This window comes from Psittacula echo (genome assembly GCF_963264785.1).
Source record: "Psittacula echo genome assembly, chromosome: 5".
NCBI classification, from domain to species: Eukaryota; Metazoa; Chordata; class Aves; order Psittaciformes; family Psittacidae; genus Psittacula; species Psittacula echo.
The window spans coordinates 38006183-38078271 of record NC_137739.1 but is presented as its reverse complement, the minus strand read 5'-3'; the positions used below and the strand labels follow the sequence as shown (position 1 = coordinate 38078271).

General features: G+C 40.0%; 1 protein-coding gene across 1 annotated transcript; it reads left to right on the top strand.

Annotated features, from left to right (window-relative positions):
- Window positions 1-21309: 21309 nt before the first annotated feature.
- On the top strand, window positions 21310-69713 carry LOC308222118 (mucin-5B; the record flags this gene model as incomplete). The annotated part of the gene is made up of 47 exons (XM_080619704.1): window positions 21310-21391; window positions 23113-23368; window positions 24829-24943; window positions 26280-26367; window positions 28352-28485; window positions 28911-29136; window positions 30471-30596; window positions 31335-31452; window positions 32917-33055; window positions 33516-33617; window positions 34610-34679; window positions 34936-35073; window positions 35766-35930; window positions 36764-36858; window positions 38368-38494; window positions 41560-41812; window positions 42811-42863; window positions 43228-43328; window positions 43628-43779; window positions 45530-45668; window positions 46387-46497; window positions 47220-47399; window positions 47798-48034; window positions 48951-49107; window positions 49298-49426; window positions 49527-49611; window positions 49818-49855; window positions 50958-51113; window positions 52274-52366; window positions 53016-53257; window positions 53756-53933; window positions 54236-54486; window positions 55476-55659; window positions 56208-56400; window positions 57080-57258; window positions 57780-57849; window positions 58003-58124; window positions 58492-58523; window positions 58885-59062; window positions 60064-60168; window positions 60808-60848; window positions 61403-61525; window positions 66465-66560; window positions 67456-67584; window positions 68451-68490; window positions 68858-68981; window positions 69539-69713. 47 exons carry the CDS (start codon window positions 21310-21312, stop codon window positions 69711-69713), a joined length of 6327 nt encoding a protein of 2108 aa, XP_080475830.1.
- Window positions 69714-72089: the final 2376 nt, after the last annotated feature.

Below are 72089 nucleotides of genomic sequence, written 5' to 3'. Positions count from 1 at the left end.
CTAGAAGCCTACATATACTTGGGAGTGTTGTTTGATGAGAGGCTCAGCACAATGTGCACTTGCAGCCCAGAAAGCCAACCATATCCTGGCCTGCATCAAAAGATGCCTACAAGAAAGCAGGAGAGGGATTTTTTATACAAGCAGGTAGTGATAGGAAAAAGGGGAATGGCTTTAAACTGAAAGAGGGTAGATTCAGATTAGATATTAGGAAGAAATTCTTCACTGTGAGGGTGGTGAGGCACTGGAACGGGTTGCCCAGAGAAGCTGTGGCTGCCCCATCCCTGGAAGTGTTCAAGGCCAGGTTGGACAGGTCTTTGAGCAATCTGATCTAGTGGAAGGTGTGCCTGCCTATGGCAGGAGGGTTGGAACTAGATGAACTTGGTCAGACTATCTGTAAAATTATGTCTAGGATGCAGTTAATCCTATTCTCCAGTCTCAGAAATGTCAGATGAACTGTGCCCTGAAAGTGCCTGTTTTCCTCTATTCTTTATGTGTTCTAGATAATGAGCTCATGCATTGACATATGCACTTCAAAAATGCTTAAAGTTAAATGAAATGAATCCCTACAGATTTTGTTTGTAGTCTGGCCTAATTCTGTATGTTGCCATAAGGAGCTAACCTAGCTGTATGTTTCTGTAGGCTATTGCATTGGCTGGGGAGACCCACATTACATGACTTTTGATGGACTGTACTACAGCTATCAAGGGAATTGTACATACGTCCTTGTGGAAGAGATTGATAAAAAAGTTGACAACTTTGGTGTCTACATTGATAACTACAATTGTGATGTACGGGATGTAGTCTCCTGTCCTCGAACACTCATTGTGAGACATGAGACTCAGGAAGTGCGCATAGCAACAGTCAAACAAAATACTCTGCAAGTAGAGGTATTGGAAAATGCTACATTTGATTTTTTTGTTAAAATAATAGTGTAACATCAACTTGATAATTATGTGCACAATGTCAGGGAAAAAAATTAAAATTAAATCTATGTTTCAGAATTAATACTAGCTTGGACTTTCCCACAAAGGAAAATAACAAATGTTGAATGGGAGGTTATGACATAAATTAGACATAAGATTTAAAGTATTGGCCTTAAGCATTTTTTTAAAGTGAAATTACTAGCTTTGATTGGTGTCAATGTTTTCATTTTGCAGAATAGGGGCTCTTATGTGTTTATTTGATTGATAAACATGATGTCCCAGTTTTGAGCCTTCAAAGTTGGGTGAGAGGTGTTTGGGTTTGTGGTTTTGTGGGGTTTGGTTGGTTTAGTTTTGTACATTACTGTGTGGGAATATTACAAGTTAGGTTGCAGCATATTGTTGAAAATTTGCAACATTTAGACCATTTTTTTTCTGTAAAGCAAAGCAAACTACCATTGCTGAGTAAAAGTAGTAGTGTTAGTTCCATAGGTATATGACTACTGTATTTAAATAAATAATAAAGATTTTGGCTTATTTCTTTCATTTAATTTTCCTACAACCATGTTCCCTTTTTGCCCCAAAAGTTAAAACTGTGTGCACTAGGAATTTAGGAGGATTTTATATTGCACTTTCATAGGGTGTCCTTAATGTCATAGGCACTCTAATAAATCTGTTCAGCTGGTTTAAACTCTGGATTTTAGCCTAGTTTATCAGTGGCTGACAGACCTTTTTTTTTGGCTGAGGGAGGAGAAATTTGGCTTTCCAGTAACAAAAAAGGAAACACAGGGACAATTGCTGCGAACTAAAAGCACCTTATTTGCTTTTACTTTCTATCTCCAATGCAAAATAATGAATAGTCAATTGTTTTCTGAAGTCAAAATAAATATATGTCTTTTTTCTGTTTTATTTATTAGGTGACAGTAAACAAACAGGCAGTGGCTTTGCCTTATAAAAAATTTGGTGTGAGTATCTATGAATCAGGCATAAATCGTGTAGTGGAAATCCCTGAACTAAAAATGAATGTGACCTACAATGGCTTGTCCTTTTCTATCAGAATGCCCTACAGCCTGTTTGGCAACAACACTCATGGACAGTGTGGTAAGGCTTACTCTTGTAGTTTTTGTACTCTCACAAAACCATAAACAGGGGAACGACAGCCTTGCCACAAAGATGAATGGAATTTGATAACAAATCTCTGCACAAATTCTTTTTCCCCTTACCAATTTTAGGTACTTGCAATAACAACATGGCAGATGACTGCATGTTGCCAAATGGAAACATTGCAGAAAATTGTGAAGTTATGGCAGATCACTGGCAAGTTATTGATCCCTCCAAACCACAATGCTCTCCAGGCCTAATTCCTACAAAAACACCTAGCACAACTCCAAAGCAGCCTTGCAAAGAATCTTCCATCTGCGAGCTTCTTTTGGGAAGGTAGACATTCCTTTGGGATTTATAAGCCTTTGATCTTCAAATTAAGTGGCAATTTTAAGATTCATTTATCGATAGGAAGTCTTTCTAACTGTTACTCCATTTCTCGTAGCTTTGTGGGTTGCTTTCATTCCTTTTGCTGTTCCTAGATGTCATTCTTTGCTGATAGTTTGCTTCCAGCTCTCTGGCTTCTACATAAACCTTTCTTGATGTTCTCACATTCTTCTACATCTCTGACCTGCGCTGTTCTATGCTCTTGTCTTTTCCCATGCTCAATTAGCTGAAAACAGAGTGCAACTGAAAAGAGTGATCTTCATTTTTAGAATGTTGTGTCAGGAATTAAAAAAGAAAAGAAACCCAAACAAACAAAATCTCTTTAGAGAATTTACAACTAGTTTTAGAAGAGTAGTTCATGGTTGTCATGGTTTAAGCCTAGCTGGTAACTCAGAACCATCCAGCTGCTTGCTCACTTGCCTCTTTCCTTCCCCCCAGCTACCAGAGGGATGGGGAGGAGAATTGAAAGAATGTAAATCCCATGGGTTGAGATAAGAACAGTCCAGTAAATAAGGTATTATACAAAACCACTACTACTACCACCAATAATAACAATGATAAGCGAAATAACAAGGAAAGAGAATATAAAAGTAAAAGGGGAAAAGAAAAAAAACAATAAATACAAGTGATGCACAATACAATTGCTCACTACCCTCCAACCAATACCCAGCCTGACCTGAGCAGTGATCTGGGCCTCCTGGGTAACTCTCCTCAGTTTATATACTGGGCATGATGTGCTGTGGTATGGAATACCCCTTTGGCTAGTTTGGGTCAGGTGTCCTGTCTCTGCTTCCTCCCGGTTTCTTGTGCCCCTCCTCACTGGCAGAGCATGAGACTGAACAGTCCTTGATCGGGGTAAGCATTACTTAGCAACAACTAAAAACATTGGTGTGTTATGAGCATTGTTCTCAGACTGAAGTTGAAAACAAAGCACTGCACCAGCTACTAAGAAGGAGAAAGAACTGTTACAGCCGAACCCAGGACAATAGTTACGTTTGATAATATTCATGGGCAGAAAATATTGGTGCCTGGTTGTTTTGTAGGTGAAGGGAGGATATGTTAAGATATGTTGCAAGGTTAAAATCTAGATAAGTGTTCCTAGTAAAAATTTCTCCGTAATATAGTCCTTGTTCATATCTCCTGAAGTACCACATATGTCACATCATAACATGTTCAGCATCTTGAAGAATTCAGTAACTATTCAGTAACTAATAATGATAAATGTATATGTTTCTAGTGTGTTCGAGCCGTGCCATGGCCATGTCCGGCCTGAAAAGTACTATTCAGCCTGCGTTTTTGATAGTTGTGTACTTCCCGACTTAGACCTGGAATGCTCAAGTCTGCAGATCTATGCTGCCACCTGTGCTGATCAAAGTGTATGCATTGACTGGAGAAGGCATACCAATGGTGTTTGCTGTAAGTATCTGGCCATTTGTCCAGACTATTACAGAAGCTTATATGGAACTATTTTGGCAATAATGTCCTAACAGTAAGTTATACTGTATTCCAAGCAATGAAGACACCAGTAAATCACAACAGCTGCTTTTCTTAAGTAATTTTACAGATTACGTTTTTATCAGTGGAAATGATAAATGAGCCTGCAAAAATACATATCAATTGGCTGTGCCAGAAACACCTGTATCAGTAGATACTTCTTTGTGCATGGGCAGTTTTCTGTTTTGCAGGCATCAGCAAATCACTCTGTATTTAGTTACATATGCATTCATTTTCAGCTGTAATAAGATGAGGACACATGGTATGAATACACTTTGAGAACTTGTGCAAAAGAGACTAAAATTATGAAAAAAAAAAGAAAAGAAATAACTGTATCTCTTTAATGTAAATTACAGTGTAAGGCATCCCTGGCCATGGTGGGGGCTAGAATTAGATGATGGTAAGGTCTTTTCCAGCCCTAACCATTCTATGATTCTGTATCTGTATGGCTACATTGCATAAAATAATTCCTTTCAGAGACATGAGTCTGATACCTGGTTCTGGTAGTTTTTCTCTTTGTTTCTCAAGATTGTCAAAGATACATATGAAAATGAGTATTCAGTGTTGAAGTTCTTGGCATAAAGTCATGGGACTTTTATATGAAAATTGTCACTGAGTTCTTCCTCCTTTTTATTCTCCCATTCCAGCTTATACATGCCCCTCAGATAAAGAATACAGAGCATGTGGTCCTATTAAAGAGATAACCTGCAAATCAAGGTAAATAATTCCTTTATTTATGTTATAGTTCATATAGTTCACACAAGTAGCTGTTCAGTCATATTTAATGCATAGGTGGATAAGAGAAATCAACCTCCTGTTATGTCTTAAATTGACTGTCAAATCTGGTACCACTGTTCTCTTGATCCTAAATCAGAGTGCGTGTACTGTTTATATTATTTGGCTATACCAAACATGAACACTGACAGTACCTAAATCACAAATATGCATATTCTTTGCCACTGTATCTTCAGTGAAAGATTATTTGGCATAATCCTCCTCTCATGTCTGTGATAGTATGGTGTTCCTCTGAACATTTTGTCTCATATAGCCAGCAAAACGAAACTTCAACTAAACAAGTGGAAGGCTGTTTCTGTCCTAATGGAACAATGCTGTATGACTCTGGTGTGGATGTCTGTGTAAAAACATGTGGTGAGTTTTACTGCTTTGCTTGGATGCATGTTTGTTTCCTCTTTGTTGTTTTCTTTTGATGTGTACAGCATAAATCTGACTGTATGCGGTACTCATACAACATATAGTAGAGATATCTACTGTTATGTCAGTGGTAATTGAAATTTATTTTGATATTTTCACAGGCTGTGTTGGAGTGGATAAGATACCAAGAGAGGTATGCTGCCATATGCTTTTGTATTTCAAATAGAGGATGATCTTGAGGAGAGGAAAGTGGTCTCCACTTGTGCAGTCTTGTTTTGTGGTCTCCCAAATTTTCATTCCTGTTTTTACTTCTGTTCTTTTTAATTGGTAATCATGCAGTCACTCACTTTATTTTCTTTAATGACAGTTTGGGGAAAAGTTTACAGTAGACTGTCAGGACTGTATTTGCCTGGAAGGTGGAAATGGCATCGTATGTAAGCCTCATGAATGTGCCAAACAAAATAAGACCACTTGTGATGGAGAAGGCCTCCGTGAAGTCAGTGAAGTCAATCCTGAAGACTCCTGCTGCCCCATTATCACATGCAGTGAGTTTATACTTTTGTTTTCATTCTTCCTGTACCTTTTAGGGTGAGAAAGGTGAGAACTGGACTAGTTTAGCACCAGAGACTTGCAGCAGGGAGTCACAAAATATTATCTTTCTTCATGCTTTTTAAAATCAGCTTGCCCAGTGTTAGGGAAAATACATTTTAATATTGCAATGACTCAGGATAACTGAATTTAAAATTATGGGACTCAGCTAAATCTATAGTTCTCAAGTTCAAGACCACATTTTATTCAAGCGAAATGCAGATAGATTACTGAACTCTGTGTGGGTTTTCCTTTTGAAGCAATTACCTACAACATTGGAGATAGTAACAGTTGTCCACTACTTCTCTGCAAAGAATTGTTAGTGCTTGGTAATTACATAGTAGAAAAATTTTCATAAACTAGTGCCTGGATTCACTAAGAAAAATGTATTCTCTTTCTGAAATTTGTTTCTTTGGAGAAGATCTGGACTGTTGCTTAGCAATAGGAAGTTGTCGTGGTTTAAGCCCAGGCCGTAAATTAGAACCACGCAGTCTACATCCTCTCCCACCGTTTCTGCCCCCTCCTGGAAGGACGTTAAGGAGAATCGAAAGAATGCAACTCCCACAGGTTGAGATAAGAACAGTTTAATAACTAAGGTATAACACAAATCACTACTGCTACCACCAATAATAAAAATGATAAAGGAAATAACAAGGGAAGAGAATACAACCGCTCACCGACCACTACCTCACCACTCACAGACCGATACCGATACCTCACCTCCCACCCAGCAGTGTTCCAGCCCTTCTGGGAACTCTCAGTTCTACCCTGAGCATGACGTGCTGTGGTATGGAATACCTCTTTGGCTAGTTTGGGTCAGGTGTCCTGTCTCTGCTTCCTCCCAGCTTCCCCTCCTCCCTGGCAGAGCATGAGACTCACGAAGTCCTTGGTCAGGCTAAACATCGGTGTTATCAGCTCTGTTCCCAGGCCAAAAGTCAAAAACACAGCACTGCACCAGCTACTAAGAAGGAGAAAAAAATGACTGCTACTGCTGAACCCAGGACAGAAGTCTATCCTAAATGCTTTATTAGATGCCTATTTCTTGTAGCAGTGATTTAGTGTACTTTCTGGCTTATTCCTTTTTTTTCAGAATGCAATACAAGCTTGTGCACAACTAATGCCCCCAGGTGTGCACTGGGATTTGAAGTTCATTCTCACATTCCCAGGGGTCAGTGCTGTCCTGTGTACCAGTGTGGTAAGTCTCTTGGAAATATATTAACAAAGATTAGCAGTATATATTGAATAATTTAGTATCACACTTAGTAGGACTGTATACAGTAGCCTGTTGAAAGAGGTAACAAACAGTCAGATTCTACAAATTGGTTACTATTAACATTGGTTACTACTGCTATGGTTATGCTGAAAAACTACAAAATCAGATACAGCTCATGCGGCTAAAATTCAAGTTTCCTTGTTGTAAGTACATATCAGAACAACTGCAGAATTAACTGGGATTGTGGTCTCAGCTTAATCTAAGAAAATGTCCTGCCAGGCATCCCCAGTAGAAGACAGCTTTACAAAATCTGCTTTGCTCTTGGTAATTGAAACAAGGATTTACTTGTACCTGCTAAATGTGCATTCTTGGCTATTAACTGGACTGAGTATATTCGGCTAAATCTTCCTTTCACACATGCAGTATTAGTTCTTGTATTTATATAAGTCATATCTGCTACCAGAAATGGACAAACAATGTATTTGACCATATGCATTGTGATCCATTGTGGAAGCAATGAGTTTAACTAGAGCAGGGTGAAGGGGTTTGGGGTTTTTTTCCCTCTGTGTAACCACCTATCTCCTTGCTTGTTAACAGTTCCCAAGAGGGTTTGTGTACATGAGAATGCTGAATTCTTGGTAAGTTCCTATTTCAACAGTCTTCTGAAAATTGTTTAAATACCAGTTAGTATACTTTATCAGAAGTATTATGAGGAGGTTTATCTAGGACAACCAATATTTTAGCAATTTTCAAATGTCTATCAGGAGTCTATCAATTTTACAAAGCCTAAATCTTTTCTGTAAAGGTTGCTGTGTATAAAAGAGACTGAAAAGCGGTTTGTATGTCAGTAGCAGAGAGATTTGCATTTAGAGTTAAGTGCGCATGCATTTTAACAAGTCAGCTGACATCTTATGATGCCAGCACATTGTTGCAATTTTGAGAGTCTGCTTTCAAAAATGAAAATATTTGTAAATAAGTATTATTCTAAACAGACTTAGATTCCTAATAAATTATGTTTGGTCTAGTAATTTATTTATTGCAGATATTTTTATGACACCTGTCGTTTAAATATCTGAGTTTATGATTGCTATATAGGACTTCAGTAAAGACACACGCTAAATTAAATCCAGTATTTAAAATGTTGTCTTCATAAATGTCCAACCAAATAGCTATCCAATAATTGCTATGATTGTTTTGTTTTCTATTGATTGGTTTGCAGATTTTTTAGAAATTAAGAAATGTCTGACATGCATATCATGTCTGATTAATATATGAACCTTTTTGTCTTGAAATTTATAGCCTAATTCCTCAGTCTTTGTTGATAAGTGTCAGAATTGTTTCTGCACTAATGAAGTTAACGTCAGCACTCAACTGAACATCATCTCATGTGAACATATTCCGTGCAACACATATTGCGAACCAGTAAGTGACAAACTTCAACCAACCAAACAAAAAGCCAAAATACCCATGTATGTGAAAAAGAGTTCGATCCATGAGAAGTATAAGCAAAGGACAAGGAGCAGAAATCCAGAATCTAACTCCAGCATGGATACCATGTTCTTGAGCAATCTGTTACATGAAACTTGACTGTGTAACTTGTAGTATTCAGTTCATATTGAATTAGCTGGGAAATTTCTGTAGAGCACTCAGTAGAGTTATATTTAATTATTAGGCGTATTTATTATAGTGCTTTAATTTATTCCACCTATAGCCTGCTTTTATTACTTGTCTTCCATTGGGTTGGAACGCTGAAAGGCACACAAAGGCACAAATCTATAGTGCACTTCAGAGCATAATCAATTAATGTGTTAGTATGTTTTCATTTATTTCTCTGAAATATATCTATCATAGTACTTTCATTTTTAATTAATTTTAATATCTAGGGATATGAACGTCAACCAGTGGAAGGTGAATGTTGTGGAAGATGTGTGCAGACTAAGTGTGTTATACAAATAGCAAACAATTCTGACCTCATCTTGAGTGTAAGTATGCTCTACATCTTCTTTAACAAATTTGTAAAGTTCCCCCATTCAGAGAAGGAACATCTCCTTTTCAGAGATAAGGCTTAGTATAAGTTTGCACCTAAAAGGTCATAGGCTTACCTAAAGCAAAGCCTATCTGCATTTTTTTGGCCTGAAAAAAGGACTTTTATAATCAAATTTTCTGGAAGGCTCTTCTTGGAATAACAAATCTAATACCGTTGGAAGGATTTTTCTTGCAATGTCTGGAAGCTTGGGCTTTTCTATATTATTTAATTTCCGTGTGTTGAAAAACACTAGTAAAGCCTGAATATGAAACCGTTTATTGCCCTGCAGGGTGAAAGTTTAGGATTGTTCTTAATTACCATATTTAGTTTAGCTTTCCCTAGGCAAAATCCATTGGCATAGATTATTTTGTTAATAACTCTGATGTACTCTACATACTTCAGAGGGATTTTTCTTTTCCAAGGGAAATCACATGTAAAACTGACTATTCTTTCCATATCTGGCATACTGCAATGCATGTATGTAATAAGCTGTTAACCTAAAATAATTAAAATGGCTGTTAAGTGGCTGTTAAGCTAAAATAATTGACTGGGAAACAATGAGGAGAGTCATTGTCGGAGGGCAGGAAAATTTCTGACTGAGCTCCCTTCAGCTTTCCTTATTACATTTTGTATTTCCCTTGCAGCCTGGAGAGTTTGAAAATGATCCTAACAACAACTGCACTATCTATAACTGTGTAAATATCCAGAACCATCTTCTCTCTTCCAAATCAGAGATAACCTGTCCAGCATTCAATGAAGACAGCTGCAAACCCGTAAGTAAATATGGAACACTTTTTCTCTACTCAATGAATAGATTATTTCAGTTTACTTCTGCCACTTAACTATCAACAAAAGTCAAATAAAGCTCTGATGACCTTTCACCAAAGTCTGTCAGTCCCAAAGGCAAAAGTTTTGCTCCATCAATTCACAGACCTATACAGTGTATAAACTAATATATCTGGGTGATAGTTCATGGCTTGTAGCTGGCAGCAGTCTCTCAACAGCCAAAATATTGTTCAGCACTTAGATACAAAGTCCTTGCTGACTGCTTTGTGTGGGGCTTTGAAAAACATTTTTTTGGAATTGTTTCTGAGGAAAAACTACATGATACTGACTGTAGACTTCCTTCAAAGCATTATCTCAATTTTCACAATCCTTTGTAAATGGATATATTTCAAGTCTGGAAGAGATCATTATCTTCTTTATCAGAACAATTCTTCAGTTTTTGCTGGTTATTTCCAGCCATTGAGGAATCTCTCTATTCAGTATTGGCCTAAAAGCTGCTTAAAGAAAATAATCTTATTTTTCTTGTTTCTTTGTCTTTTAGGGAACTATTGCATTCTTACCTAATGGTTGTTGCAAAACCTGTAAGTATTCCAGTGTACCTGAATCAACAATAGAGAGAATGAATTTTCTTCTTATATCAATCCATTTCCCAGCCATAAAGGCTGATATGTTTGTATTCAAATAGATTATATTTGTGTTTGTTATTCCAAGCATTCCCTGTCCATGTCTCTGGGAAAGTTTAAACCGAAGCAGAAAGACCACTAAAGACAATTTGAGTGCACTAGTGAAGTCCAGCAATTGTTGAACTGCAAGGAACGTCTGCAGCTGTTTCACTGAAAGTATTTTCTAATCTTTCTCTGTAGGTGTACCCCTGGATAGTTCTATATCGTGTTCTGTCCGTCAAAGAAAAGACTTTATCTTCTATAAGGGCTGTCGTTCTGTGGACAGAGTTGTCATGACTGAATGTGAAGGAACATGTGGAACCTTCTCACTGTAAGTAAACTCATCAGACAATGGGATTTAAATTCTGCTGGCACTGAGCTTGTTTATGTAAAAAGAACAATAAATAGGTAGATTGCTGAGTGGTAGAGGACTTGAAACTATCGGATCCCCAGAGAAACTGTCATTTGCTGCCTATCACTGAATATGCCACAGGGCACTTTACAGGGGAGAAAACTGATCTTTAGTCTCAGATTAAACCCCTATTAGCTAGGTGGTTTACCAGTATTTTGAAATACCTCGTCATCTTAGAGTCTTGCTCTGGTTGCCCCTGCACCAATACAAGAAAAAGATGACTTTTGACTCAGTTTACAGACTGATATTGACAGATTCTGCCGGTTAGGAACAGTGCTTGGGAAGCTGATGAACACAAGGCTTCCAAAAAATACTTCGCTGTAAGATAGGAACAGAAAGAGCTGCTGCTTCCTCTTCTTGTTAACGCTGCTGGGTATGGTATATGCACTTTGATTCACACGATGCAATTGTAGCCCTGGTAGCAAATGGATTGATGTGATGCCATTGTAGATGGCATTGTCTGCCCTTAATTGCTCATCTGGTGTATTTAATATCCATCAGGGCTGGAATGATGCGAGGAATCGAAGGAAGCTGAGCTCCTAGAACTTACTGGGTTCTTTGTTAGGACTTCAATGCTAATTGTTTTTCCAGAAGAAAAAATAAAATCTCAGCAAATGCAATGAATTTTAAAAGCATACTGTTATAAACATTGCTCTGTCAGATGAGCTTAGCACTTTCATTAACCACAACTGTGGCTCTTCTACATATTATTCCAAACTTCTCACAGTAGTTCTGTATTTAATTTCACCCTCTTCTCTATATGCTGGCTTCTGACACAGAGTAATGTTGCCATTTTCATGTTAACAGATATTCTGCAGAGGCCAATTCTCTGGACCACAGCTGTTCCTGCTGCAGGGAATCAAGAACTACCATGAAGGAAGTGAAACTGAAATGTCCCACTGGGAGTTCAATTTCACATAAGTATGTATACGTGGAAAGCTGCAGCTGTCAAGACACTGAATGCAGCAACTCACGGTCCAGTGAGCTGCAGACCACAGAAGAAAATGACGAGGCAAGCACTGTAGACCCTATCACGAGGGCCATCAGCTTAACATCAAAATGAACAGGAAAAAAACTAGCAGCATTCAACTAAAAGGGTTATGCACCATTCTCATCTTCCTTGATGACTTTTGAACTTTACTTTTCCCAGTTACTGTATCCTGTTTGTTCTCTGACTATTTTAACAGTGCTGTATTTATTTGTGCACAAAATAAGAACACAGATGTGTATTATTCCAAGCGCACAGCCTGTTGGTTCCTTATATAATCAGCTTATTTCCTTTGAATGATTAAAAGCACGTTTCAAAAAACACAGATTTTGTACTTCCTCACATGCTGTCTTGATGAGCCTGAGTTTTAAAAGGGAAGAAAACTTCTTTTTCAGTTGTAGGAAGTCAACTGACATATTTCTTAAACTTTTGGGTTATCTATTTCTCGCTCTTTAAAAACTGAGTATCAGAAGGTACTGTCTGGAGGACCCAATGTGTAAGGAAGGGCAGAAGTTGATGTTGCCAGAACAAAACCAAATATGAAGAATGATCATGAAGTGATTCAAATAACTTGGAGAAACTCGGAAAACTTTGAAAAAAGTGTAGCACCAGATCTTATTTTAGCAGGGCCATGTATGTTAGAACTGTCTCAGTTCATCACTTTCACTAAGAAAGTGGTCCCTCAGCTTCAGAATATGAAGTTCATTCACAGTGCTTGATGGATGTATAGATAGTACTATAGTAAGAGCTCTCCAAATTCCAAATGTTTATAAAACATTGGAACGCCCATCTCTGAGCTAGTTATCATAAGCTTCCTTTACAGAAAACTGAGAGAAATAATAATTTCTGGCATTCATTTGCCTCACAACAAAGGACATATCTGAAAGAGGTCAGATGAATTACATTCTGAAGTGCCTGTTTATCTGATCTTACTGTAATAATGATATGGGCATCTCTTGACTTATCTGAAGTACAATGAGGGTAATCCATACCTTCTGTTGAAATGATTTTGGTATTATTTTGTCTATTTTAATGAACACAAATTGCGCTTTACCCTTCTAAGAACTTAAAGTAACATTAAGCTTCAACATTAAGTGATGTTGAGACACAGCCAATCTGAATACAAGCAACTTTGCTACCTATCACCATTTTGTGCTACTATTAGTCCTGCCAAATATGATGCAATTTAGAATGCAGACACTAGTAGGAATGCACAGAAAATGAAACTACAGAAGTTTTGTATCTTTAGAATACTAAGATTAGACAGCTAATTTCTGTGAAGCTGAAAATTTCAGAGGTAGCTGATTAAGAAGTTACATCAGTTTACAAAGCAAGCTCCAGTACTAATGAAGCCTGGTTTCTGCTTCAGTACAAGATTCTAAGGATTTCTGTCTCTAGGTTCATCATGAGATGTGACTGAGACTTTTCTCCTCAGGCATTTACCAGGTCATTCTCCTTTCTGGATTCTTTGTCATCTAACAATTTCTGTGCTGACACTATAGCCATTAGTTTCCTGGAGTGGTTTGCAAAAATACTTTTCTCAAAATCTGTTGACATTAACCAACATGGAGATCTTCATTTTAGCAGTTAAATTTAGCTGAGGTCAGCAAATCTGAGGTCAGCAAATAGCTTCTGGAGACAAACAGATATGAAGCGTGATCAAATCTGCCCTGTTTCCTATGAAAATGAGATAAAACCTTCCAAATCAGTAGTGGCATTTTACTAAATCTCCCTTTCTTCAATTTTTTCATTTGTTCTGCAAATGTTCTGATCTCTTTCTGTGCCTTCTAGTGATGGGCATACTACTTCTAAATAAGGAAGTTAAAAGGCACTGTACAAAAGTCAGTAAGGCTGCAGATTTTGGCTTTGCCACTGCAGGGCAGTCTATGGCCAAGAATGTAAAATTATTTCAGACACAAAAAAAGCAAGCTGCCTCCAGAAGGGAGTTTGTACTTCATCAACTAGAGGGGTTTGCCTCTGAGAGGAATGTATGCTGGTATTCCCCACCCAGACACTTGTATGCTTTTAGTAAGCACTTAAAAAAAATTATTCTGAGAGGAATTTACATGCATGCACAGGATGGTATTCCTTCCAGTGCTCTGGATTATATCAGTGCCTTCAGTTTTGATGCTATGTCAGTGCTGCTCCCAGGCAGGTTTTGTCACAGAATTCTTACCTGCAAGTGCTTGGTAGTTCCAGGTCAAACTGTACATGTCAAAGCTCCACCCCTTTCTGTACTCTTAGTCACTTACAGTTCAGATTGTACCTGGATTTCCATTGGAACTGGATGACTAAATTGAACAAATTAATCTTTTTCCATCAGAGAAATCCACAAATAGTCTTTTGGAGAGAATGGAAGAAAAGAAGCTTTAATTGTGTGTCCCTACAAAGACAGTAATAGTGGGCAATATTTTTGCTCCTTCCACAGCCCTCGTGGGAGTAAATGGAGACTTGACCTACTTGATTCCGTGGAGCATTTTGTTTCTTAAGCAAGAGCTGTTGTGTCTGTAGGTCACAAGCAGAGATTCATCTGGAAACTCAAGAGATGAACTGAAGAAATCTCTCACAAGGCTATGTTAGCCCTTTAGGGTCTCAGAGGAGATGGTAGAACCTTCTTATCCTATTATCTCCTAGGCAGGACCTACTACAAAGGGTGTTGGCAGCTTCATAAAATGCATTGGTTCTGGAAGGGAATGGGCTTGACTCCCTCTGTCCTCCAAGAATTACTCCATTTCCCAGGAATTTTCTTGTCTTCTGGAGTCTTGCAAGAAGGAAGCAGTAGCAAGAGCCATAGCAGAGCTCAGATGAGTGGCAGAGTGGCTAATACATTGTCATGTCTCCATACTCGAATTGTTATGTTCATGTCCTCTAAGACTTTCTGTCTAGCCTTTCACTTTCTTTGGTGGCAAAGGGTTTCTTTTGGGTTTGTTTCTCTTTCTTTATCTCCAGTTACTTAGCAGAGAAGCATGGAAGTCTTCTTGGGAGGCAAGCGGGACTTCCAGCCACACAGCCTTTTAGGGCACTAAAAGCCAAGATCATAGCTCTTACTCTCCCAGAGCTGCTTGATTTGGCCTTGCTTTGTTACATTGTCCCTAAGGAAGAGATGAGCAGAGTTCCTCTAAGCATGGGGTGTGAACATGTTCCTGAGGCCCTCAAATAAGTACTTGAACCTGCTTGGACATCCTGGTGAACAAAGCAAAACAAAACAAAACACATCACGGCCTTATTGCTGTTCTCCCTAAGATAAAGAAGGCCAGATACCAACAGGCTGAAATTCCCAAGTACAGGCTGGAGCTGGTATTCACCTGTAGCATGATTATTGTCTTGGTTGCTAGCGGTTGTGATTTTGAGTCCTTGACTCAGGTGCAGGCTCCTCCAAGGTGGCTGGAAGCTCAAGAAAATGCTTCCTAGGCAGCTGCAGGCTTGCAGGAAGCCCCTCACAGTACAGAGCCAGCTGTAGGCTTGCAGGAAGCCCCTCACAGTACAGAGCCAGCTGTAGGGGACCAGTGCCAAATGCTGGAGCAAACCTGAGTGAGTTGGCTGCAGCTCAGGGAGGGTGCTGTTGCCAGAAAAGAACACTGCAGCCTTCTCCAGGGTAGTTTGAAACTCAGACAATTTCTTCCTAATTACTTGGAGATGCACTGGAAACTCAGTGTTGTTCATACGATGCTACAGTGACATAGTGAGAACCTTCAACTGGAGTTAAAAAGGAGTTAGAAGATTTGCTGACTAACTGAGCGTAGTTATTTTATAAACCATTACCAGGCAAGTGTTTTAAGAACATTGGCAGAAAGGCAAATGCTTGCTAGCAATATGGTAAAATCACTGCTACTATTTGAGGTGAGGAGATGGAATTCAGAGAGTAGGAAAAAAGCCACATGAAACAAAGAAGAACCCTGCCCCAAATAATACAAGGTAGGAATTTCTGATCTAATAACTACCTTGATTAGTATTGCAACTATAATATTAGTATCATTTTGTGCTGTAGGAGAGGAAGGGTAAGATAAAACTGAAATACATCTAAAGAACTGTAACACTGACATACAATTCCTGAAATTTCGTATCCTAGCAGAAGCTTTGAGAAGTAATCAGAATAAATTCTTCAAGTTAAGCAGCCCTCTTCCTAAGCCAAATTTCCAAAATTAACTCAGTCTTTTCAGGCTGCCACAGACAACTGTGTTCTTAACTGGCAACCTTCCAGACTAACTTCCAACCAGAATACTTAAGCCATATTTCCATTACTAATTTAGAAAATCCTGTAAGATTTTTTCAGCATCACCCTTTTAATATCTCTTATAGTCAAACTGGACTTCCTTAAATGTTTCAGTTTATCATCATTCGCATGTAAAATGCTTGAATTCCTTTCACAAACTTGTCTTTAGAACAATGAAAAACATACTAAGTCTGTTAATCCCAGTCTGACCTAATGATAAGAGAAGCATGACAGATTTTCAAATCGTGCAAAGATTCGTATGTATGTGGGGAGTAAGGTGGAGAAGAAACCTTTGATACTAACTGAAGCAACAGACATAAAACTACCTTATTTGGCAGAAATCAAATAGAAAATACGGCAGAGCTGGGGCTGAGAAGGAACACCTTTGCTTCTTGCAGCTCTCTTTTAAGCAGTTACAAAAGGCAACAGGAACTGTAATCAAGGTATGAACATAGCTTTACACAGTGCCCATGACCTGGCACAGCAGTGAAATTTGAGTAGCCTGTCCCTTTGGATTAGGGTAGTGAGCACTTCTTGCACTTTGTAGCATCTATGGGAGCTGCATGCTCATTTTTCTTGACCAAACAGGCCAAGGTTGCTTAGCTTCTCATCTCAACCTGTTTTCTGCCCCATCTCTCTGCTTTTCTTTTGGCTTACAGTAACTTTCAGTCATGGTGGACATAGTTACTGGGTATGTAATTTCATGTAATTTCAGGGTTATACAGACTTCAGTATTAAGTATGCAGTGGCCTATTCTGAATTGTCTTGGCATCCGTGAAATAAGAAACTACTTTCAAAAAAGCGATGGAATCTGTTCTAGCCTGAAACCCATAAAACTCTAATTCTTAAAGCAGAATATTTATATCCTTTTCCAAATGGGACCCTATGTTCCCTTTGTTCTACTACTCCCAATTTTTCACCAGGAAGGTTTAAAGAAAAATCTTTCAAGCAGAAAAAGCTCCAGGGCCCAACCTCCTGATGAGATGGCTTTCTATGCAGGGAGTCTTTCTTACTTGAGGAAGTGCCATGTGGTCAATGAGACCTGTGTGCACAAACACCAATCAGCCGTGTCATTACTCCTTGTGTATGGATTTTGAAAGACTTACATCTTCTTAAAAAAACCCAAAAAAAAGCTAACCACAAAACCAAATCAGAAAAGCGCAACTGAACTGATTCCTTACAAACATGAGCAACTAATGCCCTTGATTAGTTCAGGAAAAGTCAAGGAACCCTATGTCAAGATGAGAGTTTAAGGAGCTTTGTGTTCATTCTAAGGAAAACTGCAAGAAAACACCCAACCATTTCCTATCAAAAATAAAATACTGAATGAATTCTTGATGTATTTTAATTAATTGTGTGATGGATGCAAATCTGATGCGTCAAATAAATCTGTGATATGAATTTCTTAAATTTTATGGGATTATACCAAGGATAAAAATATAATCCATGCTGTTCTTCTGGCAATTTAGAATGTGGATTATTGGCACAAAAGTGTTTGACACCAAATCCAAATTAATTGATTTTCTAGCTAACATTGTCTTGTTAATGAAATATACAGCATTTCTTTAGAGTTATTATCTAGGCAGTGCTTGTAAAACGCACTTTATAATGGATTCATATTTTAAGAAGCAATACCAGCTTTTCCTGAATTGAACTGGAATATTAGAGGATTTCCAAACTGAATCTCACCATTGCTTGGACTGACCTAGGGTGGTGTTAAGGCTACCAGACAAAAGTCTTGCTAGCCTTAACACTTCACAGTATGGGATCCCCTTTCGACAGTGGAGTGTGATAAAAATACAACTTCCAGGCTTCGGTACAGTAGCTGCCTATAAATGGCATTAATCCACCAGATGCCCCTAATTTCAGTGCCTTTTACCAGGTTTATATGAAAAAACAAGTTGTGAGTCACTGGTGTGTTACATTAGCTTCATGATGGTTTATCTCCAGTAAGTCAGTGGTGATAAAGAAGCTGAGTTAATATTTACCTATTGTATTTACTAAAATCACATACCCTTTAATGGCAAATGATCCATGAAATGGGCTGCAAGGAGGTTAAGAAGAATTGTTCTTATTGCTAGTACAGCTGCAGCAGTGTGAAGGTCTCTTATGCCACAGGGCCCAATAAAAGGAAGAGTTATTAATCCTGGTATGTCACTGCAGGAGCGATAGTTATAAGTAGCATGCCTGTAATAGCAATGATTCAGTGGTAAGTGATCAACATACCCACAAACTCCCTGTCAGTCTGAATTTCTTTCTGAAAATCTACCATGTACTTCTTCTGAAAACCTGAGTGTTGCAGCACTTTAATGTAAAAACTTTATTTGAATGCAAATATACTGTCAGTAGCCCTGAAATCATTGCAGGAGATTGAAGCATCCAGTGATTTCTAAGGAATATAGGCAGCACTTTCTGTGGAGAAGCCAGAAGCAGCAGCTCTGGTTAGTCACTGACAGGAATCCTGCTCTCCAAGAAATGGCAAAGGAATGGCAAAAATGGCAGAGCAGACAAGCAGAGGTAAGAAAATGGCTAGGTACAGAACATGACGACTGGGTTTCCTGTTCTTCTGAGTAGCAAGAGATGTGCTCTTTCTTTTCTCTGAGGAGGATCCCAGATAACTGGTATTAATTTCTCTGCTAAGTGAAGCATAAGTGGATGGTGGTATAGTGAATTGTTTTATTTTGTCTGTTCCTTGGACACAGTTTTAACATACGCTGTTCATGTTCTTCCCAGGCCCCTAAGTGCTAAGCAGGGCTTGCAGGGGAAAATCATGCCTCAGCTCATCATTCATGACCACCCTGCCATGCCCTTGAACCACCCAACACATAGAAGACAAAGTGCTGGGAGTTGCAGTGGTCAGCTTCATCATGTCTTTTTCATCTAAGGACTACTCCAACCTGAAGGCTGTCTTTCACAAGTAGTTCATATGTGGTTTCTGCTGCTTTTGTTCTGCCCATTGGGAATGAAGGAATTTTTTTCTTTTTTTTTTTTCTAGGGTCAGGAATCATGCTCCTAGAGTCCTTTTCTTCTTTCTGCTTTTATATCAATATGAATGAAAGAAGTGTCTTGATTGCCCAGGTGGGAATGGGGAAGGAAGAGGATCATGACTAAAAGACGGACTCTGCCTCAGCAGAGTTCTGCATTTGCATTTTGACATTAGCATTGATTTAGGAAAATTAGTATGTTTCAGCTTTCCATCTTTATCCTCAATTAAGCTCTAAAATACTGAAGGCATTCTTCATGTATTGTAATCAACAATTAATTACAGAGATCCATTCCCTGCTTTTCTGCTGCCTGTTACAGATCACCCTATTTGGGTGATTTGGGAAATACTGATTTGTGAAAATTAATAGGTTTCGGCTTTCCATCTTTATCTCAACTAAGCTCTTTAGCCAGTGTTTGTGATCTACCGACCTATGTGCTTTTTCTCCTGGGCTTCACAGCCCTTCCCCACACCTGATATTAACACTGTTCTGTGGCCTGGACAAGAGCTCAGCTTGAAAGTTACCATCTGCTGAATTGGAGTTATCTGCTGAATTGTAGTGTTACTAATGCAATGTATACAGTTTCAGATTATCCTTATACCGATAATGCCATATTCTTGTGGCTCAGTTTATCTACCAGATGTTCTTCTGGTTTACTTTGTAACTACTTGGATAGGAATCAGGAGGAAAGATGCATTGTGATAAAAAGGAAAAACAGCAGAAGCATATTACTTCCATCAGCAGTGTCATAAATCTGTATTCTGTTGGTTCTGTATTCCAGCCAAAATGGCAGGGCTTCAAGAACAAACTTTACCTTCCAGTACTGCCCTGCCTGAAGTGTGACTGACAATGGAATTAATGGGACACTGGCAGTGGGAAAGGGGTAACATGAACTCATGTTTCATGTAGTGCACAATGCTCTCACCTACTAGAGCAGGATTTTCTTAAAAGCAATAGCAGCAGCAAATCATGGGGCAGACATTCACACCTGCAATTCTGCAAGCCACTTAGTAAGTGGCTCTTTACTATGTAGGGAGAACAGCTGAAAGAAGCAGTGGGACAGCTTTAGGACGCTTAACTTTATAAATGCTGGAAAGCTTGTTAAAGCAGTGAGAAGGACACAGTTCTCAAGGACCAGCTTACTGTCTGCCAACCAGATAAAAGTGCGTGCATGGACAGACTTGACCTGAGGACTTGCAACAAAGGTGAAATCTAAGTCCACATTAAACTGTATTTGTGCCCACCTAATACTGACAATCATTCTGGCATTGTGTATTCCCAAAAGGGCACGGAACAGTTGGAAGTGTGGGAATGTCTGTTACCTGTGTTTGATTTGTTGGGACTAGGTGAAGGGCTTCTTCTGTCTCAGGAGTTCCCCCATAGCACTGATAAAGTGAAGAAATCCTAGGTCAGCTTGTGCCAACAGAGCAAGTAAATCTCTGAAAGAGACCCTAAAATTGCTGACGTCAAACATCTATGACAGGATATATAAGAAATGTCCTACAATGGAATGTAGATCAGCTCATGACTGAGCCTGCTGGATTTTCTAGGAGCATGTCACATGTAAAACACTCTGATAGTACCAAAGGACCCTTTTGCAGCAGCATAATTTAGGAGGTGAAGGAATGTGATGTACAGTTTGGTGGGAGCTGGGCACTGCTGCCTCATGATGTTTGGAGAAACCATTACCTCTCTGCATAAAGAATGCATTGACTTGTATATCTGAGTGGTGCTATTAAATCCCATTTGTGCAGAGGTGAGAAGTTGGCACTTTGTGAACCAATATCATTCCTGGTCTGTTGAAGCAGTAAACCTCTGGCTTTTTTTGTTAGATATTTTGTATGTACTTCTTAAAGAAATTTGCCCTCCTTCCAAAAGTTTTTGCTCCAAATAAACCATACATTACACCTGACCTGACATTTTTTGCTCTAACACTTAGAAGTCACCATCGAGCTAACAGAGGCAACACTTTTTCTTGAGCTGGGGGAGTTTTGTTATGTGCAAGCCAGAGAAAAGCTCTGAAAGAGGTCTATGATTGGTTATTACAAATCAGATATTATGAAAAATAAAAGCTATTGTTGACAAAGAAAAAACAACTATGTAGCAGTGGGGGGACCTATATAAAAGAAAAGAAGTAATAAAAGTATAGCTCTTTATCTCCGCATAAAGCAAGAGTGAACTGAATACTTGTCTGAAATACAGGAGGTTGTTGGGTGCTAAACACGAACCACTGAAGGAAAATTGAATGAAGCTCCACCTTTCAGGGACCCTGCCATCAATGTTTTGTTCTCATGCCAAATTCCTGGAGTATAAATATGTGCCTATAAGCCATGAAAAAAACCACTTCTCTGGAAGGATTTTCAAGTCACCACTGCATGGCAAGATGGATATAAAAAAGGGGAGGTCATTTTGGATCTTTTGCCTAATTTGGAGTTGTTGCAGCGGCAAAGAACCAGTTCAGATAGGTAAGAAAAAAATCTAATTCTCAGATTATTTGCTCACATATAGCTCCCCATAGGTGACAAATAGAGTTGTCAAATTAAAATGTGTAACATGTTCATGAAAGAGCTGTAGGCATGCCAGATATTTGTTTAACATTTTACATTTTCATCCTTAATGTCAACCACTTAAGTAGTTTACTTTTTTTTTTCCACTACGAGGTAGATTATCAACTGTTTTATGTCCTAAGCAACTAATCTTAAAGAGGAGACTTGCTGGATGCAGTTTGAATCGTAATAAAATAGTGACACTCTTTTCAACACATTTGACCTATATTCTTTGCAGAAGAAGTATGTTACCATAATGCCTGCTAGGCTTGATTGACCAGTATGAAATACTGCATTAGGATTAATCACATTTTTTGTGGTCTGCTGCACTGTTACCTCCTGGTTTGGTTTTGAATGTCTTATACTTTAGCCAGTTGCTTAATACACAAACAATTTACGTGACAGTTATTACCGTCTCAGTAATTCTAGCAGCTCCACCTTCAAGAATAGCCAAACTTTCTTATTTCTTCTTGTTATTGTGTAGAAAAGGGCTAAATTTCCCTACTCCACTTCAGAGCTGCAAACACCCATGGCAATTTCCAGTCCTTTTAAAAAGCTGTTTCTGTAAGGACTTCTTGGCACTGGAGTTTGTGTTGCACATTTCTAACATCAAGATATGAATTTTTCATTGTTCACTTGCTGGTTCTTACGTAGGAATATTTAGCAAAATCTTAAAGTTCACAGAGAATATTAATGACTGTTTCTCATTTGATCTGTGATGGATGTTGCTACATTGAATTTCCCAAACATGCTACATAACAATACAAAGGAATTTGCCCATTTTCTTTTGTCGTTCTTTGAGATTGGCCTAGAAGATATGCTGAAAACATTCTGTAGCAAGCACATCTTATTTAATTCAAGGTGACTCATACTGGCTTTGTGCAGTATGAAAACTACTTTCTGAAGTGGTGTCTTATATGCACTTCAAGTATATATATATATATATATATACACCTTTGACAGAGGTACAGCTCAGAGGTCCAAGATACGAGTTTTGGTTGAAAGGAAAAAGAAATAGCTCTAAGCCAACTGCTGAAGCTGGTGGCAGCCTCAACTGCTAAGGTTAGCGGCTGTCATTTTGCTGAAGGGTCATGCCACCCATGGTATGCCCTGGAAGGGACTCAATTCAAGACTTTGGACCAAAATCCTGCCTGTGTTAAGTAGCAGTATTTCAAAAGTAAAAATGAGATTTAGGCAGCCAGGATGGGATTTCCCTCACTTCACTTTAGATATTTACAGTGTAAACATATCTATGGTGTAAATGTATCTACAGTGTAAATGCTGAGGGTTGCCATCTGCACTGGCATGCCTCAGCAACCTTGATAGACAATGGAGAAAAACATGCTATCTTGGAGCATCTTCTTCCTAGGTGGATATGTAAGGTAGGGAAGCTGAACCTCTTCTGCTTCTCACTGTTAACTTCAAAGGAGACTAGGCTCATCTGCTTACATTGGAAGTATCTCTGGCATGGACTTCAAAAGTTCAGTGAGATGAAACTCCTTCCCATATGCTAGTATCTTCCAGGAGTTAACATTTTTTTGCCTTTGAAAATCTCTCCTTTAATGTTTTTCAACCAAAAAAGGTAAAGCACCTCATGTGGGTTGAATTTCTAAGCTTCCCTCCTATGACTTTTTCTTTAGTCCAGGTCTCTACCGTCAGTAGGAGTGAATGTGCCACCTGGGGCAATTTCCACTTTCATACATTTGACCATGTTAAATTCACTTTTCCTGGAACCTGCACATATGTCTTCGCTTCGCACTGCAATGACAGTTACCAGGACTTTAACATCCAAATCAGGCGCAGTAACAAGAATAGCTTCCTGATCTACTTCACTGTCACTATTGATGGAGTGATCTTGGAGGTGAAGGAGACAGGCATCACAGTGAATGGGAACAAGTGAGTAAAAGCCATACTGTTGTTTTCTTGTGCATCGATTTTAATGTTATGTATTAGCATTGGAGATTGTATGTCTAGAAAGGGGTCCTATTCTGCAGAGGTGCAAATGGCTGTGTATGATATTCATAGCACTTTGAATAAGGTATTGCAAATAGTCTACCCCATAGTGGAGGAGGAGACCAGAAGCACATAAACTACATCTCCTAGGGATCAACATGAACATATTAAGCAAAAGGCGATATGTATGTTATAAAAACAGAATGCATAGATTTCCTTAATGTTGCTTTGATTTGGGAGTGAGGGATGGAATGAAGGAGATAAAATCAACACTTTATTTATTGAAGATTTTGATTTTGTAGTAACTTTGTATTTGTGTTTTGTTTTTTTTTTCTCAAAACACTATTTCTGTGGCGCTAACCCTACTGTTGTATGTTGTTGTTCAGGAACAGATGGTCCTCTTAGAAAAAGTTTTCTGTTTCCAGATAGATTAGTCTAGAAAATAGCACTGCTTTGCAGATCACAGCTTGCCTTGGGATCTTCTTACACAAAAGACAGAAGTTTCAGAAGTAAAAATCCACACCTCTAGTTACAATCTGAAATGAACCAGAAAACAAGCTGCACACAGAAAGTTAAAAATACTCCATAAGTGAAGAGTCATGTGCAACAGTAGCTGAAAGTTGAGCACAATTTTAAGGGCAGCCAGCATGAGAAGTGCAGTTACCTAACCACAGCATATAGATACGAAGGGCCAAGGTAAGCTTTGACTTTGGAAAAAACCCTCATAAGCTTGTTGGAGAGAAAATTACAAGATTATAGGCTGTCTTCTCTTGACAGTCCTCTAGAAATGACCAAACATAGAATAGCATCACTCAGTTGTAATTATATTACCAAAGCCCAGATATATTTTCTAAATCAAAGGAGAAATAAATCTCATCTTTCAGCCATTTCCTGATTTTTCTAAGTTTTTCAGGCTCTGGTAAAATAGATGGTTATTGTCTTGGTGAAATGAAAAAGTAATGTAAGTCTGAGTCATGTTAGCACATGAGTAACAAAACAGGGCTCTTTTCACACCTCTGTGAATCCTGAATGTCAATGAAAACCTGGAGGGATTAAGACAGCCTGCAATATCCTTGTGTTGTGATCTTGCTCCTTCTGGGTTAGGTCCTCAGGACATGTAAAAAAGCAGAGCTGCACTGATATCAGTTGAGTGGCTAATGTAGTATTGACACACTCATGACCAAAATACACTGTGTTATTGATTAAGGGTGGTAAAAGGTCACAGTGGACAAGGTGATCACACCTTAAATTTAATGAAGTGAGTGAATGAAGGTTTACATTGAAAATAATGTCCCTATGGCTTATTTACATCCTTTTGTCTCTACTTTTTCTTCTTATATCTCTGAGAGGACTTAATCAGACTTTTTTTCAATGCAATCTGTTTTGTTCCGTCCAATTTCCAGGATCCACATGCCCTTCAGCTTGAAGAGCATCCTGATTGAGGACACCTGTACTTACTTCCAAGTCACTTCCAAGCTGGGCCTGACACTCAAGTGGAACTGGGCTGACACTCTCCTAGTATGAACAACCAGTTAGTTGTTTTTCTCATGGTGAACCTTGTCAATGATGAAAAGCAGAGTTGGATGCAGGCACCATGTTAATATAAGAGATTATATCATTTTATCAATAAGCTGATAGGGACTTACCAAACTAGGTAATATTGTCATGGGGAAAGGACATGTAGTCACAACCCCTAGGTGTTCCCAACTCATTTTATTTGGCAAAAAGTGCCACTGTTAACCCTGGAGATAATACATCTGTAGTTATCTAATTCCGCCATGGGGCTCTGGCAGCAGCACAGCTAGTCCCTCCAGCTCTGACTTGTTAGTTATCCTCCGACTCAATGCACATCTTGTGTGGGAAACTAATCTATGTGGACGGTTCAGCCTCTCTGTGTGGTGGTCTCTCTCATTCCAAAACCTCGTTATGTGGAATTTCCCCTCTATATATCCACCCTAAAATACAGTTTTCTGCAACAGTACATTAACATTTTTGGCTGTGAATGCTTATCTTCCATGATCAGGACTGAGTAAATAAATGAAAGTTGTATGTCATGTTTTGCAGTTCAGAGACAGAGTAGAAGGTGAATACAGAGAAGAAAAAAATCAGGAAGCAATCAAGTGGTATTCAAATTCTCATTTAATGAAATATTTTCTTCCCCCCTTACCCTGTAAAATTATCAACTGAAGTATTACAGGCATCCCTGTACAGTGGACACAATTTTAGGGTGACACACTTGTAGGAAAAGCACCACCTTTATTTGGTGGTCCTGAATGGCGCAAGTACTACCTTCCAAGCATGTAGGAATGATTAGGTGCAACAGTTTCATGGAGCAAGACAATAATGTGCTAACCTAGTTCTTTATTGCCCCTGAGTATGGGCAGAACAAGTTATGCTGGACAGACCCACTCCCAGAAAAACTGTTTTCTGTTTAGCGTATGGACTAGAAAAAGCCTTAGGTATGATTAAAAGATGACCAGAAACTGCTGTTTTCAGCATCCAGCGGGTTAGTTATCTAACCTCCCCAGAGTGGAGCTGTGGTACCTTGCAAGAGGTACCACATGTCTATATACTAGTGTCTCTATATTGGGAGGCAGTGGTCCAAGGATTAGTGCAGTATTCAACATACTTCAGTTAGAATGACAGTTGCTAGGGGATTATCTTCCCAGTTAAATTAAACCTGTCTGCATGTAAGTTCTATGGCAGGTTTGTAACAGAAAAGGAAACTGCTACGAACTGGTAATGAGCATTTCTCCTACTGTGCTTTCCAGTTGCAGACCACTTTGTAACATGTGCTGCAGATGTGGTAAAAAGCCTTTAAACTCTGGGTTTCCTCTTTCCTTTTGTTTTGTAGTTGGACCTAGAAGAAACATATAAAGAGAAAATATGTGGTCTATGCGGGAACTATGACGGCAGTGAGAAGAATGATTTGGTTTTGGATGGTAGGTCATGAATACAGCATATTCCACATAGGATAGAACTGTTAATACTTGACATGAAACTTGATATCAGTTTCCTCTAAGCAGGGTTTCAGATTTGCTGATAGACACTGAAATACATGAACTCCATATACAGGAGATGTATTTTAGGGATGTTCTGGGATGATCTGAGTTCCTCTAATGTTAGCAAACTTGCAAGAGTCTCAAACTTTGTGATCGAAATTAACTGCCTGCTATCATGCAGTAACATTGCCAGGTTTCCCACTTACAGTAGGAAACTTTAAGGAACTTGTATTCTAAAATCAGGCACAGGTGCGTTTTCTGTCCTTCTATTTTGATAATTTTAATACAGTTGGGTATCAAGTATGATTATTTTTGCCTCCGTAATGAAATGAAAGCTTCACCACTGAACCAGAGAGATTTCACTGAGCATCTTTGCAGAAGCCATGGCGCCGTCCACTGACAACTTCAGATACTGCACTGGACTGGAAAGAGGCCTGCACAGCAAACAGCAGAGGCTAAAACCCTGCAGCCGATCCTACTCTTTCCTGAGTGGAAAGAAAGCTGCATCCTGGGATATTAGCTACAGAACTGAAGCCAAAGTTATAACTTTGTAACCTTCATGTAATACTTGGGCTTCTTAAATCATCAGGAAAGTATTTTCATCTACCTCACCAATTCAGAAAGAATCCTGAGATTTGTTAAAAATACCACCTGTAGTGATAAATTTGGGGTTCATTGTCATATTTCATATTAAGCTTTCTGGATGTATCTTAGTCATGTTTCTGCTCCTTACTTGATAAGCATAGTAGACAAAAACTAAAGCTCGCTTAATTTTTTCTGAACAGTTTGCTACTGAGAAGCATTGCTGTAAGAAAAGCAGGCTGTTCTTTTATGTTTCTGGTTGCACAAGTAACAGGTTCCCATGCCTGGGGAGCAAGTGGCCTCCCATGTCCTTCCTTTATACCCTGAATACATCCTTCTGCCTGCGCTAAGCAGGCAGCAGTCATTCTGCCTGCACAGGCTAAGATCTACTGCACATAAAATTCCAAAACTTATTCTCACTTTCAGACTCCTTTCTCTTGAGGGAAAAATAAATATCAGGAAGAAAAATCCAGTTTCTCCGTGGAGCATCTCTTCTTGGAACTTTATTCTTCATATTCTTTAATGTGAGTTGAGATCCTTGGCAAACTACAAGGATTTCTGTTTCCAGAAAAGTTAGTGGCAAAGGACCTGAAAACAACTCTTTTGTGGAAGTTATTCTCTCAGGCCTACACTTAGTTAAGGGACTGACCCAATATAAGGGCATAGACTTGGTCAAAAATCTGTCTATTAAACCCTAAAAAAAAAAAAAAAAAAATCAGAGAATAGCTATTTATGCATACTCTCCATAAAAATATATAAGTTTAAAACTTTGTTAGAAATATTTCTTAAATCCAGGATTAAGTGTCTGGTAATGCTTTGGGAAAAAGCACCCCTTAAGCTAGTATAATGGTCACATATATGTATTATGTGCCTGACTTCCTCCTGCTTCCACTTCTCATCTTTTCTAGCCTATAAATATAGGTTTCCAGATGATTACATTTACACCTACAGCTGTACTAGATTGTGGTAGTAGAAGGCAAATTAAAATATATGATCATTACACATGCAAATGCAAAACTCTGTAAGATCAAACACACCCATAATGAATACAAGTATTTGGAAGTGATGATGTACAACAGAAAGGTCAAGAGTTTCATGTGATTGGTTATAAATGCCCAGGCTGATGGCAGGCCTTGATACAAGTGTGCCAGATTCCTGGTTGTAGCTCAATGGAAGTCCTACCAGCTTGCCATCTTCTATAATATAGATGCTCTTGTTAAATTTGGGCATTTGGTGAAGAGCATATTGCCTTAGAGCCCAAAGATTAAGAGCATTTTTACAGCACATTAAGTGATTTAAATAATTGCAAGCAGATACTCAGATACATTTGGGGATTTTGCAGGGTATAAAATGCATCCAAGGCAGTTTGGGAACTTCCACAAAGTAGAGGATCCATCAGAAAAGTGTGCTGATGTGAGTCCAGATGACCACACTGGAAGACATCCTAGGAGGGAAGACAATAGATGCAGTAAATATGTAAGTATGTGTGGCCAAGAAGTATAAATGCTCCTGAACTACAGCGCTGGTGAGACTGTTCAAACAAGTGTTAGTTACAGAGTATGCATTGACCTGAATTTTTCAGCAGTCTACCCCTGAGTCTGAGCAAAATGTTTGTCTTATAGCAGAAACAATGTCCTATTATAATAGGATATAAGGAAATATATAGGATATACATATAAGGAAATAGATAGTGGGAAAATGCACAGTTGAATGACATATTCTAGTCCATGAGAAAGGAAGTAATGACAAAGTTAGACTGAATAGTTTCCTGAGGTCCCATCCAGTCTGAGTTATCCTGTGACCCTGGAATTGTGTCATCAAAAATTGGGATGCACATCCATGAACCTGAAAGTTGCTAAATGTCAAGTATTGCTTTTCTTTTCCTTCTTTTCATTTTACAGAGAAAAAGATGCAAGAAGCTTATGTCTCGTTTTGGAAACTGCCCCAAAATCGTTGCTTTTGATGACTATGTAGAGACCTGCACTGAGGATATGTGCCACTGTGCAGTTAATTCTTCTCACTTTGACTTGGTTTCCAGCTGCATATGTAGCACTTTAAACCAGTACTCTCGAGATTGTGTCCTCAGGAAAGGAGACCCTGGGGAATGGAGAACCAAAGAACTTTGCTGTAAGTAACTGCTGCTGTGGAGATTTCTTTCGGGTTAGATGTATGCACATATATTCTGATCCCAGCAGAGCAAAGCTAAGAGCTATTGTAACTACTGTGAATCAATCTGCAGAAGTACTTTCACAGAGACATTGTTAATGGAAAAGCTTCTACAAATTTAACTTGATTTTGCTCCTAGAATTAGAACTATATCTTAATATTGTCCCCCTCCTCCTTACGGCTACATTTTCTCCAGTTAATTTTTTGAATTTTTCCATGCACAGTTGTCGTGGTTTAAGCCCAGGCCGTAAATCAGAACCACGCAGTCCACTTCCCCCCCACCTTTCTTCCCTCCGCTTCTGGAGGGACGGGGAGGAGAATCAAAAGAATGCAACTCCCACAGGTTGAGATAAGAACAGTTTAATAACTAAGGTATAACACAAATCACTATTGCTACCACTAATAGTAATAATGATAAAGGAAATAACAAGGAAGAGAATACAACCGCTCACCAACCGGTACCTCGCCCCCACCCCGCAGTGATCTAGCCCTTCCGGGAACTCTCAGTTCTACATCCTGGGCATGATGTGCTGTGGTATGGAATACCTCTTTGGCTAGTTTGGGTCAGGTGTCCTGTCCCTGCTTCCTCCCAGATTCTCCTCCTCCCTGGCAGAGCATGAGACTCACGAAGTCCTTGGTCAGTCTAAACATCGGTGTTATCAGCTTTTTTCCCAGGCTGAAAGTCAAAAACACAGTGCTGCAACAGCTACTAAGAAGGAGAAAAACTGACTGCTACTGCTGAACCCAGGACAACAGTTAACTGATGAATAACGTTTTTTAAAAAGTTGACGTCTATTCCGAAGTTTCTGAGAAGTCTAATGTGTTTGTCCTTAGCTTATCCTGTGCTTTCATATTCACTAGTCCCAGCTACTGAGCAGAAAATCACTGTAAATCTAGAGGGAAGTCTACAGGTAGTTCCTCCAAACTGCTGGTGTGAATAGGGGTAGAAAATTAGTGCCAGAATGACTTATGCTTCAGGCAAAAATAAGCTATTATGACTTCATAAATTATTCCAGTGCCCTTTGCTTGCATCATGACTTCAGCCCAGCCAGGCTTGAGCATGTAAAATAATGTGAAATAACTCCTATTTCCCAGCAGTACTGTTTTGTCCAAAGATGAAGTAAAAGTAACCATAAAAAATTCCTTTAAGGGTTAAACAAACGTGACACATCTGGAAATTTTTAAAAACAAGATATGGGGTAGAGGAGGAAGAAGGGGTTGGGGAGTGAGATATTGATATGAGAGCTCTTATAAATGCACCATTAACATACGCCATTTTTAATTTTGTCTTGCAGATCAGGAATGCCCAAACAACATGGTGTACATGGAATGTGGAAACTCCTGCGCTGACACATGTGCTGACCCAGAAAGGAGCAAGATTTGTAAAGCCCCATGTACAGATGGCTGTTTCTGTCCTCCTGGTAAGGCAGTTTACCTCTTCCAATGCGTCACACGTATCAAGGAAAAAAAGAGGGAGGTTGTTCCCTTTCAGTTAGTGGCATTTTTTTTCATTAACATTTTATACTAAAACTGATGAATAAACTGTTTCTTCTAGCATAATTTAACAACTTTCTTCTTGAAAGAAGTAGGTCTCTAAAGATTCAAGATCCTTATACTGAAGAAGGGGATGGAAAGATTTCTAAGGACTAGACATGAAAAAATGGTACAGATGTGGAAAAAGGAGAGGTGGTCTCTAGACAGTAAGAATGCACGTGAAGTCAGCTGAGGTGCCTCCCTGTCAAAAGGCTAGATATTGCTGTAGCTGAAGTCATGTGATATAACTCCATAGCTAGCTGTGTGCATGTGTAAACTTGCACATGAAGTAGAAGCTAAGATGAGGGTCTGATTTCTGTTACATTCACTCTTAGAAAAGGATGGAAACTGGCTTTCACCCTTGCAGTCTGGCGCTTGATAATCCTACTCACAGTGACAAATTCTAGTAATGTGCAAAGGTACTCTTTGGGTTTTGCCTTGCTTTCTTTTAATTAAAAAATGTTTCCCACCCACTAGCACCTGAAAGAGGCTGGTTTTTTTTAAAATATATCCCATTCATTTACAGAAATGCTGAATACTCCAGAGATTTTCCTTGCTCTAATCTTCCTTGATGGTGTTTCCCAGACTCACCAAAGGAATATTAACTAGCCAATGTGTCTGAACAGGAACTATCCTTGATGACCTTGGTGGCAAAAAATGCATCCCCAGAGACAGCTGCCCCTGTATGTTTCAAGGCAAAGTCTACTCATTCAGAGGGACCTACTCCACTCCCTGCCAAAACTGGTACTGTTGTGAACTTTTTTGCACTAACAAAGCAGAGGCATTTATTTCAGAGCTTTGATAGGTTGCATTATGTTCTTTTCTCCTTTCCCCTCCCCTCTTCTACCATTTGTCTTAAATAATAGTGCAAACTCTCTGTCTAAATTTCAACAGTACAGGAAAACTTACAGGTAGACCTCAACCACACATAGTTGCCACCCTCACCTGGAACTGCTAGCAAAACCTGAGCCCAAGATTTCAGAATGTGGAAAACTGAGACTCTTCTCTGGTTAGTTCAGAGGCACTGGCCACTAAAATGTGGCAAGGTGTCATATCATGTCAATAAGTTACATTTCCAACATCCTCTAGGTCTACAAAAGGATGTTTGAAGGCCTGGATCTCAATCACAGAATCATAGAATGAACTAGGTAGGAAAAGGCCTTTAAGATTATCAAGTCCAACCATTTCCCCAGGACTGTCAAGACCACCACTAAGCCACATCACAGAGGGCCTCATCTACATTATTTTCAAATGCTTCTAGGGACAGTTATTCCACCACTTTCCTGTTCCAATACCCGATCACCCTCTCTGTGAAGAAATTTTTCCTAATATCCAATCTAAAAAGTCCTGATCCTAAAGAATTACTTGATTCAGAGAGAAATCTGTAGCTTGAACCCGTATCCACTCTACACTAGTGAAAGGTGATCAGGCCTCAGGTATATTATTCTCAAAAGTTTTATTTCTTACTAGATACCCATCTAATAAATGAACAGTCATTTGTGTTATTTGAGCTCCTGTGACACCACATCATTTCTTGACCATAGGCCTAACTTTTACTGTAGTGAGGATTGAAATATGCTGTGGTGCATGATAGGGTAAGCCAGATGTTCTGCAAGCCTCTTTGGGTCGAATATTTCCTGCAATTTGAGGAAATACTACTCAAAAGCTGCAATTTTGAGGAACTGAATTTGATCGTTCTTGTCTAGCCACATCCTCACTTATTCCTTTCAAAAACTGAGCTAGGCTATGGCCAGGCTGTTCTCCTCTTGTGAGCACAGCTCAAAGAATTGTAACCGCTCATTATCTCAGGTCCTCCACAATTAGTTGCTGAAATGTTGCATCAGCAACTTGCTGAACAGTTGCATCGGTAGCTTAAAATGTTGCAAGATCCTGCTTGAAGAGGTTAATTCTATCTTTAAAAAGCCAAGTAAACAATTTAGGCCCTAAAAAACATTTCTTGGTTACTCAACTCAGTGTTTTTCTGCAGCAGCTATTTTGAAGCCCAGTGCAGTTGACTCTCATTAAGAGGCATTCAACTTTCACACTTTAAGGGCCAAATATAAAGTCTTCCTCCCACATGGATTTAATAAGCAGCCAAATAAGGCAGAAAGACAAAGAGGTTTCATCTGTGAGGATTCAGATACAGATGTGTCTTTGCTCCTTTAAAGTTATGTTTATTCTAACTACGCTTTTTTGGGTTTTGTACAGTGTCTGCAAAGGAGGCCACTGGAGCTGTATCTCTCTGCCCTGTTCTGGCGTTTGCAATATAGATGGAGGATTCCACATAACAACGTTCGATAATAAGAGATTCAATTTTCATGGCAACTGCCATTATGTCTTAGCTAAGGTAGGAACAAACTCCCATTTGACTCCTGAATCTCATGAGTAGCATGAAGCATCAAGTTGTAATGAAGCTTTATATCACTTCATTTAATTAAGTGGCACAAATCCAGCAAAGCTCTTCAACACATGCTCAGTCTTAAACCGCATAAATTTTCCCATTTGCTATGGATTGCAAGTGAAAGGAAGTGGATGAGCAAAAATTCCTGCAGAAGGACTGAATTCAACAGAACTGTCTGCAAATATGTGATCCACACAGGCTGATAGCAATGAAACAGTGCAAAGGAAAGGCAGTGAACATTACTGAATTTGGCAATGAAATAAAGCTGTTTGCAGTTACCGATTAAGTGCCCCAGTTCTTTCATTGTTGCATTTTAGCCTTTTCAGAGATACTCTTTTTCTCTTCTGGCTCCTTTGCTGTAACATGCTAACAATGTCTACACATCCTTTTTCTCACCTCTTTTCAGAATACTGATGATACATTTGTGGTAATTGGAGAGATTATCCAGTGTGGGACATCAAAGACAATGACTTGCTTAAAGAATGTCTTAGTGACTCTAGGAAGAACTGTAAGTAACTTGCTTCAGTTAGTGGCACATAATATGTCACTTCTATTTAGATTCAAAGATGGGATTTCTCTAACTCTGTGGACTCATTTTGGTCTGTTGCAATTCTGAAACTGCAAGATTAATACCAGCAAGTGATGCAGTGCATGCGTTTATTGGTTTTGTTCTATGAGAGTTATTTCTTTTCCAGTTCTTTTGTATTCTGGCTTTTCCATTTCTTTAGAGGTAAATGGCTAAAAATCTTTGCCAGTTTTCCCTCTCTTTTCATGACTTTAAAGATTTTCACTTGTTTCTTTTTGAAAGAAAGATTGAAATTTCTACAAGAAAAGATTTCCTTCTTTTCTGAATCCAGAGGTTTTTCCTGATGACATGAGTGAAGTAACAAATTTTCAAAACTAAGGCCAAAGGCTTCTCCTACTGAAGATTATGCCATGATTCATGCTGAATTCAGTGGAAGCTGAGTTAGGGATGGTATTCATGCATTCTAAAGTTATACAGATTCATCCTCTCCACCTGGTATTTAACTGGTACAGCCCCAACCATGTTAGGAGATCAAACATTCTAACCTCCTTCTATAGTCAGTAAGGAAAGATGGGGATATCTAAAGGACAAGTCAGCTCACCTCAGGTATGAGATGTTCTGGAGGTGCCTGTTTTCCTCTGTTGACTACTGAGGGAGTTTGAATCAGATATCTCTCATTTTAGGTATGTTGCATTTCCAATGAGGTAGATCCAACCCTACATGTAACATTGTATGTGACAGAACTCAGCCAAAACTGTTGCTTATGGAGAGAGTTTTTAATTTTTTGTTATCGCCAGATTTGCTTTATGTTATTGTAGGTCATCCAGACACCGTGTTACATTGACCGCAGAGATGACCATGTTTTAAAAACACTACTTCTTAATGCTTGATGAAATTTGTCAGGTTGGTGTTGTCTGTCTTATGTCATATTCATTCACTACTGTGGGCTTTTTCTTTTTTCTTTTTCCCTGCAGACAATAAAAATATGTTCCTGTGGAAATATCTACATGAACAACTTCATTGTGAAGCTGCCAGTAAGCAAAGGTAAATGTCCTTCTCACACCTTCCCCAGAATAGCCTACATTTGTTTACAGAGGGATTCTTCCTCCTTTTTCTGAAAATAATATGATCCTGCTCATTGTTAGGTCATTTAACCTGGGTGGCTACTAGGTCTGAGACTCCCTGGGAATTCCTGTGTTACACAGAATGCATTGGTAAATGGCAGCTCCTGTTTATTCAGCTTCATAAAGATTTGCAATTGCACATATTTAATTTTCTTTTTCTTTTTTCTCCTCTTTAGATGGCATCACCATCTTCAGACCCTCTACATTTTTCATCAAAATCTTGAGTTCAACTGGAGTACAGATTCAAGTGCAAATGAAACCTGTAATGCAGCTCTCCATAACAGTCAATCATTCTTATCAGAATCGCACATCTGGTAGGAAAGATCATGCTTTTCCAGTTAACTCTTAAACTGAGTTATAGCTGCTTGTCTATCACTTGAGGTGAACAAATGATTTGATTTTATATTGATTTTGATATGTTAGAAACCCCAGTTAAACCTTTAGCCTTCCTAAAACAAAGCGTTGGCTAACCCCTTCAATTTACTGAAGAAAATTAGATAACTCTGTGATGTTTAGTATGTGCAGGTGTTTTGGACCCTATTTGTAAAAGTAGACCTTCCTCAGAAACTTGAGATGCAGATTGTGTACTTGGTTTTGCCACTGGTCTCCTGTTTACATCATTTAAGCTTTTTGTGCTTCTGTTTCCTATCTCTGTAATGGGATTGAATCCTGTCTCTCCTACCTGTTTTGTTTTACTTTTGTGATTTCCTTATCTTATAAGCCTTTGATGAAGGCACTTTGTCAGCCAGTGTTTACAGAAGCACATTTAAGCAGCTTCCAATCTTTGTGCTAACACTAAGTGCAAATGTAATGCAGAAAAATAATAATAACACTCTAAAGACAGGATGCTGTCTGATTTGTGGGACCATCAGGAAATCTGTGAAGGAAAATGGGCTTCTCTCAGGAGAAGGGCTAAGAGCGTTTTGATAGGAGCCATTCCTTTTTCCACTAGTGATTTTTTTTTCTTTTGCCTTTTTTTTTTTTTTCCTGCCATCATCCACACGAGGTCTTTGTGGCAATTTCAATAATATCCAGACTGATGACTTCAGAACAGTCACTGGAGCTGTGGAAGATTCAGCTTCTGCTTTTGGTAACTCATGGAAAACTAGAGCCAGCTGTTTTGATGTTGAGGACAGCTTTGAAGATCCTTGTTCAAACAGCGTGGATAAAGGTAACAAGCTTTTCATGCCTGGATTATCAGTGCTAAATAATTTTCATATGGCAGATAACCAGAAAAGCTTTAGAAATCTCATAAACATCAAAAGCCACTGCTTTTGAGTATATTAATAGAGAGCACATTGGTCTTTGAGGTGACAGCTTTGCTTTTAAAACAAAACGACTGCACTGCTAGAGAAAGGGCCAACTCATGACTCAGAAAGCACACACAGCATCAATAAGAACAATATAGGTTTAAGGCAGAGCTTATTTAGTTATCAATATTAGGGCAAGATCTTAATCCAATCTAGGTTGTTACAGCTGTGCTGAAGGCAAAAGGAATGAGTTATCAGCAGCACTGACTTCAGCAAGCATTATATTTTGTAGGTGCCCGTCTGGTTTCTCACTTTGATCGTGTTTGGCTACATACAGTATTCAGTTTGTACTGTCCTAGATATTGCCATGTAATTAAAGCTGCAGCTCATAGGCATACAGCTCACTGATCATTACATACTTGGTGTTGTTCCTTGACTATAAAGAATTGCCTGAATGTAAAGAATTAGCAAATTTTGATGGAAAACAATGAAAATGGGGAGGTTTTGCAGATGTTCTGCTAGCCCAGCCACAGTAATAATGTTAATACTTGGAAGGTGAAAGCTTTCTTTTAGGGAGATGGTCACCATCCAACTGTGCTTGTTGCCTTGATATTTTATTTCCCCATATTTTTTTACAGCATTATCTGAACATTTCAGGACATTCTAGTTCTGTGCGAAACATGATAATAACACTGACTCAAATAGTAATGTGGTTTAAGTGACTATAGATAATGGTGGTTTTTTTCCACTTCAGAAAAATTTGCCCAACAATGGTGTTCTCTTCTGTCTAATACAAGCAGTGTGTTTGCTGCCTGCCATTCTGTTGTAGAGCCTTCAGTATACATCAAGGTAAGGCACTGGTCTAAATGGGTGGTTTAATCTAGCCCAGAGACTGAGCTGCCATGAAGGCAGTCTGGCCTAGGGGACTGAAGGAGATTACATTGATGCCTGTTTGCAAAGAAGTTCACTTATGCTGATGAGAAAAATTACAAAATAAGAGTTTATGGAAGACACCATGGGCTTTTATGACCTTGAAAGCAGCCTTGAAAATATTAAGCGACCGCCATCACTGACAGTTCTGTTGCATGATCCAGAAGGAAAATAGGAAAAAAAAGAGTTTATTGTTCTTGAAAACTGTTCACTCATTGAAAAGCCAAATCAGTGTTTCTGTGTGGAATTGAACTGAGAGCTTTTTCAGCCCCATGGATTCCTTCTGGCATTGTTTAAAATTCATCTCTAAGGGGAGACTATATCCCGTATTTACACGATTTATTACTTTGGAATCATCTTAGTCTCCTAATAGTTAGAATGCAAGAAGCTGCCCCTAAGTACTCTTGGTATTACAGCTGTTGGGTAAGTTGGCTGAGCTACAGAGTTACCATATTTATGTGAATAGTAAAGAGGTTTCTGTAAAATGCAGAAGATTCAAGTAGGGTGTGTGTGTGATATAATTTACTGAGAAAATACCTAAACATGAAATTTTGCCTAAAAATTAATGTCTTCAGGTACCCTTAAACATATGGCTTATGCTTTACCTCTCCCAGGTTCCCTCAGAAAATATGTCTGTTTGAGAATTCATGTTAAGTAAGGAATTTGCAATTTTCAATTAAGGAAAAATAATAACCAGTTTCCTATGGATATGTCCTTTACATCTGCTGAAACCATGATTTGTGAAAACATTTTCTATGAGATCAGTAATGACAGGATATATCACCATCTATGCAGTATGACCTTACTGCTCTTGAGTGACTGGCTGTATCAGGGTTGTTCTGTCTAGCCACCCAATTAAAAGAACTTGAGCTTTAAATCTGCTTTATACTTTCCTAGCTATTTCTTTTGATGTCATTACAAATGTTTCTCTATTAACCATCTATTAACCATTCTCTATTAAACCATCTTCTGTTATGTACCTGTCCTTTAATTGCATGTATCTTACCTGCATATTTGGTAGATACACAAGTGCCAGCCATTGCTGTGCAGTATTTTTAGTCCTGTATATTTTGAGATTACATATTTTGACCTGTCCTAGATTGTATATCCTCATGGGAGGCTGATATAGACATTTCTTAGTGCTTTAATTAACTGTAAATATCCTTATTGTTCTTATTATTCATCTGTTTATGAGTGTTAGATACATTGTTAAACAACTGCAATTGATTTCCTATTTCTCAGGTTTGGATAGTATTTCATTAGCATACATTTTCTTTTAGGGATAATACAAATTAAGTTTCATCAGTAATAATATTTTTTTAAAAAAATATTGGTTCATTACTTTTTGAATTGCTATATGATTCTTTGTTTCCCTGTTTCTTCTGTGAGCTGCGCTTAATAATACCCATGTCCTTTTCTGTCTCCTAGAAATGTATGTATGACACCTGTAATTCTGAGAAGAGTGAAGTTGCTCTGTGTAGTGTGCTCTCTACCTACTCCAGAGACTGTGCTGCAGCAGGCATATCCCTGAAGGGCTGGAGGCAGGACATCTGTGGTATGCATCCTAAAATACCTATGGTAGGGATATAGGGGAAGAGCTTCACGAGATCCCAGTCTGTGGCAGTTAATATCTTTTGTACTTAGTCATCAAGCTAGGGGGTCTTTGAAAAACAGAATACGCATACATTCTATAAAAAACTGCCTGTCAAAATCAGTTCATGTCCACTTCATCCTCTTATGATGCATGTTCCTTGTGTAAACATTAGGTGAATTCAGTACTCAGAGGAGCAAAAGACTATAAGGTGTATATAATATCAAGAAGTTGTAATTAGGTTAGTTCTGAACACATGGGCTTTCCCATGTATTTTAATTCTGATACCTATTTTGAACTTCATATCAGCCCTCTTGTCTCAGACATTGCTCATACAAATGGCATCACTCTCATTGGCTGAATTTTTCCACGTAAAATAGTAATGTTTTTTAATACATATATATTGGTGATATCTGAGATTGTGGAAGTGTTTAAAGGCTTTTTCAGCTTAGGACTATCTAACAACTGAATGAAAGTTTTGTGGACATACACATTGTCACTAAATCCATGGTTCAGAGTCCACATACATAGTTTTTTTTTTCTATGGCACCGCCAGAATTTATTATGAGATGGTATCAGAGCTGAAAATAAAACTCACAAGTCCCAGTTTCTGAACTTTACTTCAACATTTCTATTTTTTCACCAGCAGTCAGCTAGTTCAAGAGACATTTGTCTATATTAACATGAAAATAGATGTATGGGTTTCTTGACTAATAACATATCTGAACAGGAAACACCACAACAATTATTTTTATGCAGCTTTCAGGCAGCTATCATCTATTTAATTGCCTTGACTTAGAGGATGGCTGAGATATTTAGTAGAAACAAACAATGTAACAATGTATGGTGCTTTGTTGAAGGCATTTAAGACTACAGTAAGAGCAATTTAATAAACCTGTGTTGAAAGAATTCAGAGGGAACACAGTGTAATCCATAGCAAATTATCCTAGAATCATGAAGATTTATGTACTAGACACAGTTGCCATTTTGTTATCAGAGTTGCAGCTTTGTTATCAACACAGAATTACTAACATTTTTTTATGCCAAAGCAAGACTGGTTTGCAGCATGGGTTAGATTGAAATCTGTGGACTCATGGCACAGTAGATAATATTAACTCAAACAGTGCAGTAACCTTGGGAAAAAAATGCTAATGGCTTAATCAGCACAATCATTTTAGGCCTTTACAAGAAGAAATAATCTTTCAGGAACATGCTTATGATAAGATTGAAGGTTGCGCTATTCATAAGTGAAAGAACAAATGGGCCAGAACAGTCACCCTCAGTGATCTGTACCATTGCAGGGGATGGAAAGGCCTTTCTGGCTCCTGCAGCTGTGTCTAGCTGTGCTGGGCTGCGGGCAGCATCCAAGACAGGTTATATCTTAAGGGGATGTCTACATTGAAGTCAGTAGTGTGTATGAAATAAGTAAACCTTACTAGCTAATGGCTGACAATGCATGTGTGTGACACCATCTTTAGTGGAAGCATGAACCATTACTTGAGTTACTGGTTTCCCAGAAGACCATCACAGTTAGTAGCCTCTGCTAAGTCATGGCACTGCTTTTCTGGTGCTCCTTTTGCAAGCTAGCTTGAAGCTGGTTTTGATAAGCTCATGTTCTCTGCACTCATGCCTCCAGCTGTGATGTATGTAATCTAAGATTACAAATCTGTGACCATGATTACTAAGATCAAATAATCTTTCTCTTACCAGATCTCACTTTACCAAAAGTGATCCTTTTCCTCCATGAAAAAGTTAAAGGGAGAAAGTAAACACAATATTTTATTGCTTTAATAGCAAACAATTGAGACACATTCAGGTAAATCTGTTGTAAACTCATGTTCAACATCTTTATTAATAACTTTCTTATTTGGCCTATTTTGATCTACAAATACCAGTTGATGCATCTTCATAGTATGCCTATAAAGTAGGAGAGTATGGCTTGCATGATTTATACACAGGATATTGTGTCTGCCTCAGGTAAGACCAGGAAACTAACTGTTTTTTGATCTTGGAGGTGGTGGTTTTGAATGTGTACACAAACTTAACGTGTTAATTAATCTAAGAAAGTGTACTATGGTCCTGGACTGGAAAACCATACAGAGCTTTGCTGAGGCATGGAACCTATTTCTGATACAGTGATAACATTGCTGCAAAGCTGATTAGCACATTTGCCTATGAGCAACTCCCCTGTATCTTCCAGTACATCTGTGTGTATCTGAAAACCAATTGCGGGGTTAAACCTATGGATTTGATCTAGAAAGAGGTCCAAGATGAGTAGATCCCCATTTATTGTTGAATTTCAGAGGAATCTGGATGCCAGGCTTTCTTGAAAACCACAACCTTAATGTGGGTGATATTTCCTGACAAAATTTGCTGTCATCCATATGGATCACTACTGCAGATTTTATGGTAGAGTTTTGAAGATGTTGTTTCTTGGTAGCCTGGGAAAATTAACCAGCTTCTCACTATCTTACAGGATCAGCTGACCTCTTTAGATATTGGTATTTAACTGTTTGTTCCACCAGAGGTCTTAAACACTGTTCTTTCTGATTTCCCTGGAGGACAAGAGTTTTCTTCAAGACATCTATGAAAATCCAAACACGCTTTCTTTGGTAGCAGAGTTCCTTGGCACTGTCCATTTAACGTCAAAATTTACCCCTTACAGAATATGTTCATTTCTTAAGCTATTCCCAGCCAAAGAAATTAGTAGTAAATTATAGAAAATTTGTTTTTAACTAGAGTTACAATTCAGAAGTTATTTAGTTTAGTTCTTGGTATAAAATACAAATGTAAATTGTACCAATTGTAAAATTGTAATGATTCTTTTATTAAGTCAAGATATACCCTGCTGAGTATTTCAGTATTCAATATAATGTAGTGGGCAGACTTACCTCAAACCACTGGGAGACAAGGACTTATAGTTTGAAAAAAGCACATTTGTGGCTACCAATATGCAGAAAGCTGCATCAACAGCATGAGCGATGATTGCACAGAAAAGGCCATACATCCAGTTTATTTCTTTTGCAAAGATCCATCTGAGGAGTGTCCCGAGACTATGGTTTATAACTATACTGTGAAATACTGTAACCAGTCTTGCCGCTCGCTGGATGAACCTGATCCACTGTGTAAAGTTCAGATCGCTCCTATGGAGGGCTGTGGTTGCCCTGAAGGGACCTACCTCAATGATGAGGAGGAATGTGTAACTCCAGATGACTGTCCCTGCTACTATAAAGGCAAGATTGTTCAGCCTGGCAACTCTTTCCAAGAGGACAAACTGATGTGGTAAGATGCTCTGACGATGCAAAGGCTGCATACCTAGGGGGTGTCAGGTCTCTAACCCTGAATGGTGTCTCTTTACTGTAAGGAATAATGTCAAACTTCTCCTAGATTCTACCAAAGCAAATATTTCCCTGGCAGAAAGTGCAGCCATAGCAAAGGTTAAGAACCCTTACCTGTTACCAAACAAGAACCTGAAAACACGTTAAGCAGAATAATGTTTACAGCCTATATCTATGCAAAGCTCATTGTTGGGTAAAAAATTTCCATACACAGTGGGAGCAAGTTTTCTGGAAGTAAGGGGGCTTGAGAGAGTTTCTGGTTTTGAAATGAAGACATGATGTGAGAAACACCCTCCAACACAACATCCTGCAGACTATTAAAAAAAAAAAAAAAATCCAGAAAAAGAAAAATCTGGTTTTAAACTGAGATTTTTAAGAAGAGAGAGAGGGAAAGAGAAATTGGGGTAGAAATACTAAAAATGACATAATAATTTGCATCATAGTGAAAAACAATTGTTATTTTTCTCATTTTCAAGCAGTTCAGGACAGCAATGCAAATAGCAGAGGAAGACAGTTTTATTCAAATGATTTATTTGTATCTTTAGATATCTACATATTTTCTCTCTCAAATCCCACATTTTTTTCTGAGGATTCGATACTTTTTTGGAAACACAGACTCATTTTGTAATTTAATAGATCTCCTTTAAGAAAGTATTAATCTCACCCCATGGAGTGGAAAATTGATGCTTAGGAAAAATTTGATTTAGGGAAATCACACAGTAAACCAGTGGCAGATGAAGGAAGAGTATTTAAGAGCTGTGTGTCTTAATCTTCCTTCTGGGGATGGTAGTTTAAGTCTGTGAACCTGATAGCTGTACCAAATACTCATTTTGATAGGAATTTGTTATTTGTGTGACTAGTGAATCTTTGCAATGCCTTTCTCTTTAGTGAGAGAAAAATATGCAAAGAGCTGATGTGTTTCATTTTATGGAATCTTTTTAGCAAATGTATTCAAGGAAGATTAGACTGCATTGGAGAGACTGTCCTGGTGAAAGGTGAGATTTTGTTAAAAAATGGCATTATGGTATTAGCTGGTATTTATAATGTTTTTCTGTGTTTATCTCACTTTCTGTAACATTTTAGTATCTTACACATTTTTGCCTTCTCCTCAAAATGTGCTGGTTATTGATAGTAGTTGTCTTTGTAAAAATGTCACCAGACCTGATGAATTCTTTAAAAGATTTAAAGCTTAGTTCTCTGCTTTCTTCTTCCCACACTGGTGGGCAGGAGCAAAAGCTAATAGAAACTGTAAATGCTAGACATATGCTGCCCTCTGAAATGCTCTGGTTTACAATTGCTGATAGCATCTTTATTGTTTTCACTAAATTGGCTTCCTAAAATGTTTTCTTCCTCCTATAGATTGCCCTGCTCCTATGTATTACTTCAACTGCAGCTCTGCAGGTCCTGGTGCAACTGGATCAGAGTGTCAGAAAAGTTGTAAGACACAGGACATGCATTGTGTAAGGACTTCACCTCCTAGCAGGAACATGGGACAAATAATTGTGCATATCTGATTGTCCTCAAAAAATGCTGTTGGCAACATGTTATGCTGTTCAGAGACCAGCTACTTTAACGATAACACAGCAGCTATAGCTACCCACGTAGCTGTAATTCTTGTAATGTGATTGTCACTAATCTACAGTTACACGCTTAAAAAAGAATACACAAAATATTGGCATCCAGAGGTAGCACTTCTGCTGGTTCCTTGTAGTTTCTGTGCGTTAACAAGTTGCCTTGTGTTGTGTCTTCATATACACAGTATGTCACAGAATGTGCTTCTGGCTGCATGTGTCCTGATGGGCTGGTATTGGATGGCAGTGGAGGATGTATTCCCAAAGATCAATGCCCATGTGTTCATGGAGGACAGTTTTATAAACCTGGGGAAACCATCAAAGTGGACTGCAACACATGGTATGTTACTCCAGGGAACCATGCTTTATAACAAAGCTGTTAAAATTATCAGTGCATTTTGAAGCTTGCGTCTTCATCATTAGAGGTGTCAAGCTTCTAGTAAAAATCAAAGGGGAACCATTTCCCCTCTGCAGCACATTGCATGAGCCTGCACTTGGGGAGAACAAGTACTAAAATATCCTGTCAAATAATTCTAATCGTTTTGCAAACTGCTTCCACACAAGCTTTAGAAGTACCAACCTCATCCAGTTGGTCTGTGGCTGGTCATTCTGTAAGGGGTCTGTATCTGTTGGGCCCAGCTGAACACCAGAAAAGGATTGAATTTGGAGGACGGAGGACTTACAATGATCTTCTCGTGACTTGCAGTGCTTCCAGGTGCGGAGTTCTCAAATAAGAGAAATGAATGCTCTAGTTGCTCCAATTGCAGGTATAGCTCTACCACAGACTTCACTGCTATTACTGGTCATGGTGGGTAAGATGATTTGAATCCTTACCCATTATTTAGTGAGGATGACACTATATAGTCCTGCCAAGAAGCTGTACAGAAAATAAGCATCAGAAACGTTTTGGTCTGATCACCATGGTACAAGCAATCAATTTAGCATGTGAAGCCAAACCCTGATAAGCAGTTGTTGATATCACAGAGGCCATTAAGAGGTTTTATTGCAGTTAGAGCTTTGTTTTCTTATGAGAACAGGAGACACATGGGAAAAAATCACAGTCTCTGTGTCAAGGGTATAGCAATTAAGATTTTCTGCCTGTGGTCACCATGAACTGAAGGGGAAGTTTGTCAAGGTCTTATGGCTGGATGTGAGGTGCCTACCAAGCTGCTCTATCGCTCCCCTCCTCAGCAGGATGGGGGAAAGAAAATAAGAGAGAAAAAAATCATGGGTTAAAATAAAGGCAGTTTAATAAAGAAAAAGCAAAGGCTGTGTGGAAGCAAAAAACCCTCAGATTTATTCCCTACTTCTTATCAGGGAAGGGCTTCAGTACACAAAGTGGTTGCGCTAGAATACAAATGTAATAATAAATGTCCCCACTCCTCCTTTCCCTTAGCTTTTATTGCTGAGCAGATGCCATATGGTACAGAATATTCCTTTGGTCAGTTTGGGTCAGCTGTCCTGGCTATGTCCCCTCCCAGACCTTGCCCACCCCATAGCCTACTGGTGAGGGGGAATGTTGGAGAGACAGCCTTGATGCTGTGTGCACACTGCCCAGCAGTAGCCAAAACAGTGGTGTGTTATCAGCACCTTTCTAGCTACCAGTACAAAGCACAGCACTGTGAGGGCTGCTTTGGGGAAAATAAACTTCATCTCAGCCAGACACAACATGCAAACAAAGACAGGGGTAATATTGGTTCACACTACTGTAGTCAGGAACAGAACTGACCACATGGTACTTCACAGATTAATATTCAGAAATAGCTGAAATATTCAGTTCTTCACCTTGAACTTATGTCATAAATCCCCACTGTCTGCTGCCAGGACTTAATGATTTAATGATACTTGAAGGAAAAAATAAAATAAAAATTAACAAAGTTCATACATGTCTTGGTACTAAACATGAACTTTCTGATTAGTAAACCATCTCATGGCATGGTCTCAAAACAGTTGTGAGGGTAAACCTGGAAGAATGAGAGATGACTGCTTTCTCTGAAGTACTGCAAAAGACAAACCTATGAATTACTCTGCCCCTCTTTGGGTGTTAAGGAAAAAACAAAGATGGTGATTCTTTGTATTTAACCTCCCAGCACCTGCAACAAAAGGGAGTGGAACTGCACAGACAATCCCTGCAAAGGAACCTGTACTGTGTATGGCAATGGACATTACATGAGCTTTGATGGGGAGAAGTTTGATTTCCTGGGAGACTGTGACTATATCCTAGCTCAGGTATCAATTTTTTTCACTTTCCTAGCATTATGCTTTTCAAAGCTTACACTGTAGGGTTCAGTCTGATTAATTAAAGGGCTATCCCATGCAAAATATTCAATACTGATGAGCAGAGCCTACTCCCCTCCTCTTGCACCTAGAGAAAAGCAATCAACCCTCAGAAGTGACACAAGAGGGCACTGTGGAATCTTAAACGATTAATTCCTGGGCTGGAGAGCCGTTTCCGGATGTAATTCCAGCAGCAGTAATGGAAAGAAATTGGTGTGGTGTTGAAAAGCTAAGTGCTTCTCTCAGTCATTCAAGACTGACAGTGCTTTTGTTGTGACAGAAACATGTAGAGGTTAATACGTGAGCCTCATGTATAACAATTCCACGTAACGAAACAGTACCCCATGAGACATTTTGTCATTCCCAAATTACAGTTGGTTTTGCCAATTTTAAGGAAAAAATAAAACACCTTTTTGATTGTGCAGGATTTGTGCTATAAAAAGCTCCATTTTTTCTTAGTTTTTTTCTTGAAATTCCTGGTCAAATAGGAACCCGACACCAGTTCAGCTGACACCAGATTCTTCTAAAATACCCAGAGTTTTGGTGAATTAAAAAAGTGACAAAATAGCAGAAGTCAGATTCAAATGTCATTCATTTAGAGTTCCTGAAAATGCTTAAGAGTGGCCTGGTTGCATGAAAAGATCTAATACAAGTTATGTATTTTTCTAAGGATTTTTGCCCCAATAACAAGAATGCTGGCACCTTCCGAATTGTAATTCAAAACAACGCCTGTGGGAAGTCACTCTCCGTCTGCTCCCTAAAGATCACACTGATTTTTGAGGTTTGTCTAGAACTGCTTATAAGTGAGGAGCTGTAGTCTTTATTTTGTAGTAGTTAGTGTAGTAGCCCTGTGGAAGTCAAACAGCCAAAAAGCAGAGGCAGGAAAGCTGGGAAATGTTTAGGTATTTGCTGTTAACAGGGCTGGACACTTCTGCAGGTGAGGGGACGGATGGAGGAAGTCAACTGCACTCTATGTATGTGCATATGTGTGTGTGTGTATTTGTATCTGTGACATTATCAGTATAGGAGAAATGGTAAAGGTTTTAGAGAAGCATGTTTCTGTACCGTGGTTTGAGCACATGGCAGATGTAACTACAGAGGAAAGAATTTCTTCTTCCATCCAGCTCAGGCTTAGCATTTCCCCAAAGTGTACACAAAAGAGATTTCTCCCAAAGTAGAGGGTGAGAGGTTAGTGAAACAAAGCAGCGTGACAAGGGGTGTGCTAATATGCCCCATTACCCATGCACTCAGGAGCTGCTGTTCCAGCAGAACATATTTCATCTATAATGAGGACAATTTCTGTGACTGTGAGGTAAAACTTACCTGTTGAGGTAAGACTGAACTCAGTGGGTCTTTTTTATGGCTCACATGTCTGGCAATAGACCAAGATATAGTGTAAAGGCTAAAGAAATACAAAATTAAGGACAAGAGGTGGAATACCAGGGCTGTTGCACAAAGATTTCTATTGGGCTTCCTTCCATGCAATTTCTCTGTTCCTTACAGAGCAGTGAAATAAGGCTCTTGGAAGGAAGAATTCAAGAGATAGCCACTGATCCAGGAGCTGAGAAGAATTACCAAGTGGATCTCAGAGGAGGTTATATTGTGATTGAAACAAATCAAGGGATGAACTTCATGTGGGACCAGAAGACTACTGTTGTTGTTCATGTGGCACCATCTTTCCAGGTAGGTATGGGATGGACAGACAGTTATGTTTTCAAACTCAAAGAATGGAGAACTCAAAGCACTGAAGCTCCAGTTTGAAAAGCAGGGCTTGGAAAAGTGTTTGATTCGGTGGTCAAGAAGAATCAATCAGGCCATGTCTTGTGTGTTGTTTTATTTCATTGTTCAGTCAGTATGAAAAGCTCCAGAATATTTGGAGCTCGGAGACAGACTTTTTGCTGTATTGAAGGGCTAACAGAGGGATTTTGCCATTTGAAGTCCAGCTTTTTCTAAGCCTCATTGTGATGCCTGTTTAGAGATTTGCAGCTATTTTGCCTTAGCCTGCTCTGTTTATTTCTGTCAAACAGTGGGCTGAACACAAAATAACCAAACTATTTACTGTGCCTACACAAATTACTCAGGGAAAAGTCTGTGGCCTTTGTGGGGACTTTGATGGCCGCTCAAGAAATGACTTCACAACCAGAGGGCAGTCCATGGAGATGAGTATCCAGGAGTTTGGAAACAGCTGGAAAATAACAAGCACCTGCTCAAATGTAAACATGACTGACTTGTGTGCTGATCAGCCTTTCAAGACTGCTCTGGGACAAAAGCACTGCAGCATCATTAAGAGTAACATCTTTGAAGCCTGTCACAGTAAGGTAATCCTGTTCTATCACCCTTACTATTTGTTCACAAATACTAGGTATTTGTTGCTATTATAAAACACATTTGCACACAAATTTTTACTATTAAAGGCTATTACACAGCATCCTTGTGTATAAGGATTACCTCTTTCAAACCCTCACTTTACTGCTATGCCAGTTGAATCCTGTTGCACAATATTGAGGAAACAACAGTGCCTGTTTTGAGCAACTGAAGACAATGAGAATAATAGTCGGCCACCAGAAGTAAAAACCTAGGTATCAGTTTCTAAAATCTGGAGATACGTTAGCGTAGAACTGTTTATATGGGGATCCTTGGGAAAGTTTATTCAAATTACTTAGAGAGATTATTTGGTTTATTTTAGACACAACTTGAATTAATCTAAACAGAAACAAGGCTACTAATTCTTAATGACAATGTCTGCACAAAGCTTCAGTGCAGTTTAATAAGCCATTTTAAAAGCAAACATGGCTTATTCTCCTTGGTTAGTTGATGCTGGTACAGGTTAAAACACAAGAGATGTGAAGTTCAGTGGAAATATTTAATATTCAATTAATCACTATCACTCAGCTAGAGAGTGTTATTATATAGAGAGTACACATTATATAGTTGCGCTAAGCCAAAGCAAAGTAGGTCAGTCCTGCAGAAATCACACTGGAAAGACATTTTAAGAATAAATGCCTGTATTACACACATGAGAATTAGAAGATTTAGAGTCCAATTCTAACTGAATTGGAAGAATAGAATAGAAAACTACCTGTATAAGATGTCATGTCTCCTTCATGATGATCTCAGGTTGTCACAAACAGCCTGGTTCTGCCAAAGAAACTGCCAGTGGATGGCGAAAATTCTCTCATTAAAATACAGTGGAGCAGGTACTCTGTGGTAATAGATGTGCTGGTGTTTTGATAGGTGAACCCAATACCATATTATGAATCTTGTATTTCTGACTTCTGTGGCTGTGACAGTGTGGGAGACTGTGAGTGCTTTTGTACCTCAGTTGCTGCTTATTCAAGAAGCTGTAGCAGAGCTGGTGTCTGTATCAACTGGAGAACTCCTGCCATTTGCCGTAAGTGTTGCACAGAAAATTCTCACAGAAAAGCAGTGCTCTGTGCGCTCATGCACATGGGAGATATAGAAGAGCAGAATTTTGACATCACTGTGCACACATGACTTAACAAGCTCTTGTTTACAAGATTTAGAAAATAACCCCTGTCTGGTGTCTGAGACTTATAGATTTTTTTATTCATCTATTCCAGCTGTGTTCTGTGATTATTACAATCCACCTGACAAACATGAGTGGTTCTATAAACCCTGTGGAGACTCTTGTCTAAAGACTTGCAGGAACCCGCAAGGGAAATGTGGGAACTTGCTGTACAGTTTAGAAGGTAATTAATTTTGGGATGAAATATGATAGAGGTATTTATGTGTTTTCCCTGGATCTACGTAAAGCAGACTAAGAATGCTTTGTTTACTTTAACCTTTCAGGCTGTTACCCAGAGTGCAGTCCTGATAAGCCATATTTTGATGAGGAGAGCAGGGAGTGTGTCTCCCTCCCCAACTGCACTTCATGGTAGGTCAGTTGATGGTGAGAGAGGAAAAATAGCCCTGGAAAGGACAAGCTAGGCAATGTTTAGTTTATGTTCATGGGCAGTGGCAATTATCATTAAATCCCTCAGGAGCAGGCTTTTATGTAAAACCAGATACTGTTGCAGAAATTGTTATTTCACATACTGATTCAAGTCAATAAACCAAGTCTTCTTTTCCCTTTATCTTCAGTGATCCTGAACAGAAACTGTGTACTGAAGACTCCAAAGGTAACTTTTCACCGCTCTCACTATTCACTGAGTATAGGTATAGAATAGTACTGAATAGTACATTACAGTATAGGACTGGAAAAACCCAACACCACATGTTACTGCAGGCGTACTGGTAATAGGACTCAAGCTAGCTAGTTCAGTAGGTGGATGCACAGCAATACAGATATACTTTAATAAGCAAAATGCAACCTTTAATTTGAAGAACTGTCTGAAGGATAATAATAGAGAGAAAGGAGAGAGGCGTGAAATGTGGGATTCATATCACCCAGGTAAATACGACTTCTCCATGTTTATACTTCTTTGGTAGTCAGTGGAGAAAGACAGAAAGTAGTCTGAAGCAGGCCATTTATGGTTACTGTTTTAATGAGCATTTTCAGATGGGTCAAATCTTGTAGAAGTCCATGTAGCTATTTCCTCTCCACAATTTCACAATAAGCCGAGACAGCTGTCTCGTTAGATACATGGTTTTGTGCTTAAAGGACACACTTGCTTAAGATATGTTATCAGTTCATTCCCATATCTGGGGGAAACCACATCACACCCCAAAATGCAAGGTGAGCCAGCAGAAAACACATCTTCAATTTTACTGATTTTGTTACCGTAATAGATATATTCCCTCTGGTTCCTGAATGCATATTCTCCAAAACCTGAGGAGTTCCTCATTTATTTAAATTGTTTATCACCGCATATTCCTCATTAGTGGATAGAAATGGCTGTGCAGCATCTTCTGAGCCAGTATTTTTTCACTCAGCAGGGCAGTAGTCACAGTCACATTCTCTGCCAAGGGGGAATGCGCCTGAGTTCCGTGCTGTGTAAGGACAGTGTCAATTCTGATGCTTTTACTAGCCAGTAGGTCCTCTATGCAGGCTGACTCCAAGAAACACCAGCAACCATGAAAATCAGACCTATTTTAAGTAAATGAGGTAGACTCCCAGTGCAACTTCTCAAGCAGAAATTGAGATTTTTTTTCAGCCAGCTAATTCATGCTTGATGATATTAGCTACAGAACATTAAATCCAGAGTTTGGTGTTCTTTTCAGTTGTGTTTATATTACAAGTGTCCCCTGTTACCACAGCATTTGCTCTTTTTGATGCCTCAGAATGCCTTTGCTGCTACAATGGAAAGACCTATGCCCTAAATGAAACTGTATACAGCCAAGCATATGGGACCAAGTGTGGTGATGCTGTCTGTGGCCCTAATGGAGAGATCATTAAAACATTGATCCCTTGCAGAACACCATCCACACCAGCACAAGGTACTATATTTGTAAGATGTTTGGTGGTGATTTTATGGAAGTCTCTAATGGTAATAAGATTCCTTCATCTTGGAAAAACACTCCTACTTCATGTCAAAGAATTTAAGGCTATTGAAGGTTAAGAAATGAGGGGTCAAAACTTGTGGGTCTCATAGTGGAGACCAAAAGTGTAATTTTTGTAGATTCTTACTGTCAATGAGGTAAACTGAGAATAGGGAGATTCAACCATTTCTCAGTACAGCTTTTACAATAACCTATGGCATACCACAGTTGACACTCTGGTGTTGTTAGTCTCAATATTTCTTACTTCTAAACCTTGTTTTACTCCTTCTTTATCACACTATTTCTTATTGTAGTGTTTTCTGCGTTGGAATAAGTCAGTCTCAAATGCTCTCTGAAGCAAGAAAATAAAGCTGCCTGGTGTTTTACTCCCCTCTCAAAAGAGAAGTTGCAGGGTGAAGGGGACGTGAATGAACAGAAAATAGGAAGCAAAAACAAATAAAGAAAAGGCAGAATTTTGCTGCAAGATTATAGCATAAAAAATATGTATGATCCTGGTAGCAAATTATGCGAAGGGAACAAGGAAAATTGAAAGTTCGTTTTTTCACTCAAGCGGAAGAGCTAAAGACACACACCCATGTGTTTGGTATTTACTAAATGTATTAACAAGTGGAATAAGAAGTATAATGCAGTAATAGCTAGGAAAGGAAGGACTATTGAAAGCAGAGTGTAGGTGGCATAGTAGAATGTCAAAATGATCTGTCTGTATTTAAACTAAAAGATTCTTTGCAACAAGGCATTAAAAAGCAAAATCACTTCTCCAAAGTCAGGTGACATCCTGCAGGTTTAGAAAGTTCAAAGAAATCCTAAATTGGAATTAATAAGCAATGGTAGGAGGGTGGTTTGTTGTATTCTATATAGATAAAAAAAATAACTACAAGGGGAAATGTGTGTGTGTATTATTCTAGTAGCACACAGTGTAATAAACAGGATATATAAATACAGAGATGACGTTCTTAGTGTGTACATGTAGAGAATGTGGTGGCAGTATAAAAATGATTTTTTGTTCCCCTTGTTGTGTTTGTAGAGAATGTAATAAATGCCATAGGGCTTGAAAGTAGAGTAGCAAAGGATTTGAATATTATGTTCATTTCCTGCAGAAGCACAAACGCAACCTGTAACATCTATGCCTCCATCATCAATGGTAGCCACTCCCTGCTTCTGCAATGACAATGGACAATTGATACAAATGGGTGAGAAACCAAATTTTTTTTCTGCACCACTGATGTGGGAAGATGTACTGTTAGATAAAAGTGCTTCAGCAAGTGCTCATTCAACCTCCTGCAGTTACACATTACCACATCTTGTTACATCTTTGAGCTGTAACTAACAACTCTTCTATATCTTATGACTTTGTCCTGGTTTAAATCTCTCTAATACGAGGAAGCTTACACAAACTCTAAATCCTAAACTGCTGAACATGTGCTTGTAATCCACAGTCATATTCCAAAAACAGAGGAAGGAAGACTCTTCTTCATATCTTTGTAGCTCCTGAACCACCTATTTCCTGGTCTTCATGAAGACCAGATGCACTCAGTGATATACTCTATATTCTCTCTTCTTGTACTCATTTTCAATTCCCACTGACGTACTTAGGAGCAGAATTTTAGATTAGCTGTCTGTGGCACTCCCTCAGCCTTTGCCATTTGGATGAATTCAGCTCTGATTCAGTCACTGAATTCAAGGAGTTGCAGACAGTCACATCTGAACATGGCCACTGGGTACAAGCAGACCAGATAGCTAAATACAGGCCTGAACATGTGGCTGATCTGTGATGCATAGGCCTTGAGAGTTACCAGTTACATGCACAGTCCAGCACTAACTTTTGTTTTGGTCTTGCAGGAGAAAATGTTTCTCTGTCAGTGAATATATCAGGTCACTGTGCTTACTCCATTTGCAATGCATCATGTCAGATTGAATTAATTTGGGCAGAGTGTAAAATTGGTCGTACTGAGGCCTTCAAGACCTGTGATCCAAACTCTGAAGCCTGCCCACTAGCACCTGCTCCCAGTGCACCAAGCCAAGTTCCTGCTTCAACAGGGACTCCTGTGAGCGATTGTCTTGGGCTCATTCCCCCCAGAAAGGTGAGAGAACGAAAGAGTATGTGTTTCTTTAGCTACCACATTGCCTGCAGCCAGAATTTACTGTTCTCCTCTGATGATAGTAACACCATTACAGCTGGTCTGCGAGTGCAGCTGAATTATATGATTTAGAAGTGTACCAGAAGCCCCCCAAATTATTGAGGGAATAAATTTAAGGTTATTCTGTTCACCTGAAACATCTAAGTGATCGTAAGTGGATAGAGTTACCTAAGATGAACAAAGACTAGGAAAGTACATCTGGCAGTGTCTCATAATCAGAAATGAGGTCAGGCCCTTAAATACTGAGTCCTATACAAAATATTGTAGAACAGAAGTAGATATCAAGGCTCTGTTGATTGCTATATGTTTCATATTACCTGGTTTCCAGAGAAAGAGTAGATGATAGCAAATAATGCCATGCTAGACAATCAACTGTTCTGATTTTAAAGATTTTGTTACATTGCTTTGTTATGTGCCTCTCTTTTTTCAATCCATCAATAGTTTAATGAAACATGGAACTTCGGAAACTGCCAGATTGCGACTTGCCTGGGAGAAGGAAACAATATTAAACTGTCCAGCATGACTTGCCCACCTCAGCAGCTGAAACTCTGTGCCAATGGTTTCCCATTCACAAAACGCTATGATGAAACTGGTTGCTGTGAAGTCTTTGAGTGTCAGTGTAAGTACTGCAGCAGGAGAAATCCAGAAATTTATATTATGTTCAGTTTGGTCTCAAGAAAGATGTCTATGTGGTCAGTACCTGTACTATGTTCATATTAATTCAGCAGGATATAATAGAAAAGAAGTCCTATTTAATGCATTTGCTTTTAAGAGCAGATAACAGTGTCCTTGCTAGGCTAATTTTTCTTTACCAAACTGGTTATTTCAGCTCTCACTGAAAGCAAGTAAAAGGGTTAAAACCAGCTTGTACTTACAGGAAGATCAGAAACCTAGCTTAAAGTCTGTCACTCTGTCTTTCAGGTATTTGCAGTGGATGGGGAAATGAGCATTATGTGACTTTTGATGGAACATATTACCATTTTAAAGAAAATTGTACCTATGTGCTTGTGAAGTCAATTCATCCTGACACTTACAACTTCTGGATTCACACAGATAACTACTACTGCGGTGCTGTTGATGGAGCAATTTGTTCAATGTCCCTTCTCATTTTTCACTCTAACTCCGTTGTTGTTCTGACACAAGCAATGGAACATGGAAAAGAAACAAACTTGGTAAAATATTGTGAAAAAATAATTCTCAGTGTTATCTTCCTGTAGTTATATTACTGTACTGCCAAATGTCCTGTTATGGCAAAGGACAAAACTCGTAAAAATGCAATGAGACGAAAATGTAATTACATTGCTTTCTCTATTTTTTCCTTGGTTTCAAGAAAAATTTGAGTATGCTAAAAACTTAGGAAAATATCACATAATTGAAAGTTGTGTTTTTCTTCCTGACTGTTGTGGTTTAAGCCCAGCTGGCAACCCAGAACCACGCAGCCACTCGCTCACTGCCCCTTCTTTCCCTCCCCCCGCCCCCGGAGGGATGGGGAGGAGAATCGAAAGAATGTAACTCCCACGGGTTGAGATAAGAACAGTCCAGTAACTAAGGCATAACACAAACCACTACTGCTACCACCAATAATAATAATGATAAGTGAAAGAACAAGGGAAGAGAATACAACCTTTCACCACCCGCCAACCGATACCCAGCCTGATCCGGGCAGTGATTTAGCCCTTTGGGGAACTGCCCCCAGTTTATATACTGGACATGACATGCTGTGGTAGGGAATACCTTTCTGGCTAGTTTGGGCCAGGTGTCCTGTCTCTGCTTCTTCCCAGCTTCCCCTCCTCCCTGGCAAAGCATAAGAATCAGAAAGTCCTTGGTCAGAGTAAACATTACTGAGCAACAACTAAAAACATCAGTGTTAATCAGTGCTGTTCCCAGGCTGAAAGTCAAAACCACAGCACTGCGCCAGCTGCTAAGAAGGAGAAAAATGACTGCTACTGCTGAACCGAGGACACTGACATGAATATTAAAAAAGAAATTACAGCATATTGGAAAGGAATTATAGAGAACTGCTTAAATGACTGCCTTTGACAGAATTCTTTTGGTGCACCTGAAGTATGAACCTGTGCTGCTCTACTTTCCAGTTGCACAAACCTCATACCTTACTCAACAGAAAGGTGTCCATAGAGACTTTTGTTTCTCTTCTTTTTAGATTTTGTTTAATGATAAGAAAATTGTTCCAGACATTTCCAAGAATGGTATCAGGATAACCAGTTCCGGCCTCTACGTCATAGTAGAAATTCCTGAATTAGAAGTTTATGTCTCCTACAGTCGACTTGCATTTTACATAGAACTCCCTTTTGGAAAGTTTTATAACAGTACCATGGGACTGTGTGGTGAGTGTCCTCATCAACTGCCAGTAATGAATGCAATAAGTTTTTCTACTTCTTTCTCTCATGCCCTTGTAAACATCTCTAAATGCTTGCAAATCCACTGGTTTCTATTTCTCCCAAATTTTAATAGATGTATTTCTATTTGGGGGAAAGACACTGTCAAAAGACAGAGTTTTAAGTCACTTGCATTTTGTTCACAACCTGTTGGTAGATGGAGATATGCTCTTTCTAAGCCTTTCTTCTTGATCGTATCTATTTAATATGGGATTGTACAAAATTTGGAGAGTTCTGTGCTAGATAAAAACATCTCAGTTGCTTTAGCATCAGGAGAAAGGCATCAACCAAGACATCAACTCTGGTTTTCATGAGTAACTGGCAAACTAATTCTTCCAGCCTTTTTTCCTACAAACAGTTCTTGTGAACTTAGGTAGGACCCCACGTGTTGCCACCTTCCCACAAGAAGGAGAACTTCCCTCCAGGTTTTCTCTAAAGGCAGATTCATCAGCATCAACTGTCCTCAAACTTTCTCTTTGCTTTTACATTACTACCAGGTACCTGTACCAACCAAAAATTTGATGATGCTATGAAGAGGAATGGTGAAGTTATCGAGTCCTTCAAAGAGATGGCATTAGATTGGAAAGTCCCGGGTCCTACCAACAGATATTGTAATCCAGGTGTTTCAGAACCAGCTGAGATTGAAGATCATCAGCACTGTGAGCCTTCCAATCTGTGTAAAATCATCTGGTAAGACATCTTGCAAAAGAGCCAGAAAAATAAGCCCACAAGATAATTTTGTGCTTCACTACATTGACTTGGGTGAACTTCTTATAAGAAATGATGAAAATATGAAGTCTAGCATACCTTGGAAAACTGAGCAGTAAAATTATGTGTGAATGTTCCTGAGTTTGGCAGACACTTTTCAGTTGTATCATCAAAATCAGTCCTCTCTCAATAGTGTCTGCTGCTTGGTACTCCCCCTGCCTGTCGTTTCTGGAGAAGCCAATCAGGAACTAGCTATAATTCCATATCTGAAAGCTTTCGATAAAAAGGAACTCAGTCAGAATATAGTAAGTAAATGTGTGTGTCTGTTCTTTAAATAAATCTGTGGTTTAAACCAGGATTGTCAAACATGCTGGCATCAAAATGTCAGCGTATAGAATAATGGCTGTGAGCTGTGCTGAAGACTTCCCTTTGCAAGTACTAGTTCAACATAAAATTGCTTCCTTTCAAAGCATTGTAAAGAATGAGAGATAAAGCTCACTCTTAATTAAGCTGTGTGAGTGTAGTGCCTATCAGAGCAATTTGTAGCTGGATCTTTACCCTGAGGCCTCTGGGGTGGGACAAGTTTGGTTATGAGTTGAATTCTTCTTTGGGAGTAGCCCAAGAAAATGAAATGCCATGTCTGTCTCCTTGCTTTGCAAAGGAACTTGACCGAGTGCCACAGCGTGGTCCATCCACAGCCCTACTACGAGGCGTGTGTGGCCAGTGGGTGCTCAGAACAGTACCCCAGCTCCGAGTGCCAGAGCATGCAGACATATGCAGCATTGTGTGGGCTCCAAGGGGTCTGCGTGGACTGGAGGAGGCAGGCAAATGGACAGTGTGGTAAGCCTGGAAATACCTGCTGGTAGTGAAACTGCCCCAGTCTGTTCTTTCCTCACCTACACACCTGTTTGTATTCCTCCACATCATCAGGCTTCAATCCTTCCTGAGCTGCTCTGGACCTGAAAAAAAGCAGGAACAAGTCAAAGACGTTCCAGTCCAGAATTGGCACAAAACAAGTGGGAAATAGGTTCATGGTCTCTCCTGAGCAGCTCAGCTGAGCCCTGTGTGTTACCTATACCTACGTCACTAGATGGCAACACGCAGCTTTTCCCTCAGTGCTTTACCCTGCTCAGGGGCACCCAGTGATTCAGGGGTAAGCACTACTAGTACTGTCGCAAGCAGCTTGCTGAATACATCTATCCCCTCTTGCTGAAGCTGAAGGGGAACCCCTTGCTGGGCAGGAGCCTGGCCTGCAAGGATGCATGGGGAAGGCTGTGTTACTGTGTGCAGTTCGTCCCTTGTGCAACGAAGAATACACATAGGTCTGGGCTTTCTAACCTGTATGTTGTAATGCTCCACAGAAGCCAGCTGTGTTCAGAATCAGGTATACAAGCCATGCGGAAAAGCAAAAAGAGACACTTGCTTCAGCAGGTGGGTCATTTCCTAAGGCAATTTTCCAAGTCCATGTCTTGAAAATTGAAGAGGAAGGTTGGAAGTTCACATTCCCCTGGGAATTAGGTGTCTGATTGCCCTGGGACACATTTCTACCTCTCATTCATTCCTGTTTATATTCTAATTTTACAGAGGAGTCATTAGAAAAACCCCTCCCTCCCAAAATAACACACCAGTGTTTGTTGAGGGATGCTACTGTCCTGATGGAAAAATTCTGCTGAATGATCATGATGGCATTTGTGTTTCTGTCTGTGGTAAGAAATAATGTAAATGGTGCAATGGGAAGGGGTAAGAGCCCGACTAGAAGTTCTGCCCCTCTTATTGGGGATGTTCTGGGTGCAGAGGAAATAGGGGAATACCTTGATTACTGACCTGATCTAGGCTGAAATTGTTTCAGATTGGCAGTTTCTGCCTGCTCTTATGCAGGAAGTGTAACTTTCAGAAGAAGAAAGAGGAGGATCTTTGGATGGTTTTGGGCACAGAACCTGTGACTTTGCACTCTGGATCTCTCTTTGTGGCTGTTGCTCAGATTTCAAGACCTTCCTTCTATTCCTGTTCTCCTGCTTCTGTTGTTTTCCCCAGTTCAGTTACCGTAAAAGTAATCTGTAATTAATTTTATAGGTTGCACTGCACAAGACGGGTCAGTGAAACAGGTAAGAAAAAAGAAAAATGCTGTCTTTATACTGTATCTGGGTGATGTGACCTGTAAAAATGACTGCAAGAGTTTCTTCTTTTAATCCTAAGCAATGAACTGCAATAGCAGTTTGTGGGAATCACTGTTTCCTGGTAGAACTACCAGACTTCCCTTCTGGAAACACATATACCTGCAAAGGAAGGTGTCAGATAATAGTATCTTTTCATACTGTTCCCTTCTTCTTGCTCTGGAAACTGAACTGTGATTTTCCTACAATATAAACTAGGGTAATTCAGCCCTACATTGTCTTGAAGCAGACATTCATTAATATAATGCCTCTAGTTTTTCTCTCTGAACTACTATCCCTATTGTTTACACAGCCTAGAGAGGCTTGGGAGCATGACTGTCAATACTGTACTTGCGATGAAGAGACGTTGAACATCTCTTGCTTCCCCCGCCCTTGTGCTAAATCTCCACCTATCAACTGCACTAAAGAGGGCTTTGTACGCAAAATTAAAACACGTTTGGATGACCCATGCTGCACAGATACAGTCTGTGGTGAGTAGATAATTCAGATGCCATAATGTGGTCTCATTTGCCCTTAGCAGCAACCCTCAAGTGAGATCTGGTACCCCACAGGTACCAAATTCAGATAAACACACTGGAGAGGTCATTTCTTCCATCTACATGTCAGGAGTTCCTGCTATCAGAAGAGACCTCTTCTGGTCTGGCTTGTATTCTAAACTAGTGCCATGAACCATCAAACACTTATGTTGGAAAATCCCCCACAGGTCATTGGGATGACCAGGTGCTTCAAAGTATCCTCTGGCTCTTCTCACTTACAAGATTAGAGGGTGATTCTTGCACAGAGATTCATCCAGTAAGGGTGTATGTTCTCATCTTTCAGACTCCCCCAAGACTTCCTGTGGTGGTTCTTGATACATCTCTGCCCTCACCTTTCCATTTGCATCCTCCCAAATGCCCACCGCAGCACAGGACCTCCTCATCAACCTGTCCCTAACCCTGGCCATTCTCAGCACCCATGAATACATGACAGGGTATCCTGATAATGGTGGTGGGATGGTTTTCTGTTCCTCATCCCTTCATGCTGCCAGGCAGAGGTCCATTAAGTTTCTTGGATGCCTTGAAGGGAACAGTGGACATTGTCAGGGTGCTTTGCCTTGCATGTCCCAACCTTTACATCTTTTGCTCTCATTCACTGCCTCTTCATTTTTATCACTCTCTGACTCATTTATCTTTACCCAGATTTCTTTCTCTGTCACTTCTTTGATGTAAAGGTTTTTATTTTTTCAGAAGTCCAGAACCCAAGTGAGGGAAGAGAAGCAGGAACAAGGGCCAGAAGTATATGTCCAGGGAAGAGCTTTACAGTAGAGCATGCTTAGAGATAATTCACCTGGACATGTCCCAAACTCAAAAAAAAAATGTGTGGTTAGGAATCATCTATTTCTACCCAATTCCTTAGATGTTCAAGCTTTGTGTGCAAGTAACACTGCTGGATGGAATGCTTTGGCTTATTTTATCTCTGTTGTCTATTGCAGAATGTGATATAAAAACCTGCATTATCAACAAAACAGGATGTGACTTAGGCTTCCAGCCAGTGGTTGCTATATCTGAGGATGGCTGCTGTCCTATTTTCTCCTGTAGTAAGTGCCATGTTTCCTGAAAAGGTTTTATTTATTCATCGAACTACTCCATATTTTTTCTAAATAAGTCAAAATTATGAACAGTAGCTTCTTCCCTTCCCTTCCACTTCCAGCTTTTACAACTGGTGCTTTCTTTGGGAGGGAAATGGAGTAACTAGTGCAGGTTCTCTTTAGCTAGCGTTCAGTGAGGGCAAGTTATTGGTCAGATACTGAATGTCAGCTACATTGAACCCATCCAGAAGCTCTGCTGACAAATTATAATTCCAGATTCACATGACAGACACAGCTTCCCATTGGGTTTGCTACCAGTAAGGTGGTTAACAGTAAAGAAAACCTCGACTAATTTCAAGTGTGGGTAAAAACCCATGAGGTAAATAGATTTTCCCATATGGAAGACACCAGAATATAGAATTATCACCCACTTCATGCATAACATCTGAACAGATATTACATGTGGGGTTCCAAATAACAATTAGCACTATGTACTAGTTATTTTTTTTATCCATTTGTGTGGAATATTAAGGCTACTGAATAAGTTCAGTTCTATGTCTCCTCTAAATCACTCACAATTCACAGATAAGAAGAGTAACTGTTTACATCATTCCTAGCACATCCTTTTAATTTTACTTTTTCTTACAGTACCAAAAGGTGTATGTGTTTCTGAAGGAGTTGAATTTAAGGTAGGTTTTCTTCCAGACATTTCTTTCCACAAGTTAATGCTGCCTAAGTCAGAATTTTCTGAAATTTTCTTGTCCACAGACACATAAAAAGTAGGATTAGAATGCCTTAATTTTTCCCTGACAGTATGTACTATTGTAACTGTTCTTGAGCAGGTAATGCTAGAGGCCAGTATCTTGCTTACTAAATGGGATTTTACCTATATTTTAGAGTCAATAAGTCAGAATTGTGATTGAATACAAATTTTAAATTTCATTAGATGTTGTAAGATTAACTACTAGGTCAAAATGAGTGAAAATTGATGCATGGAATTTATGAGATATTGTACAACTTATTTAACACCACTGATGCACTTGGGAGTGTCAGCCTTTGGTTCATTTTGTGATACTGGCAGTGTGAAGTTTTAGAGATCTGGAGGTATTAATTTCAGGAAGTTCTTCCAAAAATAAATCAAAAGTATAACATTCAGTTTTGATAGTCTTGGGGGTGTTATGTTTATTCTAGAACTCACTGAATTCTTGCCATGGCCTGTCTTCTCTCTCCTCTATATTTCCAGCCTGGGGCAATGGTGCCTAAAAGCTCTTGTGAGGACTGCGTGTGCACAGATGAACAGGATGATGTGACACAGACCAATCATATCCGGTGTGTTCCAGTGAAATGCCAAACCATCTGCCAGCAGGTCAGTGCTGCACACTCAGCCTGCTCAACCATGACCAATGGTTGTTGAGGTGGTGTACTCTAAAACTGGCATAGAATAACTGCTTCCTCACTGAAAGATAGAAGGATATAACCTTCTATTAGATTTTTCTGTAAAGTCCTTTTTAAGATGCTGGTTATTTTTGATCTAGCATGTTCTAGTCTAGATTTCTGGCTGGAGACCGGTAACGAGTGGTGCCCTCAGGGATCGGTGTTGGGGCCGGTCTTGTTCAACATCTTTGTCTGTGACATGGACAGTGGGATTGAGTGCGCCCTCAGCAAGTTTGCCGATGACACCAAGCTGTGTGGTTCGGTTGATACGCTGGAGGGAAGGGATGCCATCCAGAGGGACCTTGACACGCTTGTGAGGTGGGCTGATGCCAACCTTATGAAGTTTAACCATGCCAAGTGCAAGGTCCTACACCTGGGTTGGAGCAATCTCAGGCACAGCTACAGGCTGGGCAGAGAAGAGATTCAGAGCAGCCCTGCAGAGAAGGACTTGGGGGTGTTGGTCGATGAGAAAATGAACATGAGCTGGCAGTATCACAGTATCACAGTATCACAGTATGTTAGAGATTGGAAGGGACCTCAAAAGATCATCTAGTCCAATCCCCCTGCCAGAGCAGGAACACCTAGATAAGGTTACACAGGAATGTGTCCAGGCGGGTTTTGAATGTCTCCAGAGAAGGAGACTCCACAACCTCCCTGGGCAGCCTGTTCCAGTGTTCTGTCACCCTCACTGAGAAGAAGTTTCTTCTCAAGTTTAAGTGGAACCTCTTGTGTTCCAGTTTATACCCATTACCCCTTGTCTTATCATTGTTAGCCATTGAGAAGAGCCTGGCTCCATCCTCATGACACTCCCCCTTTATATATTTATATACACTAATAAGGTCCCCCCGCAGTCTCCTCTTCTCCAAACTATAGAGACCCAGCTCCCTCAGCCTTTCCTGATAAGGGAGATGCTCCACTCCCTTAATCATCTTTGTCGCCCTGCGCTGGACTCTCTCCAGCAGTTCCCTGTCCTTCTTGAACTGAGGGGCCCAGAACTGGACACAATATTCCAGATGCGGTCTCACCAGGGCAGAGTAGAGGGGAAGGAGGACCTCTCTCGACCTACTGACCACCCCCCTTCTAATACACCCCAGGATGCCATTGGCCTTCTTGGCCACAAGGGCACAGTGTTGGCTCATGGTCATCCTGCTGTCCACTAGGACCCCCAGGTCCCTCTCCCCTACACTACTCTCTAACAGGTCGTTCCCCAACCTATACTGGAACCTGGGGTTGTTCCTGCCCAGATGCAGGACTCTGCACTTTCCCTTGTTATATTTCATCAAGTTTCTCCCTGCCCAACTCTCCAGCCTGTCCAAGTCTCGCTGGATGGCAGCACAGCCTTCTGGCGTGTCAGCCACTCCTCCCAGCTTAGTGTCATCAGCAAACTTGCTGACAGTACACTCAATTCCCTCATCTAAATCATTGATGAATATATTAAATAATACTGGTCCCAATACTGACCCTTGAGGCACTCCACTAGATACAGGCCTCCAACTAGACTCCGCCCCATAGACTACAACTCTCTGGCTTCTCTCCTTCAGCCAGTTCGCAGTCCATCTCACTACCTGATCATCCAGGCCACACTTCCTCAATTTAGCTATGAGGATGCTGTGGGAGACTGTGTCAAATGCTTTGCTGAAGTCAAGGTAGACCACATCCACCGCTCTGCCATCATCCATCCACAATGTTATTTCCTCATAAAAGGCTAGGAGGTTGGTCAAGCATGACTTCCCCTTGGTAAAGCCATGTTGACTGCCTCTCATAACCCTCTTATCCTTGACATGCCTTAAGATGGCATCAAGGATAAGGTATTCCATCACTTTCCCAGGGATGGAGGTGAGGCTGACCGGTCTATAGTTACCCGGGTCCTCCTTCTTGCCCTTTTTGAAGACTGGAGTGACATTTGCTTTCCTCCAGTCCTCAGGCACCTCTCCCGTTTCCCAAGACTTGGTAAAGATGATGGACAGCGGTCTAGCAATGACTTCCGCCAGTTCCCTCAGCACCCGCGGGTGCATCCCATCTGGACCCATGGATTTATGGATGTCCAGATTGCTCAACTGGTCCCTAACCCATTCCTCATGGACTAAGGCAAACTGCTCCGTTGACCTGACTTCATCTGAGGTCTCAAGAGTACAGTGCTCTTCAGGACTGCCTCCTGCAGAGTAGACTGAGACAAAGAAGGCATTCAATAACTCTGCCATCTCAGTATCTTCTGTCACCAGGGCACCCATCCCATTCACCAGTGGGCCTACCTTGCCTCTGGTGTTAGTTTTATCAGCTATGTATTTGAAAAAGCTCTTTCTGTTGTCCTTGACCCCTCTGGCCAGATTTAATTCTAAGGAGGCCTTAGCCATCCTAGCTGCCTTCCTACATCCTCTAGCAGCAGCCTTATATTCCTCCCGAGTGGCCAGCCCCTCCTTCCAAGACCTATAAACTCTGCTCTTCCACTTGAGCATACCCAGCAGTTCCTTATTCAGCCACGCAGGTCTCCTGGCCCTCTTCCTTGACTTCCTACGTGTCGGGATGCTCAGCTCTTGAGCTTGGAATAAGCAATCCTTGAATGCCAACCAACTATCTTGGGCCCCTTTACCTTCAAGCAGCCTTGCCCATGGGATTTCCCCTAGCAATTGCTTGAAAAGGCCAAAGTTTGCCCTGCTAAAGTCCAGGGTTGCAATTCTACTTGCTATTGTACTGGTCCTACCACACAAGATCCTGAATTCCACCATCTCATGGTCGCTGCAACCAAGGCAGCCCTCAACCTTTACTGCTTCGACCAGACCCTCCTTGTTAGTGAGGATGAGATCCAGCAGCGCTCCTCTCCTGGTTGGCTGATCCACCATTTGCATGAGGAAGTTATCATCCATACACTGGAGGAACCTCCTGGACTGTGGCTGGGTTGCTGAGTAGTCCTTCCAGCAAACATCAGGGAAATTAAAATCCCCCACGACGACCACGTCCTGTGACTGTGAGGCTGCTCTCAGCTGCTTGTAGAAGGCCTCGTCAACTTCCTCACCCTGATCCGGTGGCCTGTAACAGACACCCACAACAGTATCGCCCCTGCCAGCCTGCCCCTTAATTCTCACCCACAGACTCTCAACTCGCTCGTCCCCTGTCCCTGGACAGAGCTCAGTACATTGCAGCTGCTCTCGCACATAAAGAGCAACCCCACCACCCCGCCTGGCTGGCCTGTCTTTCCTGAAAAGGACATAGCCCTCCATGACTATATTCCAGTCATGCGAGCTGTCCCACCACGTCTCTGTAATTGCCACCAGATCATAATCTCCTGACTTAACACAGGTCTCCAACTCCTCCTGCTTATTTCCCATGCTGCACGCATTGGTGTACAGGCATTTCAAGGAGGGAGCTGAGCTCACCAATTTCACCCTAGGATTATAGGAGGCCTCCCAGTCTTCATCAATCCTAGAGTGCTGCCCCACTGGGGCAAGCCCAGTTACAACCCCATCCCCCTTCGAATCTAGTTTAAAGCTCTCCAAAGTGTGCGCTCGCAGCCCAGAAAGCCAACCGTATCCTGGGCTGCATCAAAAGGAGTGTGACCAGCAGGTCAAAGGAGGTGATCCTGCCCCTCTACTCTGCTCTCGTGAGACCTCACTTGGAGTATTGTGTGCAGTTCTGGTGTCCTCAACATAAAAAGGACATGGAACTGTTGGAACAAGTCCAGAGGAGGGCCACGAGGATGATCAGGGGACTGGAGCACCTCCCGTATGAAGACAGGCTGAGAAAGTTGGGGCTGTTCAGCCTGGAGAAGAGAAGGCTGCATGGAGACCTCATAGCAGCCTTCCAGTATCTGAAGGGGGCCTACAAGGATGCTGGGGAGGGACTCTTCATCAGGGACTGTAGTGACAGGACAAGGGGTAACGGGTTAAAACTTAAACAGGGGAAGTTCAGATTGGATATAAGGAAGAAATTCTTTACTGTGAGGGTGGTGAGGCACTGGAATGGGTTGCCCAGGGAGGCTGTGAATGCTCCATCCTTGGCAGTGTTCAAGGCCAGGTTGGATGAGGCCTTGGGTGACATGGTTTAGTGTGGGGTGTCCCTGCCCATGGCAGGGGGGTTGGAACTAGATGATCTCAAGGTCCTTTCCAACCCTAACTATTCTATGATTCTATGATTCTATGTTTAAGAGATCACCCTTGGAGACATGCCCTGAGGGAGAGCAAGGGCAAACTGATTGCTGAAAGACAACATTTGTGCAGTTCTGTTGGTGTTGCCCACAGTCATCTCAAAAATTCAGATTGTAAAGAAACTGCACAATAGTTTATACATTTTCAAATACTTCTCAGTACTCGTGAGCTGCGAGTTTGCACACAAACTGTTCAGTCTATTACTGAATATAACCAGAGTGGTTTCTCTTCCATTCTTGCCCAGATAAGGCCAGACCACTGTCAATCCTAAAAATGGATAAAACCATTATCCTTTATCCTGAAGCCAGCCACACCCACCAAGAGACCTCAAACACAGGGGAGGGAATAATTGGTGCATGATCTTCACATGTCTGACAGCAGCAGTTCTTGTGGATAATCATATCAGACCAAGCAATGGTAGTAGATTGTGCCAGTAATCATACACTGAATGAATTTATTTGGACTGACTTGTATGTTAACCGGAAGAACAGCCAAAGACAGGGTCTTGATGGTAACAGAGGTACCCAGAAATCACCATTCAATAAGAGAAAGAATTATCAGCTTTGATTGTCAGACTTACAGTGGTTTCAATAAGTTTCTAAAGACAACAGAAATGAAACCAGAAAGTTGACTTATTTCCTCTGTCATCTCCATTGTGGCTTTGATCCAAAGGTGTTTCATGAACAAGACATCAGATAACATGGCTAAATGCAAACTTCATTCCCCCAGGGTTTCCGCAGTGTGGAAAAGGAGGGTCAGTGCTGCAGCCAGTGCCAGCAAGTGGCATGTGTGGCAAATTTTCCATTTGGCAATGTGACCATTGAGGTAAGCACTTCCCTGCTCTGCACACGAAGCTAGATTATCAAAAAGGCCTCAGCATTTTTTGAACCAGTGTCACACATTTTGAGGCTAGGAAGAACTCTGGGAGATTTTAAAATGTCTGTATTTCCAAAGTAAATGTAGATGTTTATACAGCTGCTCTCTGCTGTGCTGAAAATTATGCGCCTCTGGCAGGAATGGAATTCATGTTACCCTACCTCCTTCTGACATGCAACAGAAAGAATTTGGAGAGGATGGTGACATTGTGTAATACTGCAGAGATGCATAAGCTGGCTTCACATCATATTGCCTTGTTGTGAAGCTGTGTCGTTATCTTGTCCTTGAGATACAGGGTTAAATAGTGTTAATGAGACGATACACAACTGTTCTACCACTAGTGCTGAATTTGCTGAGGCAGAAATCAAAAGTGGCATAGCTGCTGCAGTGTAGTGGGACTTGGTAACACCCCCAGGTAATAATACATCATGTCTTGTGAGCACAGTGTTGTGGTGGACGTGGACTGAGACTCAAGGCTAGCTCTTAGATTTTATTAAACCTGCTACTCCTGTGAAGGGTTAATGATGCAGTGTCAACCAGTCACTGTTGTCTTTCATGCTATCCCTTCTCTGGCTGCTATTGCAATCTTTTCCATTTCCATTTCATCTTTTATCCCTGATAATTCTTTCCACCTAGGTGGCCACAGAAGGGATTTTGCATGGGCTGGTAGTAGGTGAATCTAGTACTTGATTTGCAGATATAATTCCAGATATCTCTGCACTTTCAGAGTGATATGAAAAACCCTGTGCTTCTGCCAGTCCATTGACTGTAGTATTTTTGCATTATTCTATTTTTATTGCTATATTGGGTTGGGTTTGTTTTGTTTTTTCCTGTTTTTATTTAGGTTGGAAAGAGTTATAAAGCTCCATATGATAACTGTACTCAGTACATGTGCACTGAATCAGCAGGCCAGTTTTCCTTGACTAGCACAGTAAAGGTCTGCCTGCCATTTGAAGAATCAAACTGTGTCCCAGTAAGTATTTTACAGCCAGAAAAAAAGACTTCTGCAATGAGCCCTGCTGGCCTGGGAGTTTTCTTTACTGTTTTGTATGAGTCACTTCATTATTTCTTGATCTTTCTGAGCTGATTGTCCTTGTTTGAAGGAAATGTCCTTTTTCATCCCTGAATGGAGTGTCCCATGGAAGTAAGAAAAACTGTTTGCAAACAACCTACATATTTTACTGTTGTGGGATAAGAACTAGAACTTGAAAGAGAAGATTATTGGGGCAATAGCAAGGTGGGATTTTTCATCACTTAAGAAACACCAGTGTTAAGACATGCAATTGAGCAAAAGGTAACTCACAATGGGCCCCTGAGGAAACCAATGTCTGCTGGTACCTGGTGCATCACTAAGCAAGTAAGTGGTACATGACTGAGCAATTTATGCCCAGACTTTCAGCAATTAGTGGCTTCCAGTAACTGTTGTAGGGCTTCACAGCTGATCTGAAAACCAAAGCAGGGACAAAGCCAGCCACTGACCTGAACTAGCTTTGGGGTAGGTTCTGCTAAGGTCAGGCTGCTCAATTCCAGGATCAGCTGTCATTCCCTGGGGCTTGGGGTTTTTTTCGGCCTTCAGTAGTACCTGCATAAGGTCAGGCATGTATTACAGGACATCTTATCTGGCTTGTGAGAGGATATGCAGTTTCAAGAAGATTCACTCCCTTCCTTGCTAATTTTTTTTTTTAAGCAGTTTTGTATAGAATTGGTACACAGCCAGGTCTGATGCAGAATCTGTGTAGGTTAGAGATGAGGGAATATGTCTGAACTCTCATGGTTGCTACTAGCTGCTTAGAATTTTGTGCCTCTGAACTATCCTGGTCATGTTTGCTTTCAATACAGGGGACAGTTGATGTGACTTCAGATGGCTGTTGTAAGACATGTGAGTGCATTAAATCACTGATTCCCTATTCCAACACTATTACATTCTCCCCTGCTTGTAGTCCTGTTTCTGCATGCAGTGAGAGTCTGCAGTTTCCGCAAACTCGACTATTACAGCAGCAGTGTGGTTTTGTACCTCACAACTGAGACTAAAAATCTGCCTCATTCTTCCAATTGGGACACTAAAATTCTTTTATCTCCTTTTCTGTGTTAATGCCTCTTTGTACCCTCATTTGCTTCTTTGGTTATGCATTTGAACTGCAAAAAAGTTTTAATAGGTTGATCTGCCCTCGATTTCCTAGCAGATAACTTTCAAAACCTATACTTCCCAGTCTGAAGAAGTCTAACAGAACTATTTTCTTGCACAGGTATTGATCTGCCACATAAATGCAAACGTAATGTGAAAGAGCAGTATATCGTCCACAACAACTGTAAATCAGCTGCTTCAGTCCCAGTCCCCTTTTGTGAAGGGACGTGCAGTACCTATTCTGTGTAAGTAGGAAATCTTTCTCTGTCCTTACCCATGTCTGATCATCCTGTGTTCTTGTTGCCAATGGGCTGCAGCTGTTTGTCCCCTTCCTGCTGTTTAGAAGGGCCTGATAGAGAAACTGGGTGTGCTGTCAGTCATTAGCAGTGTCTTTAGTGTGACCTGAAAGCCTTATCTTGGTTAGGAAAATAGATCCCTTTGAAAAAACATCAACTAAATTCAACTTTTTTCACATATTCTTATGTGGTTTTTAACAGCTCTGGTGCTTACTGGAATTTTTTCCTGCTCTTTGATTTCTGCATGAGTTGCCCCTTTCTGTCTTGCCAGAATGGGCCTGATCCAAAATCCACTGACGCTACTGGGATTTTCTCTATTGATATCAAAGGATCTGGCCCTACATGGCTAATAACGTCCTGATAAAATATGCCATGAATAGTCAGAAAAATAGATAGGAAATTTTGTTCCTCTGCTCCTTAGAAGTACTTCCATTTGGAGCAGCAAATATGGATAAGTTTGGGAAAACAATAGGCAGCAGACTGATGTGCAAATCTCATTTCTATAGGTATTCCTTTGAGGCCAGTGAAATGGAACACAAATGCATTTGCTGCCATGAAAAAAGGAGTCATGAAGTGAAGCTGGAACTGGTTTGCTCTGAGCATAAGAGAGTCCAATTCACATATATGCATGTAGATGAATGTGGATGTGTGGAAACAAAATGCCCAAAGAGGAGAACATGAGCATAAACTGAAAGAAACATTTCAGCTCCCATTTAATGCTTCCCTAGCAAATGCTTTCCCTATAAGCCAGCTGTAATTTTCAAATGACCATACTTCTCTCTTGTTCTTTTTCTTTTTAGTATTATATGCAGTTATGGAAATTAGCTAAAAATTTTGCTCTAAATGCTTGTCGAATAAATTGCATTTCAAAGAGAACATCTTCTCTTGTTTCAGTGATGCTGCTAATGGGGCAAGGTGGCTAATCTTTAATCCCATAGTGGTGTATAAAGCAAGGTTATTACAAGACAGTCTAGAGACATCTGATGCCTTTGAAAAGTCCTGTCTGAAGAGGCTGAACATTATAAACCCATAAACACATGCATCACTTCATTTCCCTTAGAAGGGAACCAGCAATCATTTACACAACTGCAGTTCAGTCAGAGAGGCAGGACTCAGCTCAGAGGCGCATTTGCGTTCTCCCCAGCGGTCCTGAACCTACTTTGACTGTGACTCTGGGTCAGTGGAGGAAAGCAAGGTGCTGTTTTCCTTCTGCACAGTAAGCACTGCATCAGGAACATGAAAACATAGTTAACATATGCACTATAAAATTACTGTATTTGCACCCATACTGTGAGTCCTTATCTCAGCAGTGGTTTTTATTATTTGCCAACATCAAACTCTGAGCTGCATGTGTGAGGTGAAAGACTGATGTTCAGTCTCACTACTGTTTACATGATTTTGATTTGTGTTATAAATGATTGACTCCCAGCGAGCATGTCCAATGGTACTGGTGACAGTACCTTATGTGGACAGGGATCAAAATGGTCCAACAATACCTGCAGAATGTACAGGGAAGTCAGATATTTCTGCTACTTGGGTAGTTTGGTCTTTTGTGACTTGAAAGAGAAATGAGGACTGTGAGTCCTTTCTTAGAGTGCAGACCTCTGTGGGAGCTTTTGGGAATTGTCCTGAGGGGAATGCTGCAGCTATTGAGCCCTAAGTAATCTTTAATGTAATTCTTTTTCATAATAATCATTTTGGCTGATATCAGGTTCCTTTCATATGTATTGTTCCATTATGATGTTACTCATCTTAAAATTGTGGGAATCTTTGACTTTGAATAGGCATTGGAGTTGAATGGTACATTCTTTTCTCCATTCTTACCTCAGAGTCCTGTGCTTATTGGGTCATCATTGTGATGCAATAGGGCAATCTGTATTATGCCTCTGCAGGCTCAGATTGTTTTAACTAACCTGTCCTGCAGCTCATTCCTGGCATGATTTGTCTCAGCCTAAGACTGCTGTAAGGGCGATTGAAAAGCTGCCAGTTTCTCAGCCCTGGATATTTTGAGAGTCAGGGTAGCCAACGTAGCTGAAGTCAGAGGAGGTGAATTTCATCCCTTGTTTTTATTCTATTTCCTTCTAAACAATAAAAGAGATGCTCGGTGTACCTGACAATCACAGTGGTGTACTGCAGGTATTGGTGGGTAACAAGGACAAAATCCAACAAGATGTTTGTGCCAAAGTAATGAATTTTAGAATCATAGAATATCTTAAGTTGGAAGAGACCCAAAAGGATCATCGAATTGAACATAACTCTCTCATTCCCAGCCTTACAATAGTCAGCGGACTGGTTTGCTTGATTATAAATGATAGGAATCTCTGAATAATTTTATTAATTGTTGGAGCAATGCAACTCACTCAGAAGGCATGTGTTGCAATTCTTTGATAGTGAGGCTCATGTGTAAATTTCATATTAGCCCAGAAAAAGTGCTTACTGATACAAATCAAGTGCATGCATGCTTTTACAATTCAAAGAACAACTGCAAAAAAAGGACATTCTTTTCCCCTTGCTTTTCCCGGAGGAGGAAGAGATCATTCTTGAATGCTTTTGTCATCTGAAGAGTAAACAGACTCTAAGCAGTCAGATACACACTCATGTAAACCCTGCAAATCAGTCATTCTCAGCAGGATGGCTTAGCAAGAACACAATCAGAAACCTTTTCCATCTCTGTATTATCTTCAGGTGGGAGAAAGGCATAAACCACAATCTAATCTTACCAGGTGTACTTAGATTTCTGTTCTCCTGCGAGTTTTAGTGATGATGAGACTGTATACAGAAACTGGGAATGACATTGATTTAAAAGTGTGCTTTCCTGTTAATTTTTGGCATGTATTCCGCTTTTCAAGCAAGTGAAATGCTGGAACCAAAAGCATATTCCCATCTCCAATACATATATGGTAGATATAAGGAAGAAGTTCTTTACTGTGAGGGTGGTGAAGCATTGGAACAGGTTGCCCAAAGAAGTGATAAATGCTTCATCCCTGGCAGCGTTCAAGACCAGGCTGGAAGGTTGGACAGAGTCTTGGGTGACATGGTCTAGTGTGAGATACCATG